Source organism: Porites lutea, chromosome 7 (assembly GCF_958299795.1).
Source record: "Porites lutea chromosome 7, jaPorLute2.1, whole genome shotgun sequence".
In the NCBI taxonomy this organism is placed as follows: Eukaryota; Metazoa; Cnidaria; class Anthozoa; order Scleractinia; family Poritidae; genus Porites; species Porites lutea.
In genome coordinates this window covers 23,644,606-23,716,694 of record NC_133207.1, presented here as the reverse complement: position 1 = coordinate 23,716,694, position 72,089 = coordinate 23,644,606, and the positions used below count along the sequence as shown (strand labels likewise).

At 39.4% G+C, this 72,089-nt stretch overlaps 3 protein-coding genes and 2 pseudogenes across 3 annotated transcripts; 3 read left to right on the top strand and 2 right to left on the bottom strand.

Annotated features, from left to right (window-relative positions):
- Positions 1-11,643: 11,643 nt before the first annotated feature.
- On the top strand, positions 11,644-13,139 carry LOC140943466 (uncharacterized). Its single transcript, XM_073392559.1, has one exon. It carries the CDS (start codon positions 12,016-12,018, stop codon positions 13,093-13,095), a length of 1,080 nt encoding a protein of 359 aa, XP_073248660.1. The 5' UTR covers positions 11,644-12,015; the 3' UTR covers positions 13,096-13,139.
- Positions 13,140-13,825: 686 nt separating this feature from the next.
- LOC140944188 (uncharacterized) lies at positions 13,826-16,775 on the bottom strand. The gene is made up of 2 exons (XM_073393319.1): positions 16,748-16,775; positions 13,826-16,171 (listed from the first exon to the last, which is right to left on the bottom strand). The coding sequence occupies exon 2, from the start codon at positions 16,122-16,124 to the stop codon at positions 14,778-14,780; it is 1,347 nt and encodes a 448-aa protein (XP_073249420.1). The 5' UTR covers positions 16,125-16,171; positions 16,748-16,775; the 3' UTR covers positions 13,826-14,777.
- Positions 16,776-45,529: 28,754 nt separating this feature from the next.
- Positions 45,530-46,504, top strand: LOC140944643 (QRFP-like peptide receptor). Its single transcript, XM_073393762.1, has one exon. The coding sequence runs from the start codon at positions 45,530-45,532 to the stop codon at positions 46,502-46,504; it is 975 nt and encodes a 324-aa protein (XP_073249863.1).
- Positions 46,505-55,028: 8,524 nt separating this feature from the next.
- Positions 55,029-58,939, bottom strand: LOC140944642 (uncharacterized; annotated as a pseudogene).
- A 5,414-nt stretch (positions 58,940-64,353) lies between these two features.
- Positions 64,354-65,274, top strand: LOC140944163 (uncharacterized; annotated as a pseudogene).
- The last annotated feature ends 6,815 nt before the right edge of the window (positions 65,275-72,089 follow it).

Sequence of the window (72,089 nt, the reverse complement as noted above, 5' to 3'; positions counted from 1 at the left end):
ATGGAACAATACGAATGAGTTAAACGAACTGAATGAACTGAATGAAAATGAGTGAGCGAAGCGAACGAATTTGAATGAAGTGAATGAAGTGAGATTAACGAATGAGTTTTGTGAAATGAGTGAACAAGAGAGCGATGTTGCGAGATGAGGTAGAAATAAAAGTGAGTGAGTGGGATGGCAACATTTACTAACTACTCATTGACCCTGAACTAGGATTCCGACATAGAAGTTGAGATTTGAAAGAGCGCAGATAAGGATCTCTAGACGGCTAGCTAGGCGGTAGAAGTTGATAGACAGAATATTGCGCTATTCATAAGCTCTCTTTACATTTTCGCCGAAAGTAATAAAAATACTGTCAAATACTGTCAAACAGCATATATATACTCAATATACATAGCAGTCATGAAAGTTTCTTGACTGCATATGAACAATTCCACAGTTACGTCGCAAAGCTAAGCATGAATTCAACGGTAAACGGGTCCATCGAGTCCTGCTTCGAGGCTCAGTTAAATTCCAATGCGTTAAAAATCGGAGGAACCGTTACCCTCTGTCTGATCTTTATCGTTTCACTGGCCGGAGATTCTCTCATTGTAATAATCGTTTATAAACGCCGAACTTAAGAAAACCGATAAATTATTTCTTCGCAAACATGGCGTCGTCTGATTTGTTATTTCCGATCTTCAGAGTACCTTGGCGCATGTTCTACTTGCACACCAAAGACTCGATCGTTTCTTGTCGGTGGTCAGCTTGGTCAGGCCTTGTGTAAGCTTCTCCCTTTCTTTGGAGAAGTTTCCTTTGTCGTTTCGATTCAGAATCTGATTCTGATCGCAGTGGATCGATTTGGAGCAGTGGTGTTTCCACTCCATTCACCACTCATCAGATCCAAGCTGTGTCCCTTTTTCATTCTCGCCACGTGGATAGCTGCCGTAGCTGTCAATTCGCCATACTTGTTCGCCAACGAGCTCGTTGAATCCCCAGAGCGAAACTGGTGTGTCACGAAATGGAAGAAAGTATTCGGAGATTCATCGTCCTATGCCAGTTTCCAACTAGCTTACTACATTCTGTTTATATACATCCCTGTCCTGTTGTTAGCCATTCTTTACTTCATCATCTTTATCAAGCTCAAGACACAGGTACACCCAGGTGAGCAGTCCGCGAACACTCAGCAACAGTGGAACAAAAGAAGCAGAAACGTGCTTCAAATGTCCATTGCTATCGTAACAGTGTTTGTGCTTTGCTGGTTACCTTTCACTACTAACATGTTAATCATAATAGTGTATATGGACAGTGTAACGTATTTCTCCTGTAGTTTCTGGATATATTTTCATGTAACCTACTTTACGGCTCACGCTTACTGTGCTATCAATCCGATTATCTGCTTTATTTTTAGTAGTAATTATCGACAAGGTGCTAAAAGACTCATAAAATGTTCTCTTGTACGGGGGTAAGTCGCAAAAATGTGCTTTTGATATGCATGTATATGTCAAGAGTTAGAGGTTCAAGGAACATTTGCCAATAAAAATTATCACGACTGTTAATGTACTTTGAAAGTAAAATGTGTTCCAGTTTATGCTCCCCTGCCTCGGTTCAGCCATGACTGCAAAGAGTGACAAGATACGCGTTGTATTGTAAGAGTTTTGGTGGTAAATAACAATGCCAGATCCAGACCTTGACATAAGGGGAGGGGGTTCAGGTCATCCAGACCCTTAGATGGGGGGGGGGGGGGGGGGGGCGGTCTCCAAAAACAATTTTTTCGGCCCTTCGGGTCTCGGTTTGGTTTAAAAATAATGGGAGGCCCGGGGCCCCTGGGACCCTCCCTTGGATCCGCCACTGAATAAAACTCAGGGATGGATCATGCACCCTCTCAGCAGCAGCCGAGCTGTTCATTCGCTCGCCGCTTGATCACTTGGCGTCACTCAACAAATTAGGAGATTCTGCTCGCAGGGTGAGATGGAAACGTTATGGGGGAGGGGGTGGGTGAACTACAAAATAAATATTCATGCAAGGGGGAAATAAACTGAAACATAAAAAAAATGTTAACGAAAACAGTTTAAAGTTTCCACTCATATATATCGTCTCCAAATGTCTTTTAACTGAGCGATTTCTAAATACAACCAAAATGGCTTTACAGTATGCATTAATCTTCTCAGCTTGAAAGCTGAGTTTTAATCTGCTTCAGCTTCATTAATCTGCTCAGATTCCTACTACTCACTTTTCGGTGGATAGCGCTATCCACCGGAAAAATATGTAGTATAGCAGGGGCGGCGGCTTCTTTTTCCTTTTTTCTGCCCCACCAACATTTCGCGTGCCTTTCCGCCTGACATTCTGAGAGCCTGGTACAGTTCAGTTTAAACAATGTAAAGAAGTAGGAATGGTCACGGATGGAAAAAAAAAACTTAGTGCCGCATATCAGGGACAGAACTGATGCAATTGCCGGTGTTGCATCGAGGACCCTGACACGCACGTGAACTAGGCTGCCCAAAAGACGCGTCATCTGTGGAACGGACCAACTGACGTCGCACTTGTAAGCCGCAAGTGGTGGTTGCATAGGAAGGACACATCGAGTCTGCTCATCCGTTGATTAGGATAGGGTACGAAAGTTCTGTAACAGAAATCGTTTGACCTTGATGTTAAATCGGCGGTATATGGGAACAAAGCGTCTATCAACGTTACATCACGCTTTTAGGACGGGCGCAGCTAGCGCGTCATGACGGCTATTGGTTGCATTGATATGAGTTACGCGGGTGGTTTTTCATGTCATTCTTAAGATAAAATGCCACAATTAACATTATCGAGAGACAAGAATTGTGGTCAACAAATACTGAGGCTGTAACATTAAAAGCAGTCAAAGACTGACGGAAGAAACACGTACGCCTGGTCTTTTTGTTTAAGGAACCTTATAACCTCCTATTTTAAGTTCGATCGAGAAGTAAATGTATAAAAACTGCATGTTTTATGCACATGTTATAACATGCATTTATAGTTTTGCCTCAAATTCCTGTTTAGCCTTGGCTTTTATGGCTTAAAGTAAGCTAGGCCCCTCAGTGCTTCATGTATGCTATCAAATAGTGTAGTTGATGATCGAATATGTGTATTTTCAAATTGGCACATCAACTAACAACACTTGCATTTGTTAATGGAAAAAATAATGGCTTTACAATAATTGACAAGAAAAACACATTTTAGTATATTTAATCGATTTTGTCTAGTTTATTCCAGGGGGAAAATTTTGTCGGCGGCGCTTTTGAAGATTGTCCCATCCCAGGTAAAATTTAAAAACTGCGGGACAAACCATCCGCATCATTTATTAGGCGTTGATGATGACAGGATTTTCCGCTATTCATAAGTTCTCTTTACATTTTCGCCGAAAGCATATTAGTTTTGAAAAGTAGGTTGTTACATAAATGACGATAAACTCAGTCCTTTCCTTTAAAATGACTCCCGTCATTAAACGCCCCTCTTGGAACTCTAAAAGTAGTAATCGCTATTATATATAGATGAAGTGTCACAACGTTATCGCAAAAAAAGAGCTGTAGCCAAAAAATACTGAAGTTTGTAACAACTAAAACTGAGCAGTCAAAGGAGTCTGAACAAGCCCTTGTCAGAAGAACCTGCTAGTTTCTCTTTGCCGACACCAGGCTTTTGGTTTTCCCATTTTTAGCTCGATCGAGAAGTAAATGTTAAAAAAACTTCATGTTTTATGAACAGTGATAATATGCACTTATTTTTCCCTCATATTCACCTGTTAAACTTGGGCTTAATGGCCTCTGCTTCCTGTGGTTAACTGTCAAACTTGTGTAGATGATGATGGTACTACCGGGCTAAAGATATCATTTTTTAATGTGTTAAAACACACTTGTTTAATCAACATGTAAATAGCAAAATAAGGTCTTCCGGTGCAAAGTGCTTTTGATCACATGTAAATTAAGCACTGTCGAAATAATATACAGTCGAACCTCTCCTTACGGACACCTCTATAATACGGACACCTCTCTATTACGGACAGTTCGTTTGGTCCCAGAAATGCTAAAAATCCTACATTCCCTACCTCTACAATACGGACACCTCTGCAAAGCGGACACTTGGTTCTGTCCCTTTGGTGTCCGTATTAAAGAGGTTTGAGTGCATTGTCATTACTGTTACAGCTGTATAGGAAAAGGAAGGCAGATAATTTGTCGGTAAACAGTTAAAAAGGTTTTGAACAGCCAGGGGCCAACAAAGAGCCATGCACCCGCAAAATACGTCCAATCTATTATAACATAGCAATATTTTCATTACTGCAAATAGTGTCGTTCATTAACAACCACACCGGGATATAACTGTGAAAATTAATGCATCTCATCTAGCTGGTTTACGGGTTGCGGATAGGATAATATTCCATTGAAAAGTCAAAAGTGTCAAATATTTTTAGGAAACAGGCGTTTCGGGTATATAACTCTTCATCAGTATCAAGAAAACCGTTATTATTACGCCTCCTGGCAATTGTCATAGACATAAAATGAGGCGCGTGCGCGTGTAAATAATAGCGAGCGCAGCTGAAATTGATATTTAGTCCTTTAGGTTTGAACGGATCCTACGTGATAACATGCATTTAACTTTTTGTCCGCGGCGCCTTCAAAGACTTCCCAGTCTCAGACAAAATTTGTAAAAAATCGCGACAAACCATCCGAATCATTTGTTTGGCGTTAATGATGACAGAAAATTTGTCTCAATTAATAAACAACTTTTTCGCTTATGAAAAAATTAGGCCCTATCTTTTTAATCGATTTGTTACTACTCTGGTTGGCTTAAAGTGAGTTGATAACTGACACCATTATACAAATTCACTTTTAGCAGCTGTGCCGAGGCTTCGCAGGGGACTTACAATTGCCAATAAAAGTTCTGAATCAAACAGGATACGCAATATAGAGAGCAGTAATTCAAAGTTGTTTGACTGCATACGTACAATTCCACGGATACGTCGCAAACCTAACCATGAACTTAACGGTGAACGGATCCAGCGGATCTTTGAGCTGCTGCATCCTTTGCCAGTTTCGTACTAGCTTCCTACAGTCCGTTTATATTCATACCTGTGTTGTTGCTAGTCATTCTTTACTCCATCATTGTTATCAAGCTCAAGACACAGGCGCACCCAGGTGAACAGTCCGCCAACAGTCAGCAACAGCGGAACAGAACAAACAGAAACGTGCTTCAAATGTCCATTGCTACCGTAACAGTGTTTGTGTGTTGCTGGTTACCTTACGGTATCAACATTTTAATCATACAGTATCAGGACACTTTCACGCATTTATCGTGTAGTTTCTGGAAATACTTTGAAGTCACCTTTTATATGACTACCGCGTACTGTGCTATCAACCCAGTTATCTGTTTCATGTTTAGCAGTAATTACCGAAAAGCTCTTAAAAGACTCATAAAATGTTCTTTTGCACAGGCGTAGGTCGCAAAAATGTGCTTTTGGCTGATTAGATGTTAAGAGGTTCGTGGAACACTCGCAAATAAATGTATCATGACTATCAATGTGTTTTTAATGGTAATTATCGAAAAGGTCTTAGAACACTCCTAAAATGTTTTCTTTTACAAGCGTAAGTCGCAAAAATGTGCTTCTGACTGAATCTGTTAAGATGTAGAGGTACGAGGAACACTCGCGAATAAAAAATCACCACGACTGCCGTCGGCGCACTTTTAAAAGTAAGGATTAATGATAAGATGAGTTTACCTTATTATAGGAAATTAACGCTCCATGAAATTAAGGTATTGGAAATTTACGCGACTTAAATTAACGCGAATTTAATGGAAAACGACTTTTCGACGAATAAAGAAAATTAACACGAAAGAGAAGGCAGAATTTCATAATAAAGGAAATTAACGCGACTAAGACACAGTTGGTCAAGGGAGAAGATACTGAAGATATTGACATCACCTCTGACAGTGACAACGATGAAGATGAACTCGAAATATTGGAAACCTTCGCCTTAGCTTTTGTGAAAGATGAAAAATAAAGGGTAAATAGAAAGAAAGAAAGCTTGTAGTTAATGTATTTTAGGTGTCAAGAATGTCTGAACAGGTTCCAAAATTGGGGTTAAAATACTGGAAATTAAGAGCGCGGAAATTAACGCTGCATTTAATTAACGTCGCGGAAATTAACGCTTAACAAAATGAACGCGACTTAAATTAACGCGAATTTTAACGATTCGCGTTAATTTCATGGAGCGTTAATTTCCTATAATAAGGTAGTTCAAGTCTCCCATGACTGCGAAATGTGACAGCATAGGCCACGTATTGTAAAAGGTTGGGTGGTAAATAAAACTCAGGAACGGACCATTAGAAACGTTATTGGGAGCGTAGGCGGCGATATACAACTGTACAACTAACAACTGTAAATTACTGCAGAACCGCTAAGTCAGTATAGAAGAGGTTCTGCCGTAAAAAGGAAACGAATAAAAGGGACAATTATAAATATTGGTTGAAATTTTAGCGCCACCCCAAGGTTTAACAGTATTTTTGCGTCGTCAAAAGAAGCAAAGAAAAAATGCATTTTCGTGTGACACGTACGCCCTTCAGCGTCCTCTGCAAAATACAATTCAAAAACTTAAACAGGAAGTTTAAGAGGCAAGGTGTTATCTTTCACACAAAATCAATTAAATGATAATGTCTCTTTGAAATGTTTTTTTCGCTTTATAAATTTTGATCACCTATGTTTAAGTACTTAACAGGCGTATTTCTACGTGCAAATAATATGTATCACACCAGAGTTTAAAATGTCCACTCATATTATTATTACTCATATTGGTTGACAAATATCTTTTTTATCGATTTCTAAATACAACCACCATGGCTTTAAACTGATAGCATTCTTTAGTCTGTTCAGTTTGAAAGGATGGCCATATCAGTCTTAATAACAATTCATGATTGTGCTCAGGCTTCGCAAGGGGACATAAAAATTTAAGTTTCAAACATTTGGAACTTAACTCAGAAACTCTCAGATCACCGCGATGCATATACCAGGGGCACCCAACGAGAATATAATTCAATACCACTTAAACATAGCATTGTTAAACGTATTTTAGTATTCAAACTGTACATATAGGCATATTTTTATTCCCTAAAAATTTTTTCATCTGTTCGGATTTCCTAGCTGAAAGTCTAGTGATCCGAAAATTATAGGGATCAAAACTTACCTTTTCGACTCCTGCTTTTCGAACATTTCAGCCAGAAAAAAGGCTTCCGAAAATTCTAGGCGACCTTTTTACGGTAAAAATCCGTTAAAATTGGGCAATTACACCATTTTTTAGATGTTCAAAAATCCTAGGAGAGGCAGGCAAGCAAGAAATTTTACAACAAATGTTCCGAAAATTCTAGATCTCAAATCATTTTCCGAAAATTGACGTTGGGTGCCCCTGATATACTGCGTTGTACAGAAGGCGCGCAGCAAACATAAACTCGACAATGAGGAATGGATCGATCCAGTCTTGGAACTGTTTCAAACTATTTACCAAGAAGAGACAAAACTACAATAGTGATAATTTTTTAGTGTTCGTAGATAAAAAAAATTTCCTGCGCCCTCGACCACAAGACTCCCCACTAATGAATATAACATTTCACACATCTGTTAAGTAAAATTTGCATTAAGCACGTATTTTTGACTACATTTTCAACAGTCTTGGTGCTGCTCCAAACAGTTTACAGAGAAAAGACACAACTACCGACTAGTGATAAATTGAGTATGTGATTTACGCTGCAACTTCAACGTCTAAAATAGTGATCAAAAGAAACCTTCCCTTGTCATGAATTTGTTGTAATGAAACATATATATCCTGTGTGAATAAATTACACTTTATAGGGAAAAATACCTATCGAAAATACGTTTGGTCCTTTGTAGTTAGTGTACTATTTTTTCCTTTTTCTCGATATCTCCTAGTTATTCTTAAATATATTTGTTAAGATTGATATCTACTGTTGTAACTTCTGCTGTTTAGCATGTATATTGCCCTTTTTAATTTCTCCTCCAGTCACATCCGTAGTTAATTGATGCAAAAGTCCAGCCAATTATTTTCGATTAACCTTCTGTAGATCGACTAACTGAAATGATTTTGAAACTGTAATTTTAGTACCTCTCTCCCGCCTTGTTATTGTTTAAATTTTGTGTAGCAGCCAATACTTTGTTCTCTCTCATTGCTCCCCCGCCCGTATTATTTCGACTGGACAACCCAAGCTTTTAAAAGGGCTTAAAAGAGAATTTAAGAAAGAATTTTTTTCAGACAAAATAAATAAGTCGAAGGTTCAATGCTAATGAGTATCTCCTAGCAAATTACAAAAGGCTTACTTAGGCATTGATGAGTTACCATAAATTGATCTAATGACCAATGACACTAATTGAAGCCCCCTTTCAAACAAACGCCTCTCGGCTCATTTAAAAATTGCGCCGCTCTATGATATTTTGTTTGCATTAGACGCCCTCGCTAATAAACACCCTTTGTCCATGAAAATTATTTCAAAAACTTACTAGAAATTAACAAAAAAGAGCAAAATCATTCAAATAGGCCACTTGCACGAAGAGGTCACGTGACCAATGCTTCCTTTAAACAATGAGTTGGAATCTTGCTGATGCCAAAAATTGACGGAGCACATAAAAATTATCTTACACCCGAAATTTGAGAGGAAAGGCATTTAAGGGAGATATTTTATGGTACTTTGATTTTTCAACAAAGTAGTGTGATGGTGTGATTTTCATTAGCCGCCATGTTGGAGGGCATACTCTTAATTGACTTCCCGAAACATGGCGGCCGAAACTACATTTTGCTTATATCTTGTTAAACGTTTGATAGTTACGCTCAGAGGTGCTGTAAACGTTACTACATCATCTTTTCAACATTTTCCTTGAAGTTTAAGTGCAAAATTTGTGTTCAGAAAGAGGTAATTCATAATTTTAAAAATCACATTTTGGTAACGTGACTAGCTACGAACTTACTCATTTTAAGAAAATGGTGCGGGTTTGAAAAACCAAATTAGTATTATTTTGTTTTAAGATATGACCCTCTAATCGTTTGTCGAAGGCAAACTCATATTAAATCAACCTCCTTATGTTTGAGGACCCAAAATTATTATAATGAACGGCAACAAAAACAACAACTTGGTGTGGCTCAAAAGGGGGAAGTGGGAGACAAAGTGCTACACTGAAACTTAAAAGGTCAGCCCCATGTACTCCTGGATTTTGTGAGCTAAAGGAAACCTTCCACCACGGTGGTACACACACTGGTATGGAGGAGGGAGTTGGGCCTCCTCCCAGGGCCGACTGTGACCGTTTCTGGGTAAATATGGAAGGTGCACAGACCGATATAGGGGAGGGAGTTGGGCCTCTCCTCAGGGTCGGCTGTGACCAATCGTGGGCCTCCCTAGGGCCCCCACTAAGCTATACGTACATTCCAGAAGGACAAAAAGTCGAGTCTATGGGGGCAAAAGTGTGACGAGGGGAGCACTTCATCCCCATTCCCAATGTTTTATTGAAAATACACTACTGACTTCAGAGAAGAAGTGAAGGAATTAACTAAATAGATGTCATATCATTGCCTCGAGTTGAAACTCTTAACTGAAAGGAACATTAATGTGTTGACGCAAAAATATGATTTTAGATAACTTGCTTACAATAATACAGCCTTTAACTAATTAATAAATTATATATATATAATGATTACCCCTTTTCCAATTTTTTTCCTGTTTTTTTTTTTTATATATATATATAATTAATCGAAAATACACTACGCTTCTCCCTTTCTTTGGTAACGTTTCCATTGAGGTTTCGATTCAGAATCTGATTCTGATAGCAATGGATCGCTTTGGAGCCGTGGTATTTCCACTCCGTTCACCACTCATCAGATCCAAACTGTGTCCCTTCTTCATTCTCACCACATGGATATTTGCCGTAGAGGTCAGTTCGCCATACTTGTTCAGTTACAAGCTCGTTCAATACCCAGAGGGAACCTGGTGTGTTCTGGAATGGAAGAAAGTATTCGGAGAGTCCTCATCCGTTGCCAGTTTCGTACTAGCTTACTACATTCCGTTTATATACATACCTGTGCTGTTGCTAGTCATTCTGTACTCCATCATTGTTACAAAGCTCAAGACACAGGTACACCCAGGTGAACAGTCCGCCAACACTCAGCAACAGCGGAACAGAAGAAACAAAAGCGTGCTTCAAATGTCCATTGCAGGGCGGATAAAGGTTGGGCGGTGAAACGAGCGCGTCCGAGCAAAAAGGTGTGATGCAGTGGACTGGGACTCTGCTTAGAAATGTCGCTTGTTTTCGACTTCAGCCGGGGCTTGTAATGTGGTTTGTCCAGTCACTGCCGCTGTCACTGAATTAGGGCACCTAGATTCGTTTTCTTGCACTTTTTCTTCGTTTCTTCGTGCTGGTACGCTGTCTCCGAGAGGCAAATGTTGCTATTTTTTTGCGGGAGGTTTAGTTGGAGTAGACAAACATCGCTTTCAAAGGGTTTCTCTTATTACTTCCATGACTGTACCACTGAATTATATTTTCGTTCTACTACTCGCCAATGTCGATGTTATTCCAAAAGAAAAACAACTAAGTACTGTCTAAAACACTAAGGAAAATCTCATCCATGTCATCCATGGAAAAAACTAAAAGACAGCAAATCGTGTTTCATAACTAGATGACGTGTATTTTATAAATGCGTGCAGCTCGTGCACGGTGAAATTATGCTAATTTCAATCACCATCATCCTTCTGTTTAACTTTGAGAAAAAAAACATCTCATACGTATTTCTGTTTCTTCGAAACCTCAAAGTTAGTTTCCTTCAGTTTTTACTGTTTACCTTGTTTTGTTTTAGAGAGAAAAACGGAGAAAAAACCTTACAACTAACCTTAATAAATTTTGTTTACATGCGTTTGCCGGACTTGCGACGCATTGCGCGAATCGCCATGGCTCGTTGCACCCGAGAAGCAAAGTGTGAAGCAGTACAACGCCACTATATCAAAATATATCAATCTAATTTTTTGTTATGTTGTATAAAATTTATCCCCCTTTAAAGGAACAGTATCCCGTTACTGCGCATGCACCAAACTTTGATTTTTGGACAGGATGTCCCGAAATCAAAAGATGCGAAGAGAGTAAGAGAACCTTGAAAAATCTGTTTGCATCGCGCTTGGCCGAGTTCAATACTACACTAAAACTTCTCAGGATTACAGATCAATGATATATTGTTCCGTATGGCAAGCCAAACATGACAAAAGTGGTATGAGTTTTAAATCATCTATCGAGTTTCAGTAATCTATGTATGAGGCTGGGAAATCACTATACGAGAATTAGAAATCATAATTCGAGAATGAAAAGGCACTATACGAGAATGAGAAATCACCATTTGAGAATGTAATCGATTTGTGAGATCTGGAAATTACTATACGAGAATGAGAAATCACCATTCGAAAAAGAGCGATGCAGCAACATAAAAGCCAAACATGACAAAAGTGGTATGAGTTCCAACCAACCTTTCGAGCTTCTGTAATCAATGTGTGAGAATTTTAATCACCGTTCGAGATTATCGATTAGGTTTTCTCGAGCCAGCGAGTAAGCACCGTTCAGCGGTTCACGTTCTGCGTTGGTCAAACAAAATGGCCGACAGGATGGCCAATCAGTTAAGCTTGGACGATGTAAGAGAGTTTCTGATTTCTCTAAGCAACACCATCGATAGAACTGTTACAGTTTATAATGCTTCTGACCTAGTAGGATTAGAAATCTGTGAAAGAAGGCTTGACGAACATACAAGGGTACTTGTCGCTATATCGCTGTCACAAAGTGTTGCAGGTGATTCATCATTGGGAGATTTGTTTGGAGTTTTGGTAGATTCCTTAGCTGTATTATTGAGACATCTCTCTAACATTCTGATTACGTCAAGCTCCCGTGAAAGAGAGGAGAGGTCTGTCACGTATTGCAGAAGTACAGGAGGAAGACCAGCCTATAACATTACGAAGGAGCTGATAGAGCAGCTTCGTGAGACTGGAATGAACTGGCGAAGCATAGCAACGTGTTTAGGAGTCTCTGAGCAAACACTTTACCGAAGAAGGGTACAATTCGGAATCGATAACAGTTTCACAGAAATCGCTGATGATGAATTAGACAGGCAAATACAACAAACCCTAAATTTAACACCATATAGTGGGGAATCCTATGTTAGAGGCAGTCTGAAAGGGAGGGGAATAAATGTTCAAAGGTCCAGAATAAGAGAAAGTTTGAAACGGATAGATGGTATTGGGAGAGCTGTGAGGAGAACGTACGCAATCTGTCGAAGGACCTACAACGTGTCTGGTCCAAATCATTTGTGGCACATTGACTCGAACCATAAACTTATTTCATGGAGATTTATTATCCATGGGTGCATTGATGGATACAGTAGAGCCATTGTTTATCTAAAGTGCTGCAGAAATAACAAAGCAAATACTGTTCTCCAATATTTTGAGCAGGGAGTACAAGCGTTTGGTCTCCCTTCCAGGGTTCGAGGTGATCAGGGGATGGAAAACGTTGATGTAGCAAGATACATGATTACCAACAGGGGGTCAGATAGAGGCAGTTTTATTGCTGGCCGCAGTGTGCATAACCAACGCATTGAGAGGTTGTGGGCAGAAGTTAACAGAGTTAGCTCCGCACTTTACAAGGATTTATTCCAGTTCCTTGAGAACACTGGTACCTTGGATTCACTTGATGAACTGCACTTGTTGGCTTTGCAATATGTATACTTACCAAGGATCAATGCATCTCTAGAAGAATTCACAAGGCAATGGAATCATCATGGGATCAGGACAGCAGGTCATCAATCACCTTTGGCACTGTGGTACAGTGCAATGCTTACTGCTCCAGATGAATCCAGCATCATAAATTGGCAGACATATGGTATTGACAATGATGGCCCTATCTCTGACATTGAAACCAACAATAATGTCGTTGTGCCAGAATCACACCTCCAGCTTTCTGAACAGCAACTTCAGGAATTAGAGCGCAATGTGGATCCCATTTCTGATGATGGAAACAATGGCATTGATCATTTTGTTAATACTGTGAGGATTATCGAAAGCTTCACTTCTTGAAACTCCCCCCCCCCCCCCCCCCACCTTCCCAAGGAGATGTCATCCCAATTTCTTGCCCTGTGGCCTTTGAAGCAGCACATATTAATTGGAGAAAGAAACAGACTTACAATTTAAATTAATTCACCAGTACAAGTTCTCAGTTCACATTTTGTTATTTTGTTGTATGATCAAGGGTGCAGGTGGAAGGGGTGCGTGGACTAAGGTCCTCAGTTACTTGATGCAATGCCAAATTCTCGCTGTGTTTCAGCAGAATATAAGGCAATTTGGAAGGAGAATCTAGCAATTTATCAGAAGTCACTTGGGGCTTTTTTCCAGGCAACCCTTTTTGAACTATCCCCTTCTCTGCTTGTTGGTGACATGGTCAATATTGGTTTAATAGAGGGTGATAGGTATGCAGCCCAAAATGTATTTCTCATGTTTTTGTTGGTGTTATTTTTTTCAATACACCATGCACAAACCACAATAGATTTTAAGATGTGTTTTGAAACTATCAATAGAAACGTTTCTGCCATAGCATGTGATGGTAAAACAAATAAAGATTGTGCACGGTTGTGGTAATATCATAATAAATTGCAGCACCTTTCTAGCTTTTAAGTTTACACGGTTTTATAACCAGTCCCTCAAGAAATGAAAAAGCCAAAGGAAATAATTTCAAGGGAATTCATACATGTGCATTATGGTAGTCACCATGCTACTGACAAAGGCCTTATAAAACAAACTACAATCAATACATGGCAATAATATAAAATTTTTATTGCAACATAATTATTGTTATGCAGTTCTTACAAAATCTGTAGTTACAAACAATTCTTTGTGATTCATTATAAATTAATCACTTTACAATCATATAGGAAGTTGCAATATCATCCATATGAACACAGTCATATAACTTAGTGCTTCCAAGACTAGAAATAGAACAACAACAAATGAATGTCCAACCAACCAACCTATGCCACTGATATTATTATAAAGGAAATAAAGGGAGATGTAGAGAATAAACCATAAGAGGACACAGAAAAAATCTGAGCCCCAGGTGGGATTCGAACCCACTACCCTCCGTGTTCTAGATCAGATGCTCTAACCTCTGAGCACAGCGTGACTGCGTGATGCGGTTCACAAGTCCAACCCACAAAAATGACCCTTGCGCGCCAACGAGTCCTCAGTAGCTCAGAGGTTAGAGCAGCCGACCTACAACACAGAGGGTCGTGGGTTCCAATCTTTACATCTCCCTTTATTTCCTTTATAATAATCATAAATGAATGGCAGTAAAAAAACAGGAACACTAAGGTAGTTTTTCATAACCTGTACAACATGAGTATTAACAGATCATAAATATTTTAACATCAAGGGAGTCCTTAATCTCATCTGGTTAACAGCTCACATTTTTCTTGATAGATCATCAGGACGTTACTTAATTAATCATGCATGTGAACATGTAACTTAGTGTTTCACAGACTAGAATAGGAACGACAAGTGAATAGAAAACTGGAACACTAAAGTGGTTTTCCATAACCTTAAAACAGAAGTTACTTAATGTGATTATTAATTAATCACAAAATTTTTCACATAAAGGAGTCCTTATTAATCTCATCTGATGAACAGTTCACAGTCATAAACAATCACAACTACTCATGGTCATAACTTTAAACAGTAAGACTTGAAGGGTTATTTTCAGCTAACCTTTAGCGCATGGCAAATGTTTGGCCTTTACAGAAAGCTAATAGGAAGATTTCTTTAAATTTGTCGAAACCTGCCATGTGGCAAACAGGAAAAGTGATTGTTTGTCCACAGGCCCCCACATAAGGGAAGCACAGCCTGTGATCTGGGTTGCGAATCAAACATTCATGGTCAAACTTGACAGTGATTGCACGGTCTGTTTTCCCAATGTCCCTATGTTTCTGTCCCGTCAGCCAACCAAGTACTCCTGCTGGTGTCAGGTCTGGGATGCTAAAGGTTTCAATCTCCTGATCATTATTGGTGCATTGGTCTGCATCATCATCTGTATTACAGGCTATAGCTTCTGTATAGCCTGTTATAACCTCGTCCTCAAGGCTGATTAGGAAGTCTTGAAAATTGTCCATAATTTCCTCTTCTTTCAGTCGTCGCGAGGACCCTTCTGGAGAGAATTCAGGTGCCATCAAGGAGACGAGGTAGTTAGCATCCACTTTCTGCTGCTGTCCCATAACAAATAGACCTCGAGTAACTTGTGAATATCTGGAAATAAGACCTGACAACCCATAAAGTTGCAACCCCTTTTTGAACTCCTTGAGGCAAAGGGTCCTCCTGCTCAGCATACTGACAACAATTGAGGCAGTTATGGAGTGCAAGTGTTCTTTATCGATCACCCCTGTGTACCCATGTTCAATAATGGTATCTTGATGATCCATGACATTGCTTTGTATGTGGTGCAGTAGTTCTTGTTCAGTTGAAGTCAGGTGTTGTTCAGGACTGACACTTGTGAAGTCAATGTCACTTTCCAGAACCAAAGTATTATAGACACATTCTGCTAAAAAGCATGGTGGTGGCCCGCCTTGGGCTAAGCTTGTTGCTGCTATTTCTCCACATGCTTTAAAATTTCCATTTTGGACGTCATTTGTGGAGTGTACTGGGCTGCCATTGGGAAAGAACTTTTTTCCAATATCTGCAATTGTCAAGGTGAGGAATTCCTTAGTCAATGCACCGGAATCAATTCCTTGCTCTCCAAGGAACTTGATTCTAAGTTCATGTTCCGGAGAAATTTTGCGGGATTCTCTACGCCAGAGGTTAAGAACTCTCTCTAATGGTGCGCCTCTTCTTACTACAAGGAACAAGGACTCTTTTTCCCTTATCACCTTCTCTTCTAGCACTTTAAGTACGCCAGCCTCATCATCTATAGTTGAACAATCAACAGATCCGAGCAAATGGCTGGTTTCCCTGTCAAAGTCTCTGTTGAATGCTTCCTGTAATGACCTTGCAACTTGTTCGTCATTCTTTATTTGAGTGTCTTCAGCATCATTGGTGGCAAGGTCGACGACAGATGGCCCAGGCATTTGATCAGATGAGGAAAACACTGGTTTTTCTAACAGTGCATCTGCATCTGAGAACATACACAAACAAATATTAGAATCACATTTCAGTAAATAAGCATTTGATGGAGTTCAAGAATATTTGCAGGTAAATAGCTACAGATAGGTGGACTGTTGGGTTGACCAGTGGATATGGGTTCAAATCTCGTGTATCGCCTATATTTTTAAGGTTTCTTTACATTTGGTTATAACATGACTACCAGAATCAAAAATTTCTCTGCAAGTGCATCTCTTTCTTAAATGCAATAAATGACGATAATAATAAATATTAATATATAACATATTTTATTGTTATAATAAGAAATAATAAGAATCATCCATGAATGATAGTAAATGATAGTAAATATAATTTCCACAGACAGATGCTTTGAAGAAAGATTAACAAATTCTAATTTTTCTTATTGCAAACAAGATGCAATTTAAATAGGCCTATTTCAATGTACATGTATTAAAATTCTCACTTGACTATGAGGCTTGTGGAAATACATGATATTCATTTCCTTTTGAATTTTTCCACTTTACTGAGTCTTGGAGACAAGTCAGAATTTTAAGGTATTGAAATTGGGCTATTTTATGGAAAGAGTTACCTTGATCATTATTTGGCTGCAAAAGATGGCTTTCAGTTGGTTGGGATTGCTGCAGCTGGGTGGGGCACGACTGACTTGGCCGATGTTGTGCTGATTGATTTCCTATCATAAAATAAGTACCAGTAAATGACTTAAAAGTATGCTAGACAATGATCAATAGCTGTGGTCACACCACACACTTTCACCCTTTTGCCCAGGGCAACCAGCCTCAAAATCTGCTCACCAAACCTACAGTAAAATAAGTCAATCTATTTTTACATGTACCTGATTGTTCTTGCTCTTTCTCTTCATCTTCTACCTCTTCATCTTCCTAAACAAAGTGAAAGAGTAATTTTAATAATAAGGCAAACTCATTTTTCACATCTGAATGTGGGAGAGGGGAATGGAGGCGGGGTATGTGGGGGGTGGGGGGAAGAGGGTGCTGTTTATATCCATACAACATTTATTGAGGAATTTTGAGTTCTCACCTGCGTGAAACTGGGCAATAATTGCTGGCTCGGTCTGACGTAAATCGGCTTGGTCTTGAAAAGTCGATGAAGAATTACTCCGTTGATGCCTTCCTGTCCGGGAGCCAGAGTTGGCTTTACAAGTTTACTGTGGACAGACGTCAAGATCTCCACATCCACAAGACGGGGGATTTTATCTCCAAAGGCCTCAATGATTGTAAGTTCCACATCTATCTCGGTCATTGCCTTGGTAAACCGACAGGCAGAGAGCACGTGGCCATGCTCCATAAGGGTAACTCTGGCCCCCTGCCTGGGAACCACGTTTGTTGTTGGACCGTTCAGCAAAACCAGGTCACATAGAAACGGGCTGCTGTCTGGCAGTCTAGCCTTCTTTGTTCTTTTATTTACATTGCTGCCAATTCGTCTCTGGTTTGACAACCTTCTGAAGTGCGACAAACCACCTGCTTGCGAGGCGCACGAGGAATTCCCGCCAACGCCAATCCCACTGGAAGTTGATATAGTTGAGCTTGGCACAGCATTTGTTGCCCTGGACCTACCAAAAACCTGTGATATTTCGTTATCAACAGATCGTGGCTGACTTCCGGATGCCATTTGATCGGACAGCTGTTTTACGCTGGTGATAAGCTGGCGAACAATGTCAGTCGTTTGTCTCGAATCCTCCTCGGCCATTTTGTTTGACCAATGCATGGTAGGTACTTCATTTATGACTGCTGTAGTGTATCGGGATATAGATTCTTATAGTGTACCGATATGAAGTACCTACCCAACGCAGAACGTGAACCGCTGAACGGTGCTTACTCGCTGGCTCGAGAAAACCTAATCGATAATCTCGAACGGTGATTAAAATTCTCACACATTGATTACAGAAGCTCGAAAGGTTGGTTGGAACTCATACCACTTTTGTCATGTTTGGCTTTTATGTTGCTGCATCGCTCTTTTTCGAATGGTGATTTCTCATTCTCGTATAGTAATTTCCAGATCTCACAAATCGATTACATTCTCGAATGGTGATTTCTCATTCTCGTATAGTGCCTTTTCATTCTCGAATTATGATTTCTAATTCTCGTATAGTGATTTCCCAACCTCATACATAGATTACTGAAACTCGATAGATGATTTAAAACTCATACCACTTTTGTCATGTTTGGCTTGCCATAGTTCCTGTTAAGTTTTGATTTGGGCCAAATCTGGAGTTTTTGGCGTTACTTTTATTGCCGTTGGCCGGAGGACCAAAAGATGGGAAGCGCTTTGATGCCGAGTGAAGGCTTATTTCTTCTGCTAGCCTCCATACAAGCTCAGATAATTGTGAAAGGAATACGCAGAAATGAAACAGCAACAATAAAGACTGTAAGAAAGAAACCATTGAGACATTGATGTGACTGAGGAGATCTTGTGGAGGGGAGCTTCGTGAAGCAGAATGTTTTGCAACGACGCGTTAGTAAACTTTGAAATGAATCTCCCTACGGCCGACAAAATCAAACAAACAGGCGCTACATGTTTAGAAAAAATAGTTCCATGAAATCATAATATTATTTTTTTTACTAACCTTTGCGATGATTCATAGCGTTGAGATTGCATTTTTATTTGTGTCTTTCCAACGTTTGAGGCTAGAACGCGAGCAAATCAGGCAGATATTACTGGACTTGGAACAATTGACCTCTGACACGAGTTTCACATTAGGAAATCTGTTTTTAAAGCGAGCGGAAAGAGATTTTCGGGTCGCGAGGCGGCCCTGCTAGCGATAAAATCGCGATGAATCTTCCTGCCGCGATCCAAATTTTAAATAAGACGAAAGATTTCTTCGAAAGTCTAAAATATTGCCTGAGAATATAAACAACAACTCTCCGTCGGCGGTGCGGTCCGGAAGGAAATCTTGTCGAGTCAATTTGACAGTTCTATTGTCTTTTGAACAAAAAACAGATGACGCTCGCGCGTGCGCATAATCGGGACACTGTCCCTTTAACATATGTAAAAATTGAAGTTAAGAAGTGTTAAGCTTTTGCAAACGAAACGGCGAAAGACGATTAGGTGATATTTAGTGGAAGGAGGAGGTATTCAACACTTTCAAATTAAACTCAAATTTTGGCATTATACGACCAACAAGTTTGACTTATAGACATACAGACACAAACATATGAAACTGTTTATTGATATTGTTATGAAACGAATTTATCTATTTTATATTGTAGCCTGAAATTACAGAAAGAAAATAGGATTTCCGGTTTGCAAAAAGGGAAATTTCGCCGGCCTTAAAGCGCACCGGAAGCGCGGAAAGAGCGCTCGTGCCAGTCCTACTCCGCATCACACATTAAATGAAGAGCGGAGCGCCCGTTTCACCGCCCAACATTTATCCGCCCTGGTCCATTGCTATCGTAACAGTGTTTGTGCTTTGCTGGTTACCGAACGTTACCAACCATTTAATCATACGGTATCAGGACACTTTAACGCATTTATCGTGTAGTTTCCGGATATACTATGAAGTCACTATTTATATGGCTAACGCGTACTGTGCTCTCAACCAGTTATCTGTTTCATGTTTAGCAGTAATTACCGAAAAGCTCTAAAAAGACTCATAAAATGTTCTTTTGTACAGGCGTAGGTCGCAAAAATGTGCTTTTTGTTGATGATGTTAAGAGTTAGAGGTTCGTGTAACATGCGCGTGAATATCAGTGTATTTTTAGTATTAATTATCGAAAAAATCTTAGAAGACTCATAAAATGTTCTTTTGTACAGGCATAGGTCGCAAAAGTCTACTTTTTGTTGATGATGCTGAGAGTTAGAGGTTCGTAGAACACGCGCGTGAATAAATGAATCATGACTGTCGGTGTATTTTTAGTAAGTAATTATCGAAAAAACCTTAGAAGGCTCATGAAATGTTCTTTTGGACACGGTAAGTCGCAAAAACGTGCTTTTGATTGAATATGTTAAGGACGAACACCCGTGAATAAAAAATCACCACGACTGCCGTCGGCGCACTTAACTGAGGATTTTAAATAAGATGTGTTCAGTTTAAATCTCCCATGACGGCGAAAAGTGACAGCATAGGCCATGTATTGTAAAAGGTTGGGTGGTAATTTCTGTCAAACTCAGAAAACCGTGAACACCTAAAAAGTTTCAGGAGTGTTGATTGTGTAGTGGCCAATCACAATAAAGTTGAGGACACTAGCAAACCTCAAAACTACAAACTAATTACCCTTGCTGTTTGCGGTTTAGTTTTTTTTTTGTTGTTTTGTTTTTTTTTGTTTTGTTTTGTTTTTTTACTTACGTTACAGCTTTACTACTTACTTGTTTGCTACTTACTCACATTAAAATACCTAAAACTAGTTTACAACAAACAAAAGGACTACTAAAGACAATAAATAAATGAAAAGAAAGAAAGAAAAAAGGCGACTCCTCTGCCTAATAACGGTTTTTAGCAATAACTACTTGAGATAACATTGACAACAATTGCTAATATTAATAATAAATCATAAATATGTATAATTAGATGATTAATAAGATGATTAATAAACAGTGCGGAAAGATATGTGAAATAGATACTTTAATTAAGAAATATTGGCGGTATGTCTAGCTCTCAATTGCACTTTGGCCTTGGTTCATTTACAGAAAATGGATAAATAAGAAAGCTTTTATTTTACCAAAAGCTATGTAATGTTGAGAAGTGGACGTTTGCGGTTTAGTTATCTCGCGCCTTATTGGTTTATTTCTCGCAACACAATAACATTCCATAAATATTTCTGGTGTTCACGGTTGTGTGAGTTTCACAGTAAAACTCAGGGACGCGTCAATAGAAACGTTATTGGGGGTGTAGGCAGGCGAAGTACAACTGTACAACTAACAACTGTTAATTACTGCAGAACCGCTAAGTTAAGGGAAGAGGTTCTGCCGAAATAAAAGAAACGAATAAAAGGGACAATTATAAACATCTGTTGAATTTTGAGCGACACCCCGGCTATCGTGTGACAGTATTTTTGCGTCGTCAAATTGAAAGAAGCAAAGAAAAAAGCTGCACGTTTTTGTGGCACGTACACCGTTCGCCCACTGCAAATAATACAATCCAAAAAGTTAAACAGGAAAGTTAAGCGGCAGGGTGTTGACTTTTACACAAAATCAATTAAATGATAATGCCCCTTTGAAATGTTTTTATAGACATTTTGTCGCTTTATAAATTTTGATCACCTGACCTATGTTTAAATACATAATGGGTATATTTCTACATGCAAATAATATGTACCACACCAGTTTAAAATGTCCGCTCTTATTGGTTTCCAAATATCTTTTCAATCGATTTCTAAAGACAACCACCATGGCTTTAAATTAGTCTGCTCAGCAAAAAGGACGGCCATATCGGTCTTGTGATATAGAGTTCCCGTTTTTATACAGTCTTTCCATATCGGTCGTCATATCGGTCTTTCAATAATTGTTATTAAAATAACATAACAAAAATATTATATATTAAAATAACAATTCAGGCTTCGCAAGGGGACATGAGAATTAAAAATTAAAAATTTTGAATTTTAACTGATCGCCGCGATGAATACTGCGTTGTACAGAAGGCGCGCAGCAAACATAAACTCGAGAATAGGGAATGGATCGACCCAGCCTTGGAGCTACTTCAAACAGTTTAAAGAGAAACTACAGAACTACAATGGTGAAATTGTTAAACTGTTCGAAGATGGAAAAATTTCTTGCGCTCTTGATCACAAGACTCCCTGATCACTCTTTCTCAGCCGCAAAGTTACACTTCCTTTTGGGGCTAAGAGCCACACTAAAAATGTTCTTGGCCTGGCGTTGTATTTTTACTATCTATTTGACACAAATTCAACATACGTTTTCAAATGGGCGTTTTGAACATATTAGAACTAGGAATACGTGAATCGCAGGACCTCGCAAAGGACTTCGGGAGAACGGCAAGAAGTTGAAAAGGAAGCAAAGCAATAAGGAAGAAAATTTATAAATTTAAAAAAACTTAAGCAATATAAAGAAATAAAACAAAACTACTATAACTAAAAAGAAGATTAAACGTAAAGAAAAAGAAAAAAAAAAGAACAGAAGAGAAAAAAAAAACAGTTTCTACGGGGAATCGATGGAATAGATGGGCGATGCGAGTTTGCAGCTCACTATGATCCACGCGCGGTCCACGCTTCGCGCGCGACGATATTTTAAACTCACTTCGCTCGGCGCTTTGCCTCGCTTCACGAAGAATAAGCTAACAGGTCTTGTTACTGTATGATATTGTTTACATTTTGTTTAGGAACCAATTCTTTGTTCTCTCTCTTCGCTCTCCTAGGTTTCATATTGACTGGACAACCCAAGCTTGAAAGTCAAATTTAAGACAGAAAAAAATCGATTTGACAAAGTAAATAACTCAAAGGTTTAATGCTAATGAGTTTCTCCCAGCCAATAATTTCAAGACTTACTCAAGCATTGATATGAGTTGAGCGTTTGGGTCACTTTGGTCATTATAAAAATGATTGCCAGTTATCGAGCGATAGAATTGTAACCAACAAGTATTGAAATTCGTAACAATTAAAACAAGCCTCGACTTTTTGTTGAGAAAGAACATGCTAGTTTCCCTTTGCCGACAGCAGACTCCTTCTTTTTAGTTCGATCGAGAAGTAAGAGATATACAAAAAAAACTCCCTGTTTTGTGCACACATGATAACAGGCATTTATTTTTGCCTCATATTTTGCTTAATGGCAGGCAGCTTCGCCCCTGCCTCTTGTGTTTACCTGCTAAGGATAACATTTCACACACCTGTTTGAAATCGGCATTAAGCACGTATTGTCGATTACCTTTTAAATCGTTTTCTCACCGTAGCTACCATGACAGCTTCACGCATTTCTCGTGCAGTTTTTGGCTATACTTTGATGTCACCTTGTATATGTCTAACGCGTCCTATGCTATCAACCCGATTTTGTATTTCATTTTTAGCAGTAACTGATTACCAAAAAGCTCTTAAAAGACTCAAAAAATGTTCTTTTGTACAAGCGTAGGTCGTAAAAATGTGCTTTTGGCTGGCGAATATATGTATATTTCATGACTATCAGTCTACTCCAGCACTTTAAGAAGGTTTTAATGAGCGCGAGAAATTAATGATAGCATAGGCGACGTATTGTAAGAGTTTGGGATAAAACTCGGCCGCGGACCGTTAGAAACGTTATAGGGGCGTGGGTAGGAGAAGTACAAATGTATTCGTTCATGCAAGGGGAAAATTAATTAACTGAAAATTTAAGCTAAATGTTTACGATAAAAATTCGAATAATGATAATGGTATGAAATATCTAGTAACTCTCAAATGTCTGTCATTGTTGTGACTTCTGCTGTTCAGCATGTATAGAGCGTTTTCACATGACGTCACGGCGGCCATATTGGTGTTCCAAAACAATGAAACGGCGGCCATGTTGGTGCACCAAGAAAATCCTAGGGGAGTTGAACTCTTTTCCCATGTATATGCTTTCTTTTCTTCCAATAAATTAGAATAGATGCTGGCCAAGTGAGTGAAAACGCTCTATTGCATTTTTAATTGGTCCTCACACATTCATAAATAATATAATTTATGGGAATAGATTAGCCGATAATTTTCGATAAAAAAAAGCTCAACAACTCAGTTCCGTGGCTCGACTTATTGTTCTGACATGATTTTTAAACTGTTATTTTAGTACCTTCCTCACTTTTATTGTTTAAATTCTGTTTAGAAGCCAATACTTTGTTCTCTCTGTTTGCTCTCCTTATTTTATACTGACTGGACAACCCAACCTTAACCCCCTTTAAGGTGAAATTTAATACAGGAAATCGTTTTCACCACGTAAATGACTCGAAGGTTCCGTATAATGCTACAATAAGCCTCTCCTATAGCCAATCATTGACAAAAGACGTCTTAGGCATTGATATAAGATAAGCGGGGAGTGGGGTTTCTTGAGAAAGGCCATATACTCCAGCCAATCTAGGCATTTTCGAGGATCAACATCAAACTAATTGCAACAGAATTGTTTTCAACGCCATTTAAGTAAGGGTGGCTTTTCTAGGAACATACTAAAAATCCGCCAAAATCCGTTCGGTGGAACATGTCAAAATCAAGGGTTAACCATTTTGAACTTTTAACACAGGGCACCCACGTTATTTGAAACTATGCATTCAAACAAAAAATGCAAAAGATGTGTTTGTTACTTTTCCGGAAAGATGAAAGAAGAAAGAACAACTGCTACCGATAGTTTTCGGTGATAAAAACGAAGTGTTTCTTTTTTCCAAAAAGGATAAATATTAAACACGGTTGGCTTTTACACAGGAAGCGCATGCTCCACTCAAGGAACCCCAAAATAACAGGAGGCTTTCAGAGTAATAGAGTGAATTGTTGGCTGTAAAACTACGACAGATGTAGTCGTAAGGCTTTAAATCTGAAAAATTAAAGCCGTTACTTAATCATTAGCTTTTAAAATATATCCTTTTTTATCAGATTTCTGTAGCCGGAAGGGTAAGAATCATATATATCAAAGCTGGATTTTTGAATGACGTTAGAGCCAAAATAGAGCTCTCTCCTAAACTTTTTTTTTTCTTTTAAAAATCTCCAAAGAAGTCAACATAAATTAAAAACTAAGAGTGCAGCCATTGCTTTTTGTTTTTTCTTTTTCTTTCTTTCTCCTCCCTCTTCCTATTTTCCCTTTCCTTCTTCTTTTCTAGGAGGATTTTCGCACTCATTTTGCATTAGGCTTTTGGTCTTTTTCTCAGTCAAAAGACTGCAATTTTCGTTCTGTACGTTTTCAAAAATCCAGCAAGATAGTGCTTTGGCTTTTACGGTTACCTATACATTAATCTTCGTTAATGTACCACCATCCTCAAATATACAAATTTCAATTTTTTGAAGCTTTTCATCTTCTTCTTGTTAAAGTGAATTGGAGAGGAGGGGAGGATAGATTTACTAATTCTTTACGATACACAACAACCGGCCAGAAAAGCAGGAGTAACACAAGAAGGCAGCGACTCAGTCACTTCATCTAGGAAAGAACCATTCCAGGGCTGGGCTTTGAAGACGCAAACGAAAGGCCAACGAACAACCCAGAATGTAAAGAACTTCCTCCTTGAAAAGTTCAATAGGGGAGTAGAAACAGCTAACTCGAGTTAAACGTTTTTCCGTTTTACCCTTGTGGTTTGGTTTCTATTTCAAGTACTGTTGCTGTTGAGCATAAGGTAAATCTAGTGTATGGAGAGCAAGTTGAACGAAAACCAATTCCTCGCGTATTTCTGCCCGATAAAGTACTTGTAGTGTTGCTAAACAGGGAGAATTACAGGCAAAGTTTAAGGTCGATCAGCTAAAAGAGATCTGTGACACGTCTGGGCTAGCTATCGAAGGGCCTATTGGTCGCAAGAAATCAAATATTACTCCCATTGAGGCTCTTGTTAAAACGTGCAGCTGCTCTAAATAGGTTTTTTTTTTACCCATCCAAATTCCCATATTGAGAACCCTTTTCTTAAAAGTATAACTCGCTCTAGTTTGCGTCTGTAATAGTGATTACTCCTTTTGACTCAAGACTAGAGACTGTAACTTGGAGCCGTTTTCAAAACAAATTAAACCGATCCATGGCGTTTCGAGATCTTTTCTCATGTTACCTAATCAGTACACTATAGAAGAACGTCCTTTATATATTGGATAATGCCTTACGGTCTTCGCCTGCGTCGCAGACGTAATTTACTTCGGTATAACGTCTGTGAAACAGCGCTGATATTCTTGTTCTGGGCCCTTCTAGGAACTACAACACAAAACTCGAAGAAATTTATTAAAGTGAGTTACGTAATTCAGTCACGCACAGGTTGCAATATGTTACATATATTTGTATAGACAGTTGGGTACAGACTGCAATGGTTTCACCTTTCAGAGCAGAAGGTAAAGGATCACCAGCAACCACAGGCATTATTTATTGGTTCAGTGCATGAAAATAACGGTTTAAGACGCGGTCTGTGAGGGGAGAACGAAACAAAAAGATGATAGAATAAAACATTATTTCTCATCTTAAATGAAATTAAAGAAGCTAATTCTGGTTGTATTTGCACAAAATAAATGCTCCTTCTCTTAGCAAAAAAAGTAGATGCAACAAAAAATAGCTAGCATGAGTAACTGACTGAAGCACGTGGCTAATAAGCTTTTTTGTTGATTTGTTTTTTAACCGTCCCTAGTTATCGAAATTTCAATAATTTCACCGTTTGTAGAAATAAGGTTTCGTCCCCGAAATCAGATGATTGAGATCAAAATCTAAAGAAAAAAAAGCGCGGTTTCCAGCTAAGACCACTATATTTTGTTTTGTTTACTGAAAGCCTTTATTAATCGTTAACTTAAAAAAAAAACCTCGATCTTTAATGTAAACGACAACCGTTTTTCGGGCCCTTTAAATATCAGGACTTTCGAGACAAGGGCTCCTAACCAACCCCCTGCAACCCCTGCTCCCTTCCAGGCCAAACCGGCAACTACGTAAGTCACAGTCCCTCCTGCGTGCTGAACTATCAAGATGGCGCCGCTTTGTTATTCTTATTTTGTATTATGCTGTGGTTTAACTCTTTTTGCCGTTTTAACATGTAACAGTGCAGGTATTTCGAGCTGTGAAACATTTTCTCTACCTTGTGATTATACTTTAAAGCGAAATAGGGAAGCAAATATATGGAAAAGGCTTAAAACGAATACGAAGCAATCGAGCTGCTTTGCAAGAGAGAAGAAGAAGTTTAGCAACTTGACTACAAATGTGAGTATTCTATAGTTTCTTCCTGTTCCAATGAGCCAAAATGATTATTACTGTTTTGGTTACATGGATGATAGTAGACTGCAATTTAGCTGTCAGACTTCCATCAGCCTTTTAGTTGTGCGCTCTAGCTCAATTTGAAAACGACCGATTTTTGGTTCTCGTACAGACACTGAATTTAGGTCAAAGCTTCGCAAATGGGACATAAAAATTTAAGTTTCAAAAATTTGGATCTCTTCAGTAATTACAGACCTATTTCAGTTCTACCTTGCTTTTCAAAGTTTTTGGAGCGAATAATTTACAACCGTATCATAAATTATCTCAATGACTTCAATGTATTCTGTGATAATCAATATGGCTTTAGGAAAAATCGTTCCCAGTAGCCTCGCGCTTATCGATTTGTGTGATAAAATTTCTTCTGCTTTTGATAGAAGAGAACATGCTATTGGAGTATTTTTAGATCTTTCGAAAGCATTTGACACGGTAAATCATGTCATCCTTTTTGACAAACTGGAACATTATGGGATCCGTGGTCTGGCACTAGAATGGGTAAAAAGTTATTTCTCTGAGAGGAAACAATTTGTCGAATTTAACAATGTTAGGTCTTCCCCACAGGGAATTTACTGTGGGGTGCCTAAGGTTTCTATTCTTGGTCCATTATTTTTTATCCCGTACGTTAATGATTTGAACAACGCTTCCATACTTGATGCAATTTTGTTTGCTGATGATACGAACCTATTTATCTCTCACAATTATCCTGTTTACCTAATTAATATATTAAGTAGAGAATTAAACAAATTGTCACCTGGTTTGCCGCAAACCGGCTTTCCTTGAATTTATCCAAGACTAATTTTATGGTATTTAAGCCTTGGCAAAAAAGGCAATCGTTTGAATTTCAAGTTTCTATAAACGAGCAGCCTATCCTTCGTATTTCTGAAACCATGTTCTTGGGTGTCTTTTTAGATGATAATCTGACCTGGAAACCTCACATATCTCTATTAGCCAGTAAATTATCAAAATTCATAGCAATCATTCATAAATCTAGGTTTTTTCTCTCAACTCAATCTCTCCGTACCTTGTACAATTCAATGATACTTCCATACTTATACTATTGCAATCTAGCTTGGGGTGGCACCTATAAAGCGAACCTTCAAAGAATTGTAATCTTACGGAAACGTGCGCTAAAAATAGTGAACAACTCTACCTACTATGCTAACACTAGTCCCATCTTTAAGGAGCTTAACTTTTAAAATTTCATGATATCCATTGGTTTCAATTAGGTTTTTTTTATGTTTTCACGCAAGAACTCTACACTCCCTTCCAAATTCAATAACCTCTTTCTAATAAACAGTCAAATCCATAACTATAGTACTAGGAATGCTCACTTATTTCGCTTGCCACTATGCAGAACTAACACCAGACAGTTCTCAATTTACTTCCCAGGTCCAAAGTTTTATAATTCGCTAAATTCTACTATAACTGGTTCGTCCTCCTCTGCTTCTTTTAAAAGAAAGCTTAAAGAATTCCTTCTCAGTACGTATTAGCTTCAGTATGGCACTAAGTAGATTATTAGATTAATTAATTTAACATGTGTGTGTGTGTATGTGTGTGTGTGAGTTCGCGGTCAAAGTTAGCCATCATAAGCCCATATTGTAATTCTATTATCAAGTCTAGTTTATCCTAAGTTGAGGAGACCTGACTCATTATAAGCCTCGTGGTTTCTTTCAGGTCTCCTCGCCATTTACTTTTTCTTTAATCTCATTATTCCAACCTTAAATTGTAAAATTTTGTGTATATGGCAAATAAAGAATGAATGAATCTTAAATGATCACCGCGATGCATAATACTACGTTGTACAGAAGGCGCGCAGCAAACATAAACTCGACAACGGCGAATGGATTAGCCTGCGTAGCAAGCGTTTCCGTTCGGTTTCGGAGCAAAAAGAGACCGTGGAAGGGAATTTTCGGTTTTGATCGCGCAAGAAATTAAAAGAGAACCAAAAAATGAAAGGGGGGAGGGGGAGGGGGAGGGGAGGGTTTCATTCCTTTCTTCCCCACCCCCCGCCCCGCTCTTTTACTTGCGGATCCTTGCGCCATTTTTCGCGCGGTCTTTGACTCTTGTTCCTCGTTCTTTGCTCCTAAACCGCACAGAAACGCTTGCTACGCAGGCTACGAATGGATCGATCCAGTCTTGCAACTGCTTTAAACAGTTAACCAAAAAGAGATAAAACTACAATGGTGATAAATTTTTAGTGTTCGTAGATGAAAAAATTTCGTGCACCCTTGACCACAAGACTCCCCGCTAATGAATATAACATTTCACACACCTGTTAAGTAAAATTTGCATTAAGCACGTATTTTCAACTACATTTTCAACAGTCTTGGTGCTGCTCCAAACAGTTTACAGAGAAAAGACAGAACTACCGACTAGTGATAAATTGAGTATGTGATTTACGCTGCAACTTCAACGTCTAAAATAGTGATCAAAAGAAACCTTCTCTTGTCATGAATTTGTTGTAATGAAACATAATTATATATCCTGTGTGAATAAATTACACTTTCTAGGGAAAAATACTTATTGAAAATACCTTTGGTCGTGACCTGAATTAAAGGATATTAATTATCTATCCTCCTTATTTATGGTGTTTGTAGCTAGTGTACTATTTTTCCTTTTTATCGATCGAATTTAAGCAGTTGATGATTTTAAACTGAATGCACAAACCGATAACCACTTTACGGCGACTGCTTACTAATGTCAAGGACAAAGACAAACCGGAGGACAGACAGGGAGCAGTATAAAAGATCAAATGCTGTGACTGCCAGGCTTCTTACATTGGTGAAACCGGCAGAAACCTAAGCACGCGACTGACCGCACACAAACGCGCGACGAGGAATGGTGACGTCAACAATCACATTGCTGAGCACCGTTTAATGACGAAACATCAAATTGACTGGGACTCTGCGACCTGTATCACGTATTCTACAGACTACTATCAACGTCTTACTTTAGAAAGCTGGTTTACTAACTTAGAACAAACGCCACTGAATCGTAGCCAACAGTTACCAGCGCCGTACAAACGACTTATTGACGAGATCAAGCAAAACTAACTACGAGAGAACAACTGGAGAACTGACAATTTGACCAACAATAGACGACTGTTTAACTGTGACAATAGACAGATCGAAACGCACCAATCACTGATTACGAGTCTTCATAGCCAATAACATCACGGCTTAACTGACAGACGACCAATAACATCGCGACATAATTGACCAATCAGATCAATAACCAGAGTATAATGCCATCAACTGACGTGATGCAACTCACTTTGACTCTGAAGATGACTACCGCACAGGTTGTCGAAACGTCAGTCACTGTCAACAACAATTGTCCTATTCAGGACTACGTTCACCCGGACGATCAAACTCAACCTTTTTAAAAATTTAAGGGAATGCTAAAGATAAAAATTCGAAAAATGATAATGGTATGAAATATCTCCTAGTAATTCTTAACTGTCTGTCTATTGTTGTAACTTCTTCTGTTCAGCACGTATTGCATTTTTAATTTGTAACTAGACATTCATAAATAATTTATTGCAAAGTCTAGCCAATAAAAAAAGCTCAACATCTCGGTTCGGTGGATCGACTAATTGATCTGACATGATTTTGAAACTGTTATTTTAGTACCTTCCTCACTCTCATTGTTTAAATTCTGTTTAGAAGCCAATACTTTGTTCTCTCTCTTTGCTCTCCTTATTTTATACTGACTGGACAACCCAACCTTAACCCCCTTTAAGGTGATATTTAAAACAGGAAATCGTTGTCACCAAGTAAATGACTCGAAGGTTCCATATATGCTAATAAGCCGCTCCTATAACCAATCACGAAGACTTCTTACGCATTTATATGAGTTAAGCGGGGGAGTGGGGTTTCTTGTAAAGTGCCACTGACATATAATTGTAGTACCGGCAGAAGTTCGTAAAAATCAAAGGGAGTAAAAGAAGTAACAATCCTTGTATTTTTGTTGAAGAAGAACCTATTAATTCTTAGTTAGACTGGACAACCCAACCTTAACCCCCTCTAAGGTGATATTTAAAACAGGAAATCGTTTTCACCCAGTAAATGATTCGAAGGTTCCATATATGCTAATAAGCCTCTCCTATAGCCAATCACCAAGACTTCTTAGGCATTGATATGAATTCAGCGGGGGAGTGGGGTTTCTTGTGAAGTGCCACAACGTTATCGAGCAATATTATTGGAGCCAACAAGTACAGAAGTTCGTAAAAAAATCAAAGGCGGTAAAAGGAGTAACAAGTCTTGTGTTTTTGTTGAAGAAGAACCCATTATAGTTTAGTCTAGACTCTTGGTTTCATAACTGATTTCCCATTTTTTGCTCGATCGAAAAGCAAATGTTTTAAAAACTGCATGTTTTATGCACACTTGATGAATATGCACTTTTTTTACCTCATATTTATCTGCTAAGCCTGGGCTTAATTGCTTGAAGGCAGCTGCGCTCGAGTTTGTCTGTCAAATTGTGCACTTTATGATCGTATTGCCAAAGAAAACAATTCACACACCTGTTTAGTGTAATTAGCATCAAGCACGTATTTTCAAATATATTTTCAACAGTTTTAGAGCTGCTTCAAACAGTTTACAGAGAAAAGTCAGAACTACAAGTGGTGACAAATCATAGTGTTCATAGAATGAAAAACTTTCCCGCGCTCTGGATCGCAAGAGCGTAATCACTGTTCCTCGGCGGCACAAAATTTCCTCGTGGCCGGGGCTAAAAAAGCTAAGAGCCACATTAAGGGATGCTTAGTTACTCTACTCCTTGGCGTTGTAGTTTTAGTATTTATTTTACACAAATTCCCTGAACATACGTTTTGAAACGGGCGTTTTGAACACATTAAAATACACTAACAGCTCTTCGTTACGCTTCCTCGATAATCGATCTTAAAATACCTATTGTCGTGCTCTGAATTTTAAGGAAATTACTTGTCTATCCTAGCTAGTGCATGTGTTAGTTTTTCCTTGTCGTCGATCGGATTTAAGCAGTTGAATGTTGATGATTTATAAATGAAACAAAGATAAAAAAAAATAATAATAAGAGGGTCTGAATGGGACAGGTGGGGGGTCCACTTGTAGCTTCTTGTCGGTTGTCGGTTAAAATTCACTTACTTTGTCGGTAGTCGGTTAAAATTTTCGATCTTTGTCGGTAGTCGGTTAAACTTTTTGATTTTTGTCGGTTGTCGGAAAATCTCAGTTAATAAGTAAAAACGCTTGTTAATTATTAATATGTTTATGTATTTCACCCAGTTTCAAGACTTTGATCCCTAAGAAAAGAGTAAAACTTGTAAGAATGCATCATTTGACTGAACTTCTTGTTTGTTTATGCAACATGATCGTTTATTTCACCATTGTTTGCCAAATGAATATCATGATACTGATAAAATCACCAAAACGTTCATTGTAAATGCGACCTTAGTTTCCCTTTGGATTACAGTGGGCACAGTAAAAAGTAATTAATTCATTAAAGGACTCCAGCCTTTTGGATACTTGCTTAAATTATTCTTAGTGAAAAACTGCAAGAGGTGACAGGCTGCACATCTATACCTTTAATGTTTTGGTTCTAACAAGCATGTCCTTTGCCATAATTTTCCCTTCTTCTATGAAATAACACTTTAACCTTCGGACGTACAAGGGGTGGGGGGTGGATAACACCCCCCCCCCCCCCTTCAGGCTTTTCTGGGATTTTTTCAAGAGCATATAACATCAGCACCTGACGTTTTCAGTAGATGTTCGTTTGTCCCTCGCACGCATTTTGAGACAAGTTCAGTGATGATCAGTTTCTATGGTTACGAGGTATGCCGTAATAAGTAGCCGGTGGTCAAGCCATTTTGAGTGAAAATGTATGTTTCTTTTTCAACTTTTTTCAACAATAAAAGAAAAATCTTGCTGCTAAAATTATGCAAAGTGCTTATTTATGTGTTATTATTCATGTCAAGCAATTACCATTTCTTGCTGTTTTAACCTAATTTCTAATTCTTCGTAAAATCCAAGATAGCGCCAAAGATGGCGACCATTGTTGGTGACGTAACAGGCCTCCAGCAGCGCCACCATTCATAAAATATACCTCATCTTGTTAAGAAGATCAAAGGCTTTTTTGTGAAGGCAAAATCAAAAACTCTGGGGAGGGGTTCCATCTACCCTCCTCTTGTACCATGGTGGGCGGTATGATTTTGCGTGTACGTCCAAGGGTTAAGTTGGCAAGGTAGTGGATGGTTTTGTATGAGATTACACTTTTCCATTAAAGCTTCTTTTATAACAGACACTGAAGGGCTTGTATTGTGTCACGAAAGACAGTATTTTTTTCTTCCCTGTTGTTTTGTTTCAGGAGCGCTGCTTTCCTTCTGTGAGTTTTACTTCTAATAGCAATTTTTCTTTCAAAATTGTGTGGCCAGCCTCTGTCCATCAACCGCTTTTTGAAATCTGAAATACTTCCTCAGAGGAGTTTGTTCGCAGGATTCTCAAGGCTTTTTGTTTGTCAAATCCATTTTAACAATTGGTGGGTGGTGAGAGGTGAAAATGTATATACTGGAAGGTTTCCGTTTAAAATGCGTCTTTACGTCAATGATAGCTTTTTCTCATCTTTCGTTGAATGTTGTGCCTTGGTATACAACCGGGTCTAAAAAGATTGTCTCCGTGTCAGATATTTCGGCCGTAAATTTCATAGCCAGTAAAGCGGTAGGGTGAAGTAAGTTTACTTGATCCGTGAATTTGAACAAATCTACCATGTCTGGTTTACTTATGTCCGATAGGGAAAAAGTATCATCTATGTAGCTTTTTCAAACAGTTGGTTTAAAGACGGTTTTGCTTAACTTTGTGTTTCAATGTATGCGGCCATGAAAATGTTGGAAAGGAAACTGCTGTATGTGCTCATCGCGGTACCGTGGTTTTTTACTATATAGTGCTTTTCATTAAACTGGAAAGAATTTTCTTTGAGGATTATTCTAAGCATTTCTCGGACCGAAACAAGAAACGTTCACTTTTTTCACCTTTCTCTTTTCAATAAAATTTATAACGTCAGTAGCATCTTTAAGGTGTGGCTTCTGTGATTATGATATTAGTTGTAGTAATGTACCCGTATCAACAAAAGAGGAAGTTCTTTCTGTTAGACCATCTAATGAGTCATAAATTTAAATCACAATTTATTGAACATACGAAATAAATTTCAGTTAATCAACAACTCTTGTTTCAATTTTGAGCTATGAGCTTTGCTAAATTGTCCAACCTTTATCCTCGAATGATCTCACGTGAGAATCCCAAAACCATCCAATCAGAGCGAACTTTGCCATCTTGATACGTGCCTGCTAACTCGATCGCTGTCTTTGTTCTCACATGAGATAAGCAACAGTGTTCACTTTTCCACAAAGATTTTCCGTTCCCTCCCTCCCACCCAAAAGCTCTTGCTCACTTATACGCAATAATAATAGTTACAGTTTGCCAAAGGGCTTTTCCAAACATCTCGAATTTAGTTTAAAATCGTAGGGCAACTCAGTGTTGCACCTAGATTGTTATGTACACTAATGGAACTCAAAGAATAAGTACCTCTTTTGAGGTTTCTTTATGTACACTTGAATTTAAATTTCCTTAATGGACATTTTTAAATTTTAGAGCAACTACCTACCACACTTGAGGTGTTCAAGATATGTCAATTATTGAAGGAACATTACTTATTTCAGAGACACTCATACTTCACTTGGGTCTGTTTGCGTACAATTTAATTATACTTAATAATGCTTTAATGAACAATGTAGATTCCGAAAGACTTGGATATTACTTGTCCGAACAAACTATAGAAATCTTAGAGAAGCTAAGCTATCACTTAGGTTTGTTTATGTGTGTTAACTATTCACATGAACATTCAATGGCAGATCACTTTGCCAGTCATGTAATAGATATTTTGGATCATAGTTACCCAGTTATCCTTTTGAGTTATATTGTTACCTTTCTTAGCAAGTTCTTTTTAGGTTGTTCAAATAAACACTCTTGCCCCCATAGACTCGATTTTCGGAGGCCAACTCCCTCCAATTATACACCCTGGAGCTAGGTTAGTGGAGGCCCACTCCCTCCAGTCACAGAGGAGGCCCAACTCCCTCCTCTCTACCCAGGAATGTTCCGAGTGGCCCTTAGAGAAGGCCAACTCCCTTCTCTTCATCCACTGTGTACATCCCCTTGGGCTGTAGGTTTTGTTTTCTTGACACTCCAGGGGTCCATGGGGCTAAAATATTAACTGAGCACTTTGTCACTCACTTCCCCATTTTCAGCCACACAAAGTTGTTGTTGTCCTTATTCCAAAGGAAAAACAAGGGAAGGTTGATTAAAGAGGTTACTTCCTAACGGCTAGAAAAAAATGCAAAATGCCCTTTTTTCTGAAAACAAATATTGATAATGTCAGCCTATGTCGGTAGTCGGTTAATATTTTTCCTGTCGGTAGTCGGTAATTTATTACTCGTTTTGTCGGTAGTCAGTAATATTTTTCGCCCTTTGTCGCTAGTCGGTTAACCCCATTCACACCCTCTAATAATGATGGTATGGAATATCTCCTAGTTATTCTTAAGAGTATATATTAAGATTAAGTTAAACATCTACTGTTGTAACCTCTATTGTCTGGCACGTATTGCCTTCTGTGGAAAGATCTATCCTTCCTGAATTTGCCGCTTACCAAATAATCACTTAATTAAAATATGGAAGCTCAAAGGGTTCTGGAGTAAATAGTCTGCACCGTTCCATATGAAAGGAAATTGACCCGATCTGTCCGATAGTTAATCTATGCAAAAGTCTAGCCAATTATTTTCGATTAACGCCTTCTGTAGATCGACTAACTGACATGATTTTAGTACCTTTCTCCCTGTTATTGTTTAAATTTTGTTCAAACAAACGCCTCTTGGCTCATTTAGTAAGCGCCGCTCTATGATATTATGTTTGCATTAGACGCCCTCGCTAATAAAAATCCTTTATCTTGTAGACGCCCCCATAAAAAGTATTTCAAAAATTATTAGAAATTAGCAAAAAAGAGAAAAATCATTCAAATTATTCAGTTGCCTGTTTGATTAACAAGACTTTGAGCATTGCATCTTGTTCAGTGTTTTAAAGTTCCATTTAAAAGTTCGAATTGATTAGAGATGACATTACATTGACCCTGAACTAGGATTCTGACATAGACGTTGAGATTTCAACCAGCGCGGATAAGGATCTCTAGACGGCCTAGCTAGGCGGTAGCAATTGATAGACAGGATATTCCGCTATTCATAAGCTCTCTTGACATTTTCGCCGAAAGCATATTAGTTTTGAAAATTAGGTTGTTACATAAATGACAGTGACTGCCATCTTTTAAACGACTCTGATGATGGTATTACCAAAGATATCATTTTTTGTTGTTTAATTATATGCTCAATCGATTTCTTAATACAACCAACTGACCTAAATGAGGTGTTCTGGTTGGTTTATAACATACTAATACAATACCTCAGTGTTCTGTCAAAAAGTCTGTTGGCAGATAATGCCGGAAGATTACAAGTAATACAAAGACAATTTTTGAAGGCCTCAGGGCCTCTTCATATGAGCCCGGTTGACCGGGCTGACCCGGTTTCCGAGATCTCGCCTCACCTCTAAATACTTTGTAAAATTTTCGATATGTTCATAGGAGAGGGCGGGCTGGCTCGGTTTTTCCAACCGAGATCTCGGTAAGCGGGCTGGAAATTTTGCCATATGAACGCTTCATCCTGGTTACCGGGATGAACGGCGGGATGAATTCTGGCGGTCCGGATGGCATCGTCTTGCATTGCCTGCAGTATTTTACACATCATAAGCATCCCATTTAACTGCAGTGATACAGCTGTAAGAGTTACCGATGCTAAGATAGGCCCAAAAGTTAAAATTTTTGTGTTTCGCTATGTTTGCTTTGTTTCCTAAATTTGGCGCCAGAACTCGTACCCAGGATCTTTGACCTTTTCTCATCTCGGAAACCGGGCTGAAATTTCTCATATGAACCCAAGGCAAAATTCATCCAGGTAACCGAGCCAGCCCCGTCAACCAGACTCATATGAAGAGGCCCTCAGAGGACCGTTGTGCTGTGACTTCGCAGGGGGCTTACAATTGTCAATAAAAGTTCTCACTCAAACAGCATACCCAATATCCAGATTAGTAATTCAAAGTTTCTTGACTGTATATGTACAATTCCGTAGATACGTCGCTGAGCTAGGCATGAATTCAACGGCGAACGGATCAAGCGGATCTTGGAGCTGCTTTACTCAGTTAAATTCCACCGCGTTGAAAATCGGAGGAACCGTTACCTACTGACTGATCATCATCGTTTCACTGGTCGCAAATTCTCTCGTTGTTATCATCGTTTGTAAAACGCCGAACTTAAGAAAACCGATAAATTATTTTATCGCAAACATGGCCTCATCTGATTTGTTGTTTCCAGTATTCTCGATACCCTTTAAATTGTCACTCTTGCACGTCAACTCATTTCTTATCGGTGGTCAGCTTGGTCAGGCCTGTGTAAGCTTCTCCCTTTCTTTGGTAGCGTTTCTTTTGTCGTTTCGATTCAGAATCTGATTCTGATAGCAGCGGATCCATTTGGAACCGTGGTGTTTCCACTCCGTTTCCCACTCATCAAATCCAAGCTGTGTCCCTTCTTCATTCTTGCCACGTGGATGTTGACATAGTTTTTATTTCGCCAGACTTGTTGGCCTTCGAACTGGTTGAATACCCGGAGGGAGCCAGTAGTGTACGGAGATGGAAGAAAGTATTCGGAGAATCCTTGTCCTTTGCCAGTGTCGTACTGGCTCACAACATTGTGTTTACATACATCCCTGTGCTGCTGTTAGTCATTCTTTACTCCATCATCTTTATCAAGCTCAAGACACAGGTACACCCAGTTGAACAGTCGACCAACAATCAGCAACAGCGGAAAAGAAGAAACAGAAACGTTCTTCAAATGTCCATTGCAATCGTAACAGTGGGAACCTGGTGTGTTATTGAATGGAAGAAAGCATTCGGAGAGTCCTCATCCTTTGCCAGTTTCGTACTAGCTTACTACATTCTGTTTATATACATCCCTGTGCCGTTGCTAGTCATTCTTTACTCCATCATTGTTATCAAGCTCAAGACACAGGCACACCCAGGTGAACAGTCCGCGAACACTCAGCAACAGCGGAACAGAAGAAACAGAAACGTGCTTCAAATGTCCATTGCTATCGTAACAGTGTTTGTGTTTTGCTGGTTACCTTACTCTTCAACTTTTTAATCCTATCGTATCCGGACACTTTCACGCATTTATCGTGTAGTTTGAGGATATACTTTAGGGTCGCCTTTTATATGGGTAACGCGTACTGTGCTGTCAACCCGATTATCTGTTTCATGTTTAGCAGTAATTACCGAAAAGCTCTTAAAAGACTCGTAAAATGTTCTTTTGTACGGGCGTAGGTCGTAAAAATGTGGTTTTAGTTGAAGAGTTAAGCCTGCGAGGTTCGTGGAACACTCGCGAATAAATGTATCATGACTATATCAATGTATTTTTAGTAGTAATTATCGAAAAGGTCTTAGAAGACTCATGAAATGTTCTCTTGTACAGGCGTAAGTCGCAAAAATGTGCTTTTGACTGAATATGTTAAGATTTAGAGGTACGTGGAACACTCGAGCTCGTGAATAAAAAAATCACCACGACTGCCGTTGGCGTACTTAACTGAATGAGGATTAAGTTTGGCATGACTGCGAAATATGACAGCATAGGCCACGTATTATTAAAGGTTGGGCGGTAAATAAAACTCAGGGACGGATATTGGGGCCGTTTTGGCAGGTTATGTACAACTGTACAACTAACAACTCTTAATTACTGCAGAACCGCTAAGTTATAGAAGAGGTTCTGACGAAAAAAAGGAAGGAATAAAACGGACAATTATAAACATCTGTTGAAATTTTAGCGCCACCCCAAAGTTTGACAGTAATGTTTACGTCGTCAAAAGAACTTGACCAAAGAAAACACCGGATGTTTTTGTGGCCCGTACGCTGTTCGCCCATTGCAAAAAAATAAATATATGAACCAAAAAGTTAAACAGGAAGTTTAAGCCATACAGGAAGTTTACGCCATGTCGGTCGTAATAACAATTATTGTGCTAAGGCCTCGCAAGAGGACAAAATTAAAGTTTATAACGTTTCAAACTTAACTGATGGCCGCGATGCATATACTGCGTTGTCTACGTTGTACAGAAGGCGACAGACAATGGCGGGCGATCCAGTCTGGGAACTGTTTCAAACGATTAAACTGTTATCGTTCGTAGATGAGAAAATTTCCTGCGCTCTCGACCACAAGAGCCTGATCACTCTTTTCCCTTCCACGTGGGGCCAAGAGCCACATTAAAAATGTTCTTGGCCTGGCGTTGTCAAGTTTTGCTATCTTGACGCAAAACTCAACATACGTTTTCAAATAAGCGTTTTGAACACATTAGAATGAACTAACAGCTCTATACTAATGATAATACATATACCTGAGGTGAACAAAGTTCTTAAGGAATGCTGCAAGCAAAAGAACTGGGGTTTTGTTGACCACTCTAACATTTCAATAACTAGCCACTTAAATCGAAGTGGTCTTCATTTAAACAAGAAAGGCACCACGCGCCTAGCTCAAAATTTCATTAACCATTTCCGTGTAGACTAGGATATTGCCGTCTGGGAATCCGACTCGGCTGATGTCCATAAGGGTACCGACCGCGGTAAGTCCATCTGTCCCACAATCTTTGGTCGAGGTTTAGCCATAGCGTCCCTTAACATTAATAGTCTGTTGTCTCATATTGACGAACTTAGAGTTTTTATGTCCTCTTCAAAAGTTGATATTTTATATATCAACGAGTCAAAATTAGACTCTGCAGTACGTGACGACGAAGTTTACATACCTGGCTTTGAAATAGTCAGAAAAGATCGTAAAATTAACGGAAGGAATGGAGGTGGAGTATGTACATACGTACGCACTAATCTGAACTATCGAATACGCAGTGATTTAAATAATGATCTTTTAGAGTGTCTTTTCGTTGAAATCAGTAAGCCACGAAGTACACCATTTCTGGTCGGTACTTCGTATCGACCCCCAAGTTCTCCACCCAATGTATTTAACGAATTTAAGAATGTTATTGCTAAAACTGACGCGGAAAATAAGGAATTATATTTACTCGGTGATATCAACTGCAATTTGTTGCCTGAAGCAATTACAGTTAATTCTTCTCATCTGATAAACATTTTCGATATATATGGTCTTAGTCAGTTAATCACTGAACCAACACGTGTCACCCCGGACTCAAAAACATTAATTGATTTATGCATAAAGAGCTCCCCAGAGAAGGTTCCAAATTCCGGTGTCATTCACCTTGACATAAGTGATCATTCTCTTGTTTTTTTGTCACGTAAGACTCAATACTGCCGCACTGGCCCTCGCGTGATTGAAACACGGCAATTTAAACACTTTAACAGAGGAAAATTCTTAAGTGACCTCAATCAACTACCTTGGGCCAATGTTGATTTGTATTCTGATCCCAATGAAATGTGGCGTGTATGGAAAGAAATGTTTCTTGGCTGCGTCGATAAACACGCACCACTTAAATCCAAAAGAATTCGAAAAAAACGATCTCCATGGATTACTAGAGAGTTACTGAGCAAAATCCGAAAACGAGATTTCCTTAAAAAGAAGGCAATCTCCTCCAATAACCCGGCTATATGGGATCAATTTAGGTGTGCAAGAAACCAGGCAAATAACGCAATTAAACTCACAAAAAAACTCTATGTTTCTGCAGACAACTTGGAAGCCAACAAAGGTAATTTGCGCAAAACATGGAATGTTATCAACGAGCTAACTTCACGTAACAGTGGTAAGTCAACGAATATTTTGGAGATCAAGGTAGATAATAAAATAGCAAGTAACCCTATGGACATTGCGGAAACTATTAATGATCACTTTACAAACGTTGCGCAAGTATTAGCACAAGATATTCCTGCTGTCGATGCTAATCCTGAGTCTTATTTAGAGCCCACTGACCATTCGTTTTCTCTGCAAATTCCGAGTGTTGATATTGTTTCTAACGTTTTGTCGAAAATTGATGAAAAGAAAGCCACCGGTCTTGATATGATTCCAAGTAAATTGTTGAAAATGGTTGCTAATATCGTCGCACCCTCTCTTACCTCAATATTCTCAAAGTCTATTCTCACTGGGATATATCCAAACGATTGGAAAATGGCCAAAGTGACTCCACTTTTTAAAAAGGGCATTAAATCGGACCCTAACAATTACAGGCCAATATCTGTAATCCCTATAATTTCGAAAGTTTTTGAAAGAATTGTTTATAATCAACTTTTAGATGATAGATGATAATAAATTGCTACTAGGTTGCCAATCAGGGTTCCGTTCTCTACATAGTACGCTCACGGCTTTGCTTGAGGCAACAAATGCTTGGTCAGTAAACATCGACAATGGCCTTCTAAATGGCGTTGTCTTTATTGACCTTCCTAAGGCATTCGATACCATTGATCATGAGATCATCTTGCGTAAGATGTCATACTTGGGTGTCGATCAGGCAGCCATTAAAAGGTTCTCGTCGTACTTAAGTGGCCGAACCCAAAGATGTAATGTCAGTGGCAAACTATCATCTGCTCGTACCCTCAGTTGCGGCGTGCCGCAGGGTAGCATATTGGGTCCTTTACTATTTTTAATTTACATTAATGATCTTCCCAACTCCCTTCGGGGCGCCTTACCAAGAATGTTTGCCGATGACACCAACCTTACGTTATCTGCTTAGACGTTAACAGAGCTTAAGCTAGCTCTAACCCCTGAATTAAATAACCTTAGCTGTTGGCTGAAAGCTAACAAGCTCAGTCTAAATGTTGCTAAAACAGAGCTAATGATTATTGGATCAAGACAAAGACTATCTGCCCAATGTGACGATGTAGAAATCAGAATTGATGACCAAATTATCAAGAGAGTCGATCATACCAAATCCTTGGGTCTTACCATAGATGCTCAACTCTCTTGGGGTAAACACGTTGAAGAGATTTGCAAGAAAGTCTCTTCAGCTATAGGCGCCCTAAAACGTGTGCGGCCGTTTATATCCAAAGAAACTGAAATTCAAATTTATAACGCCTTAATTATGCCTCATTTTGATTACTGCAGCCCCGACTGGGACTGTTTGAGTGGTTACTTGAGTGATAAGCTCCAAAAATTACAGAATCGTGCAGCCAGAGTTATTACTAAATCACCCTTTGATGCGAGCTCAAACCACCTTCTCTCCACCCTCAGCTGGGAGAGGCTATCTCTTCGACAAAAGAAACAAAAAGCCTTAATGATGTATAAAACCATGGTTGACCTTGCTCCGGAATATCTACAAAGTCTTTTCTCTCAGCGTCACTCTGCTTACAACTTAAGAAACTCTGAGGGAAGGCTGACCCTGTCCAAACCAAGCACCAATCATTCAAACGAAGCTTCTCTTACAGCGGGGCCATGTTATGGAATAACTTGCCCAAAAACTTAAAAAAATGCTGCATCCGTTGAGCATTTTAAGCGAAATATCAAGAAGGTAGCTGATATATTGGATTCCCACACGGCAATCATGTAAAGTGGTTGTAATTAGTTTTAGTTTTTAACTTAAGCTTAACTGATGATTTCCCGTGTTTAAATAAAGATTTACATACATACATACATACATAAATATACTGTTAAGCGATGAAAATGTAAGCAACAGAGTTATAGACTTCCAAAAAAGTCCTTCGTCCGATTTCATTTGCGCGGGCTATAGAAAAGGGGATACTATTCAGTGTTTTCTGTATGATATTGTTTAAATTTTGTTTAGAAACCAATTCTTTGTTCTCTCTCTTTGCTTTCCTTGGTTTTATATTGACTGGACAACCCAAGCTTGGAAGTGAAATTTAAGGCCGAAAATCGATTTGACAAAGTAAATAACTCGAAGGTGCAATGTTAATGAGTTTCTCCTAGCCAATTACAAGACTTACTCAAGCATAATGATATGAGTTTTAAGGCGTTTGAGTCACTCTGGTCATTATAAAAATTATTGCCACAGCGTTATCGAGCAATAAAACTGTAACCAACAATTCGTGACAATTAAAAGCAGTCAACGAAGTAACAAGCCTCGTCGACTATTTCTCTTGAGTAAGAACCTGCTAGTTTCCCTTTGCCGACAGCAGACTCCTGCTTTTAGAATTTCCCGTTTTAAGTTCGATCGAGAAGTAAATGATATAAACACTGGCTGCTTCATGCACACATGATAGCAGGCATTTATTTTTGCTTCATATTTTCCTGTTAAGCCTGTTAATTGCTCAACGGCAGGCAGCTTCTACCCTGTTTCCTGTGTCTACCTGCCAAATTGTGTACTTTATGATCTTATTGCTAACGATAACATTTGACACACCCGTTTAAAAATGGTGTTAAGCACGTAGGTTAACTTTTCCGAGAATCGTTTCAGTCTCACCGTAGCTACATGACAGGTCTATGCATTTCTCGTGCAGTTTTTGACTGATGTCACCATGTATATGTCTAACGCGTACTGTGCTATCAACCCGATTTTCTTTTTCATTTTTAGCAGGAATGGATTACCAAAAAAAGCTCTTAAAAGACTCATAAAATGTTCTTTTGTACGGGCGTAGATCGCAAAAATATGCTCAGTTTAGTAGGCGAATATGTCATATATCATGACTATCAGTGTACTCCAGCACTCTGAGGTTTTAATATATGATTGCGAGAAATGACAGCATAGGCGACGTATTGTAAGAGTTTGCCTGGGATAAAACTCGGCTGCGGATCGTTAGAAACGTTATAGGGGCGTGGGCAGGAGAAGTACAAAAGTATTCGTTCATGCAAGGGGAAAATTTATTAACTGAAAATTTAAGCGAAATGTTAACGATAAAAATTCGAATAATGATAATGGTATGAAATATCTCCTAGTAACTCTTAACTGTCTCTCTATTGTTGTAACTTCTGCTGTTCAGCACGTATGGCATTTTTAATTTGTAACTAGACATTCATAAATAATTTATTGCAAAGTTTAGCCAATAGAAAAAGCTCAACACCTCGGTTCGGTGGATCGACTAATTGATCTGACATGATTTTCAATGTTTAAATTCTGTTTAGAAGCCAATACTTTGTTCTCTCTGTTTGCTCTCCTTATTTTATACTGACAGGACAACCCAACCTTAACCCCCTTTAAGGTGATACTTAAAACAGGAAATCGTTTTCACCAAGTAAATGATTCGAAAGTTCCATATATGCTTATAAGCCTCTCCTATAGCCAATCGCGAAAGACTTCTCAGGTATTGATATGAGTTAAGCGGGGGAGTGGGGTTTTTTGTAAAGTGCCACATATAATTGTAGTACTGGCAGAAGGTTCGTAAATATCAAAGGGAGTAAAAGAAGTAACAAGCCTTCTATTTTTGTTGAAGAAGAACCTATTAATTCTTAGTTAGACTGGAAAACCCAAACCTAACCTCCTTGAAGGTGATATTTAAAATAGGAAATCGTTTTCACCAAGTAAATGATGCGAAGGTTCCATATATGCTAATAAACCGCTCCTTTATCCAATCGCAAAAGACTTCTCAGGTATTGATATGAGTTAAGCGGGGGAGTGGGGTTTCTTGTGAAGTGCCCAACGTTATCGAGCAATATTATTAGAGCCAGCAAGTACAGAAGTTCGTAAAAAAATCAAAGGCGGTAAAAGAAGTAACAAGTCTTGTGTTTTTGTTGAAGAAGAACCCATTATAGTTTAGTCTAGACTCTTGGTTTCATAATTTCCCATTTTTTGTTCGATCGAAAAGCAAATGTTATAAAAACTGCATGTTTTATGCACACTTGATGAATATGCACTTCTTTTTACCTAATATTTATCTGCTTAGCCCGGGCTTAGCAGCTTGAAGGCAGCTGCGCTCTACTTTAACTGCCAAATTGTGCACTTTATGATCGTATTGCCAAAGAAAAACATCAGTAAAATTAGCATTAAGCACGCTTTTTCAACTATATTTTCAACAGTTTTAGAGCTGCTTCAAACAGTTTACAGAGAAAAGACAGAACTACAAGTGGTGACAAATCATAGTGTTCATCACAGATGAAAAACTTTCCTGCCCTCTGGATCGCAAGAGCGTGATCACTGTTCCTCAGCAGCACAAAAACTTCCTCGTGGCCGGGGCTAAAAAAGCTAAGAGCCACATTAATGGATGCTTAGTTACTCTACTCCTTGACCTTGTATTTTCAGTATTTATTTTACACAAATTCCCTGAACATACGTTTTGAAACGGGCGTTTTGAACACATTAAAACACACTAACAGCTCTTCGTTACGCTTCCTCGATAATCGATCTTAAAATAATATTAAAGGCTTCAGAGGACAGCTGTACTGAAGCTTCGCAGGGGGCTTACGATTGTCAATAAAAGTTCTGACTCAAACAGCATACGCAATATACAGAGCAGTAATTCAAAGTTACTTGACTGCATGTGTACAATTCCCCAGATACGTCTCAAAACTCAGCATGAACTCAATGGCCAACGGATCCAGCGGGTCTTGGAGCTGCTTTACTCAGTTAAATTCCACCGCGTGGAAAATCGGAGGAACCGTTACCTACTGTCTGTTCCTTATCGTTTCACTGGCCGCAAATTCTCTCATTGTTATGATCGTTTATAAAACGCCAAACTTAAGAAAACCGATAAACTTTTTCATCGCAAACATGGCCTCATCTGATTTGCTGTACCCAATATTCTGGATACCTTTGTACCTGTCACACTTGCACACCAATTCGTTTCCTATTGGTGGAAAGGTTGGTCAGGCCTTGTGTAAGCTTGTCCCTTTCTTTAGTAACGTCTCCTTTGTCGTTTCGATTCAGAATCTGATTCTGATAGCAGTGGATCGCTTTGGAGCCGTGGTGTTCCCACTCCGTTCCCCACTCATCGGATCCAAGCTGTGTCCCTTCTTCATTCTCGCTACATGGATAGTTGCTGTAGCGGTCAATTCGCCATACTTTTTCACCCACGAGCTCGTTGAATACCCAGAGGGAACCCGGTGTGTTATTGAATGGGAGAAAGCATTCGGAGAGTCATCGTCCTTTGAAAGTTTCTTACTAACTTACATCAGTCTATTTGTATACATCCCTGTGCTGTTGCTAGTCATTCTTTACTCCATCATTGTTATCAAGCTCAAGACACAGGTACACCCAGGTGAACAGTCCGCCAACAGTCAGCAACAGCGAGACAGAAGAAACAGAAACGTGCTTCAAATGTCCATTGCTATCGTAACAGTGTTTGCGTTTTGCTGGTTACCTTACTCTTTGAACTATTTAATCAAACAGTATCGGGACACTTTCACGCATTTATCGTGTAGTTTCTGGATATACTATAAAGTCACGTTTTATACGGCTAGCGCTTACTCCGCTATCAACCCAGTTATCTGTTTCATGTTTAGCAGTAATTACCGGAAAGCTCTTAAAAGACTCATAAAATGTTCTTTTGTACAGGCGTAGGTTGCAAAAAATGTGGTTTTGGTTGAAGAGTTTTAACGAGGTTCGTGGAACACTCGCGAATAAATGTATCATGATTATCAATCTATTTTTAGTAGTAATTATCGAAAAGTTCTTAGAAGACTCATGAAATGTTCTCTTGTACAGGTGTAAGTCGTAAAAATGTGCTTTTGACTGAATATGTTAAGATTTAGAGGTACGTGGAACACTCGTGAATAAAAAATGACCACGATTGCTGTTGGTGTACTTAACTGAGGATTAAGTCTGCCATGACTGCGAAATGTGACAGCATAGGCCACGTATTGTTAAAGGTTGGGCGGTAAATAAAACTCAGGGACGGACCATTAAGAAACGTTATCGGGGGCGTAGGCAGGTGATGTACAACTGTACAACTAACAACTCTTAATTACTGCAGAACCGCTAAGTTATAGAAGAGGTTCTACCGAAAAAAAGGAAGGAATAAAACGGACAATTATAAACATCTGTTGAAATTTTAGCGCCACCCCAAGCTTTGACAGTAATGTTTACGTCGTCAAAAGAACTTGAGCAAAGAAAAAAACCGCATGTTTTTGTGGCACGTACGCCGTTCGCCCATTGCAAAAAAAAAATACACGAACCAAAAAGTTAAACAGAAAATTTAAGACAAACAGGAAGTTTAAGCCATGTCGGTCTTAATAACAATTATTGTGCTAAGGCCTCGCAAGGGGACAAAAATTAAAGTTTAAAACGTTTGAAACTTAACTGATGGCCGCGATGCATATACTGCGTTGTCTGCGTTGTACAGAAGGCGGCAGACAATGGCGGGCGATCCAGTCTTGGAACTGTTTCAAACGATTTAGCAAGAGGAGACAAAACTACAATAGTGATAAAATGTTATCGTTCGTAGATGAGAAAATTTCCTGCGCTCTTGACCACAAGACTCCCTGATGACTCTTTTACACTTCCACATGGGGCTAAGAGCCACATTAAAAATGTTCTTGGCCTGGCATTGTATTTTTGCTATCTATTTGACGCAAATTCAACATACGTTTTCAAATGGGCGTTTTGAACACATTAGAATAAACTAACAGTGGTTACTGTATGATATTGTTTAAATTTTGTTTAGAAACCAATTCTTTGTTCTCTCTCTTTGCTTTCCTTGGTTTTATATTGACTGGACAACCCAAGCTTGAAAGTGAAATTTAAGACAGAAAATCGATTTGACAAAGTAAATAACTCGAAGGTTCAATGTTAATGAATTTCTCCTAACCAATTACAAGACTTACTCAAGCATTGATATGAGTTTTAAAGCGTTTTTGTCACTCTGGTCTGAATCTATGATAACTACAGCGTTATCGAGCGATAAAATTGTGACCAACAATTCGTAACAATTAAAAGCAGTCAAACAAGGAACAAGCCTCGTCTATTTATTGAGTAAGAACCTGCTAGTTTCCCTTTGCCCGACAGCAGACTCCTGCTTTTCGAATTTCCCGTTTTTAGTTCGATCGAGAAGTAAATGATATAAACACTGGCTGCTTCTGCACACATGATAGCAGGCATTTATAATTGCCTCATATTTTCCTGTTAAGCCTGTTAATTGCTTAACGGCAAGCAGCTTCTACCTTGCTTCCTGTGTTTACCTGCCAAATTGTGTACTTTATGATCGTATTGCTAACGATAACATTTCACACACCTGTTTAAAAATGGTGTAGCTACATGACAGGTCTATGCATTTCTCGTGCAGGTTTTGGCTTTTTGTTGATATCCCGGGTCCCGGGGTTCATATCTACCAGCAACTGATTACCAAAAAGCTCTTAAAAGACTCATAAAATGTTCTTTTGTACGGGCGTAGATCGCAAAAATGTGCTTTTGGCTCGCGAATATATATATATATATATATATCAAATATCATGACTATCAGCGTACTCCAGCACTCTGAGAAGGTTTTAATATATGAGTGCGAGAAATGACAGCATAGGCGACGTATTGTAAGAGTTTGGGATAAAACTCGGCCGCGGACCGTTAGAAACGTTATAGGGGCGTGGGCTGGAGAAGTACAAAAGTTTCGTTCATGCAAGGGAAAATTTATTAACTGAAAATTTAAGGGAAATGTTAACGATAAAAATTCGAATAATACTCACAGTAATGGTATGAAATATCTCCTAGTAACTCTTAACTGTCTGTCTATTGCTGTAACTTCTGCTGTTAAGCGCGTATTGTATTTTTAATTTGTAATCACACATTCATAAATAATTTATTGCAAAGTTTAGCCAATAAAAAAAGCTCAACACCTCAGTTCGGTGGATCGACTAATTGATCTGACATGATTTCAAACTGTTATTTTAGTACCTGGCTTCCTCACGCTCATTGTTTAAATTCTGTTTAGAAGTCAACACTGTTCTCTCTCTTTGCTCTCCTTATTTTATACTGACAGGACAACCCAACCTTAACCCTCTTTAAGGTGATATTTAAAACAGGAAATCGTTGTGACCAAGTAAATGATTCGAAGTTGCCATGTATAATGCTAATAAGCCTCTCCTATAGCCAATCACAAAGACTTCTCAGGCATTGATATGAGTTACGCGGGGGAGTGGGGTTTCCTGTCAAGTGCCACATGTAATTGCAGTACCGGCAGAAGTTCGTAAAATCAAAGGGAGTAAAAGAAGTAACAAGCCTTCTATTTTTGTTGAAGAAGAACCTATTAATTCTTAGTTAGACTGGACAACCCAACCTTAACCCCCTTTAAGGTGATATTTAAAATAGGAAATCGTTTTCACCGAGTAAATGATTTGCAGGTTCCATATATGCTAATAAGCTGCTCCTATAGCCAATCGCAAAAGACTTCTCAGGTATTGATATGAGTTTAGCGGGGGAGTAGGGTTTCTTGTTAAGTGCCACAACGTTATCGAGCAATATTATTGGAGCCAACAAGTACAGAAGTTCGTAAAAAAATCCAAGGTGGTAAAAGAAGTTACCATTCTTGAGTTTTTGTTGAAGAAGAACCCATTATAGTTTAGTCTAGACTCGTGGTTTCATAACTGATTTCCCATTTTTTGCTCGATCGAAAAGTAAATGTTATAAAAACTGCATGTTTTATGCACACTTGATGAATATGCATTTTTTTACCTCATATTTATCTGCTAAGCCTGGGCTTAATTGCGTGAACTGAAGGTAGCTGCGCTCGAGTTTAACTGCCAAATTGTGCACTTTATGATCGTATTGCCAAAAAAACATTAGTAAAATTAGCATTAAGCACGTATTTTCAACTATATTTTCAACACTTTTAGAGCTGCTTCAAACAGTTTGCAGAGAAAAGACAGAACTACAAGTGGTGACAAATCATATTGTTCATAGATGAAAAACTTTCCCCCGCTCTGGATCGCAAGAGCGTGATCACTGTTCCTCAGCAGCACAAAAACTTCCTCGTGGCCGGGGCTAAAAAAGCTAAGAGCCACATTAATGGATGCTTAGTTACTCTACTCCTTGACGTTGTATTTTTAGTATTTATTTTACACAAATTCCCTGGACATACGTTTTGAAACGGGCGTTTTGAACGCATTAAAATACACTAACTCTTCGGTACGCTTCCTCGATAATCGATCTAAAAACACTTTTCGTCGTGATCTGAATTTTAAGGAAATTGAAAACTGGCCCGCCCAGTACCTAACGCATGCGCACAGCCGTATCATCAAGGTCGTGGCAGCCATAAAAAGCTGTTCACCCTTATTAGGGCTCACGTGTTCAAAGGCCCTTTCCTGCCAAGGGAAGTAAAAAGCACTACTTTAAGCGCCAGCTCAACACAACACGCATGGGAGCTGTTGGCTGGAAACTGTACGGCAACTCTCCCACGGCATGCGCTGGGAAGGCGGATCAGCATTTTTGCCGATCTGTGCGCCAGTAAATCCAGAAAGACAAACTGGCCAGGAGGTGGGTTGGTGTGCGTGTGTCACCTGCTTTTAAGTTTGTCTTGTCTATCACTGACTATGTGCAAGAAGACCTGCTTCATAAAACAGCTCCTTCTTAGGCGCCTTAAAGTCTAGGTGTGGGGCACTGGTACATAGCACTCAAGCCTTTCGATAGGCCGTCGTTGGTTCTATGAGGTGGGGCCTACTGTGTTGCAGCTCATAAGGATATAGCCTCTCGCTCGGACGTTTTATAGGGCTTCGTCACGCGTGGCGAAGCCATAACTGCCTCTGCGAAGGAAGCAGCAAAAGAATACTAAGCGGACATATGATAAATACTCCACGATTCTTGAGACTGCAAGTATCGTAGAAATCAACTCCCACCCGTTATTGGCCTATTAGCATTAGCTTCTGGGAATGTTTCAGCCTGTGAGTGGCCTGCAATACAATGTATTTAAAGACCACTAGACGGCCACAGCATTTTTCTCGAAATTGGTCTTATACTTACCCATCGTTTAAACTTTTTTCGCACATCACTAAGGTTGCTGTTTTTATAGCAAAACTGTTTCGAACTTTAATTTCACATTATTAAACCCTTGGCGACGGACCTGGTGGATCTGGTCAATCGTTTTCTATCTGGAACGATGCAAACTGTTTATTTCTGAACTATTTATTAAGCTCCATATTTTAAGTGATTACTTGATAAGCGGCGAATTCAGGAAGGATAGATCTTTTTCACAGATACGTTATCTTGGAAATTCTGGTCAATCCTGCCAATTTTACACACATAACCTAGAAACATTTTTTGAGGAAAATCCACAACCAATTTATCAACTACTCGTTTACCGGACAAAACTTTATACTTTCCTGGAAAGTAATATTAATTAATAAGATGAGAGTGTCTCTAACCTCCCAGGTTCACGTTGCTCGCCCCCACTTAAAAAAAAATAACCTGAAATTCTTGTCTAGAACAGTCTGATGTCCAATTTACGTAATTATGTAGAAGCTAAAGTTATACTAATTTATTATCTTTAGGATTTAGAATATTGATTTTCTATTATATCAAGTGCGTTCTATGTTCCAGTGTAAACTTCTTTCTAGCCAATTATTATCCTTATATTCAAAACATGTAAATAGCAAAATTAGGTCTTCCACTGCAAAGTGCTTTTGATCACATGTCAATTAAGCACTGTTGAAATAATATACAGTCGAACCTCTCCTTACGGACACCTCTATAATACCAACACCTCTCTGTTACGGACAGTTGGTTTGGTCCCAGAAATGCCAAAAATCCTACATTCCCTACCTCTATAATACGGACACCTCTGTAAAGCGGACACTTGGTTCTGTCCCTTTGGTGTCCGTATTAAAGAGATTTGACTGTATTGTTATTACTGTTACTCGTGTATAGGAAAAGGAAGGCAGATAATTTCTCAGTAAACAGTTAAAAAGGTTTTGAACAGCCAGGGGCCAACAAAGAGCCATGCCCCTGCAAACTACGTCCAATCTAAGTCTTAATTTATGACATAGCAATATTTTCATTACTGCAAATAGTGTCGGCCATCAACAACCACACCGGGATATAACTGTGAGAACTAATACATCTCATCTAGCTGGTTTACGGTTTTTAGGATAATATGATCCATTGAAAAGTCAAAAGGTGTCAAATGTTTTTAGGAAACAGGTGTTTCGGGTATATAACTCAGTCTTCTTCAGTATCAAGAAAACCGTTATTAGTAGGGCTACCGGCAATTGTCATAGACATAAAAATGAGGCTCGAGCGCGTGTAAATAATAGCGAGCGCAGCTGAAATTGATATTTAGTCCTTTAGCTTTGAACGGTTCCTAGCTGCAAGAAAACCCTCATTTCACGCTGCTTCGGTTGGATGTCGGTTCCACTGCATAGAGCCATCCCCACATTACACACCTGGAATTAGGAAATACTGTGGCACGTGGAGTTGAAATGTTGCGCCACAGGAAGCTCAAGAGTGTTGTTGCGCATGCGTATACTTCGCAAACGTTCGCTAAAACGACTCCTGAGGTTTCGTTCAGTTTCACCAATGTAAAGAACTGGGCATCGGCGGCAGGATATGCTGTAAACAAGATTTCCCGATTGGTTAGAGTGTGAAAAAAATGCACTTTATTTGAGTGTCAATGTATTTAGTACTAAAGTACTAATTGGGGACACTATTTTTTACTTCTCTTAGTGGAGACGGGACCGCCATTTTACGTGGTCATCCGAGCCAAGCGAAGGTCTAGCCGCTTGCAGTACAAAGGTAGTACCTTCTTTTCTCAGTTATGTTAAGACCCTGAGTATTGGTCCAGCCCCGGGAATCGAACCCGCGACCTCCCGCTCTGCAGTCACTTGCTTTACCGACTGAGCGAACACTGCCGCGGTTGAAAGTTCTGTAGTAGAAATCCTTTGACGTCGGTGCTAAACGGGTGGCATGCGAGATCAAGACGCACCCTATCAACGGTTGCGAAACTCTGTTCGGATGGGTGCAGCACGCCATGACGGTTAATAGTTGCATTGTTGATATGAGTTAGGCCGGTGGGTTTTCTGGTCATTGTTAACAAAAAAAATGCCCCAACATTATCGAGAGAAAGAATTGTAGCCAACAAATACCGAAGGTTGTAACAATTAAAAGCGCCAGTCAAAGAGTTCGATCGAGAAGTAAATGATATAAAACCGCACATTTTATTCATACGTAAAAACATGCATTTATAGTTTTGCCTTCAATTCCTGTTTATCAGCCACCCTTCAGGACCGTCCGCGCGCGGATCGCTGTAGCGTTAGTTGTTTTTATAAAAAACCCTATAAACCATATTTTTTCTAAAAGCTTAATAATTACAGATTATGGATTTGAATTAACAAAAACGATTTACTCAAATGTGTTTCGAAATTGGAACGCTTTGTGTAAAAGTACACGTCTCTATAAATCATGTTCCATTCCCGCCGGAAATAAACGGAAGCCGAAAACAATTAGGAGAGTGTCTCTATAAGAGCGGTCCGGTCGATTTTGCTTGAGGCACAGATTTAGCTCATTTCTTGTGTGTTGTAAGACACTCATGTACCTATACTAAACCACAATCCGTTTGATCGGATCTCTTCATTTTTCAGTGTTTTACGGAAATTAAATTTCACTCGAGCGAAGGCCTGCCGTGACACTTTTCAAGACATTAATTTGAGGCAACTTTGGCGGACAATTTACAACAAACTACTGGACTCAGCAAAAACAAATACCACAGCCATGTATATTAACTCTATCTTATCCATCGAGGCGACTTTCGTGAACATCACGTTTCAATCAAGCAAACAGGAAGACTTGAACGACACCTTATCGGTTCACTTGAGTCACACACGAGAAAACCGATCAAATTCAAGGTACATATTTGAAAAAGTGAGGCGTTCTTAACTGATCCAACTAATATAGCTAGGAAGTAGGTGCCATAGAAAAGGTAACTACAGAAAAAAACTTTGCGGCCCGACCTTTACTAAAACTTTATGACTCCGTGAACTTACCTAGTTTTCGGCAATCTCCAAGTTTTGCCGCCATTTTGAGGGACTTGTCAACATGAAGCGTAGCAGATATAAATCGAGCAGGTAGATCTAAAACCGTCAGAATACATACGAAAGCATTCAAATGAACTTCACTTTCAATTCAAGGGGCAAAATTTGAAACTGTTCGTTAAACCTACCATTCTTACATCTCCATGCGTCCATTTCTTTCAACAATTCAAACACTACAACTAGTGTTCGAATTTCCCTCGTCGATTCCACCGTAAGAAATAACCTGTGACACCCAAGCTTCGATTCGAATGTGAAGTATGAATCAAACAACATAACTGCTTCATCTTCGAGGCCATATCACGCTGGTATTTTGATTTTCTGATCGACGAACGGTGATCAGGAAGTGATCGCCATGTTTACCTCATAAACGTGACCGCTGATCACCCGCTGAGTGAAAACAGTACGGCGCAGGGTTGTGTGGGTGGCGGACTTATCGTCATAAGATATTCGAATACACGCTAAAAAAAGCTTTAGGACTCTCAGTCTAAACAGTGAAGGCATGCTTCGTAGTACAGACAACTTTTATTTTATTCTCATAATTTTTTCCTTTAAATTAGAAGTGGTATTAATTAATAGAGTTATTTAAATATTTTTAACCGAGGTACCCATATGACCTTTTTGCTTGTCATCAGTGGTATAAAACAAGGTATCTTTTCTTCCAGAACCTTTTATTTATGCGTTATTGCACGGAATGAACACTATACTTAGAAGGTTTGATCTAAGTCGGTTTTGCTGTTCCCAAGAATGTATGCAAAATCATTGCTTTATACAAAGCTGACTCTAAAATATGATTTTCCGCAACAGTAACCAATGTAATTTACGTAAGGTGTTAATAAAACTAGCAATGTACAATGTTTAGCGTTTTCCACTTATAAGCCTCAGCTCATTCCTCGATTCGATGTGACCTTTTATCACTAAACCCCATTCTTTTGATTTGCAATTTTCCTGTACTTTTTTTTCATGCGACAACGACAAAGAGTTTTATGAGTAAACCGATTTTTTGGTTTACCACGCTTATCACATTGTATATACAAATACATGCAAAAGGTCGGCTAAATAAGCTCCTCCTCCTGCTCCTAATTTTTTGGTTGCCTTCGCCCCATGCCTCTGCACGACTCCCATTTAAATGGGAGCTCGAAGAAAGTACAGATTTCCTTAAGCATGGAAACAGTAAAATAGTTCAATTTTTCCTCCTTGACGTAGTCACACAAGTCATAAATGTCATGACAATTGGATGCGTGAAGCCAATTTCTGTTACAACTGATTCGACGGTGGTGATGTGATTCACTTCTTCCTCGTCAATTAATTCCTCGTCAGATTTATCGTCAACTGCGGTGCTCGGAGACGAACCTGCCCGTCTCCATCTCGAGAAGGACAAACGGAAGAAAAATCCTTGTATTTGGGCTTTGGTTAGCCACTCTTCCCGAGAAAACAGGCGCTCCCAGTTTTTTCCCTTCGCTTTCCTCATATCTTGCGAGACTTGTCGCAGATCCTCTTTCCTTCCAGATTGTTCACCAATTTCAAACTTGGAGGTGAGATACTGCCTTACTTTCTCTTAGAAGCGAACAGCACCACCTTTTGGCTTATGAAGTGCCCATCCTTCACTTAAATTCGACTGGAAAGGTTCGCTACCCTGTCTCTCGATAACATTGGTACCGTCGTCTTCTGAAAGGGTAAGGGATGAGAATTTTTTAACCCAGCTTAAATCTAGAGATTTCAAAGCTGTTCTAATGTCAAAAATAAAGGAAATGACCGACGAATGCCAGTGCTCAGTGGAAGGATAATTACACCATCAAGCAGTGACCCAATAGCCCTTGTAGATATCTATAATGGAGAGATTGTAAGTTGGTTATGGAAATTACACTTTTTTCTCTTTTGCTTGGACTTTGTGACGTGGTTTTGTCACAATTTGAACAGACGCGCGTCACTCTTACGTAATGATTTAACGGGAAACCAAACAGCATCATTTTATTTCGAAGGAGGTATTTATTCAGTCGTTCTTAGCCACCATTTTGCCAGAACAAAGTATTTGTATATATTAAGAGTGGTACAAAAAAAAACAGTCTACTTGTAAAAACCTTTGTGTTTTTTTTTTATCTTTACAAACTTGTAAAAAATTGTAGAAGGTAAATAAAAGTGAAAAAGAAGATGTGTCCTGCAAAGCAGTATTTCAAATTTCCTTTTAGCCGACAGGGAGTCGTGCAGAGGCATGGGGCGAAGGCAACCCAAAAAATTAGGAGCAGGAGGAGGAGCTTATTTAGCCGACCTTTTGCATGTATTTGTATATACAATGTAACAAGCGTGGTAAACCAAAAAATCGGTTTACTTATAAAACTCTTTGTCGTTGTCGTATGAAAAAAAAGTACAGGAAAATTGCAAATCAAAAGAATGGGGTTTAGTGATAAAAGGTCACATCGAATCGAGGAATGAGCTGAAACTAACATAGTTCACTTGACAATTGTATGTCAGGCTTATAAGTGGAAAACGCTAATAATTGTACATTGCTAGTTTTATTAACACCTTACGTAAATGACATTGGTTACTCTTACGAAAAATCTTAGTTTAGAGTCAGCTTTGTATAAAGCAATGATTTTGCATACATTCTTGGGAACAGCAAAACTGACTTAGAACAAACCTTCTATGTATAGTGTTCATTCCGTGCAATAATGCATAAATAAAAGGTTCTGGAAGAAAAGACACCTTATTTTATACCACTGATGACAAGCAAAAAGGTCATATGGGTACCTCGGTTAAAAATATTTAAATAACTCTATTAATACCACTTCTAATTTAAAGGAAAAAGTTATGAGAATAAAATAAAAGTTGTCTGTACCACGAAGCATGCCTTCACTGTTTAGACTGAGAGTCCTAAAGCTTTTTTAGCGTGTATTCGAATATCTTATGACGATAAGTCCGCCACCCACACAACCCTGCGCCGTACTGTTTTCTCTCAGCGGCTGGTCAGCGGTCACGTTTATGAGGTAAACATGGCGATCACTTCCTGATCACCGTTCGTCGATCAGAAAATCAAAATACCAGCGTGATATGGCCTCGAAGATGAAGCAGTTATGTTGTTTGATTCGTACTTCACGTTCGAATCGAAGCTTGGGTGTCACAGGTTATTTCTTACGGTGGAATCAACGAGGGAAATTCGAACACTAGTTGTAGTGTTTGAATTGTTGGAAGAAATGGACGCATTTCAAATTTTGCCCCTAGAATTGAAAGTGAAGTTCATTTGAATGCTTTCGTATGTATTCTGACGGTTTTAGATCTACCTGCTCGATTTATATCTGCTACGCTTCATGTTGACAAGTCCCTCAAAATGGCGGCAAAACTTGGAGATTGCGAAAATTAGGTAAGTTCACGGAGTTATAAAGTTTTAGTAAAGGTCGGGCCGCAAAGTTTTTTTCTGTAGTTACCTTTTCCATGGCACCTACTTCCTAGCTATATTAGTTGGATCAGTTAAAAACGCCTCACTTTTTCAAAAATGTACCTTGAATTTGATCGTTTTTCTCGTGTATGACTTAAGCGAACCGATAAGGTGTCGTTCAAGTCTTCCTGATTGCTTGATTGAAACGTGATGTTCACGAAAGTCGCCTCGATGGATAAGATAGAGTTATACATGTCTGTGGTATTTGATTTTTGCTGAATCCCGTACTTTTTTGTAAATTGTCCTCCAAATTGTCTCAAATTAAAGTCTTGAAAAGTGTCACGACAGGTCTTCGCTCAAGTGAAATTTAATTTCCGTAAAACTCTGAAAAATAAAGAGATCCGATCAAACGGATTGTGGTTTTAGTATAGGTACATGAATGTCTTACAACACACAAGAAATGAGCTAAATCTGTGCCTCAAGCAAAATCGACCAGACCGCTTTTACAGAGACACTCTCTTAACACCGCATTCGCTTCTCAACACGTTCCACTAAAAAACTGTGTCTCAGATTTTTGACAACTGCGTTTGTTTTTCTTTTATTAGCAAATGAAGTTGGGGAAGGCAATTAGTCAACACTCCCGGTGGAAAAAAAGCTCTAGCTTTAAAATGAAAAGGAGTATTAAAATTCGCAGACACAGTTTTGTAGAAGAGATATATGGCATTACTCTGGCCAAATTTTAGCCAAATTGATTAACAGGCTGCCGACTTGGAGTTCAAAACGTACGAGTCGATCTTCAAAATTTGCGTTCGGAGATAAAATAGAAAATACATTTTTGGCGCCATCCTACCTGGAATGAGATTATAACACCTAAATGTTTATTCTGATTGATATCGGAGAGGGATCAATTTTCTCTAACAATAGGACTTTGACAGGTAACATGTAACAGGAACAAACTAATTTTATCATTTCAAGATCTGTTTGCAGGTAGTATTGCCCATGTTCTAATTAATATGCTTTTGTTTTTCATGAAAAAAAATTATAAAAAATGATCTGCTTACATGTTTTTACACAACTTAGGGAACTACTGAAATTCCGTTTTTGTCAGTATCTACATAGAAATTTAGTTTCAAAAATGTGGATTTACAACTTACTGCAGCACTACCCTCCTAGTCTGCTACACAGCCGTTATTAGTGTGGTCACGCAACGCTCCTCCCCAGGAGCGTTGCGTGACGACACTAATAACGGCTGTGTAGCAGACTACTACCCTCGTGGTTTACATAGCAATTTGGCTCGTGACTAATGAACCCAGCGGTTATGTTCTCTTCTTTCCTCGTCTTCTCCATCTTTTTACACTCAGTGCAAGAAGAACATAGGTGAACCACGTTCACAACTTTTCCTGTGTCAACAGAAGTTGCGGCTTCCACAGTAACAGAAGCTGAGCATCCTCGCGCACCCCACAAGGCATCGATCGTTACCCCAATGTCCACAACACTTTCTTCAACATCTTCAAGTGAACAGTTTAATTCTCCGTTGGAAAACTTCCACTCTTTTACACCACGAGAAGCACGGTTTAATTCTTTCTCGAGTAAACGCTTAGCCTCTCCTTCGATCATTTTTGAATGATCCGCCCAGGCGTTTTCGTTGATCGGCGCCAGGCCAAGGAAACTTAAAAAACGGGTTATTCTATTTTGCGAAACGAAACGAAATATACGGGAGAGGGAGAAAAAATGTTTATTAACCTAAACTCAGCTTAAGACAACATTGACAATGTGTTTGGAAGTAATAGTTAACGAAAAATGACGGATTTTTACCTTTTTCGCAAAGTAGTAATTTCAATACAATTACTGTTTTGCGAAATGGCGTTTTTTTCACCTATATTTAGCAAATATGTTCTTTTCATCTGAAACAAATTGTGTCCACCAATAAAATGATTTATATTTCGAAGAGTCTGGTGACTTCTCATTTTATTAGCCGTACTAGTACTCATTTCGCAAAGTAGTAATTTTGCCAGATTTACTATCTTGCGAAATGGCGTTTTTTAACCTTTTTTTTCCCCTATATTTAGCAAATATGTCCTTCTCGTCCGAAAAAAATTGTATCCACCAATAAATTGATTAATATTTTAAAGAGTCTGGGCACCTCTCATTTTATTGGCCGTAGTAGAACTCCTTTCGCAAAGTAGTAATTTTGCCACAATTACTATTTTGCGAAATGGCGTTTTTTCACCTTTATTCAGCAAATATATCCTTTTCGTCTGAAACAAATTGTGTCCACCAATAAAATGATTAATATTTCGCAGGGTCTGAGTCTTATATATGGAACAGTCAACCGCGAACTCAAATTCCTTCAAAATCGCTCAAAAAAACCGCTTTTGAAGTAGAAGGACGACTATATACCACAGGTAAGGTAATTCAAGGTTTATTTATCATTGATTTATATACATAGTTAGCGATATTTTGCTATAGGTGAAGCAAACGGTAAATCCAGTATATCTACTATAAAATAACAATCGGCTACACAAACAGATTGTGTGGGTGCCCTGTGGTGCATCCAGCAAAGTAAACCTGGATAACAGTTGTCTGATGGACTTGAATGATTACTTCGCTAGGCTCTGCTCAGATGATATGTACATAGAACCAACTCCCTGCCTCGTACCCAGACGTCTCTCTTTAAACGTGCGCGCAAAGGAAGGCGGGAAGGAGATAACGGGCGAGACGTCTGGCAGATCTTGTTTTCAAGATGGCGGGAAGAGTAATGGCGGACAAACATGCAATTTTTAAAATAAGTTCACCCCTGTGCATTTTGCGAATTTTGAGCGAATCATTGCCTATACACGTCGTGTTTATGAAGAGGAAGCTGTTTTCACCCCACACATTGGACATTGGATTTGACATAATGTTTACTACCGAACTTTAAATCGAAAAACTACTAGCCGCGGACGGGACAGTACTGCCTTTAATTTTCATGAAATTCCGCACGCCAAGGTAACAGCCGGTCAGGAAATTTAGTAAGTTAGTAATCGTTTCTGTTAAGGTCCCTAGTGATGAAACGATCTCTTTAGTCGAAGTGAAAACATGATGGCGAGCTGAGAATTGTGAGAATTGTTGCAACAGCCAAATGAAGCCAAATATTTTGTAAAGCTTTAATACTATTTGCTGCACGCTGCATCTTGAGTACTCGAAAAGGGAACAAACCAGTCTGACTAGTCTCAAGACGTCTAAGTTATGTTATTAAATAGATAATAAATCTGCTAAATTTTTGTCTCAGGATTTCGCATTGTGTATCATTTGCACAACAATGTAAGCTTATGTACTTACAGGAAAAACAGCCACAAAACTAGCTCTAGGCTTTTTTTAACTTGCATTTTTTTATTGTTCGATCACCACTGGGTACTAGACTTGTCGCTGAATGCACAGCCTGGTGTAAATAAATCCTACTTACTTTTTATTTATATGCCTGGTCTCTATTGTTTTCTATTTGTTTTTGTGATATTGCACAGTAGACCAATTTAGTTTTGCCATGCTCTTTTATAGCACATCACGTGTGTCTTAAATTATTGGTAACTTTGATTTTAAGATGATAGACAATTTTGTTACCCTGATGGAAGAGGGCGATGTGGTTGATGAGATACCACCGTAACTACCATTTAGCCAGACAGGAGACATAGCCCTAGACACTTTTTAAAAAAATAATTATGTTTGAATATTTCAAATTTCATAGCAAACAAGATGCTGTGAATGCCATTTTAGAGAATAATGATTGCATTGTCCTAATGCCAACTGGTGGTAGGAAAGACTGAGTATTATGAAGTTCTTGGGATCATTCTACCCAGATTCAACATTGTTGTTCCTGTGATTGCTTATACATGGTTCCTTTCTTGGCAAACCTGTGGTAGCATAAAATTCCCCTCACAAGTCTTCTGAAGGGGTAGTTTTTGACCTGCTTTGGAGTTGTAGAGGAATACAAGATCATATCATAATTATCAATGGACCCAGAATTGCCAAATGCAAAAAACATTAACATAAGTATAGATGGTTTTGCAGAACTACTAACCCCCAACCCCCTTCCTAGAAATTTTAACTACAAAATTATAATCAAGATACAAGCATCGAATGGAAAGAACAGGAAAAACAGGCCCCTGGACAAACTGGAAGAATATGCAGTAAAAAACACTACTTCACTATTAGTAGGCTGATGTCAGGTCCATTAACAGTGTCAAGTGCTGAAAAATGCCAGCTGTTTTAAGTATGGACCAGAAGCTCAGCCATGCAAAACCCTCACCCCTTTCCATTGCTTCCACCTCACCCAGAGAAATAGAAAATATTGCTCCTATTCCTTAAATTAGTGTCACTGGACATTGAAATGATGTATGCTTTATGAACTTCTGCCAAGATTATTGAACTGAGATGTGCTCAGGTAATTGAACTATGGTCAGCAAAAGAGAAAAGCTGCACCCCTAATCAAACTTAAACTCGATCTAGCTGTCTTACCCAAAGTAATAAAATACTTTGCTCCGGCTATAATTCCTTCGTTTTGGACAATGGAAATTGGGTTGATGTGTGTTTTTTGAACTAATGCTGTGACAAAAGCATGTGTACAGTTGTCCCTTCCTCTGTACATGGGTTACTGAGATTATTGAATGGGCATGTTGTCATTGAACTGAATTCTGTTAAAAAAGGGTTAAGCCCATTCCCCTTCTTTTACATTTGTGTGTCCCAATAACTACACATTGAGACTATAGACCTGGAGTTTGAGTGAGATGTAGTAGTGTGGTCATTGAATCATTGTGTTTTAACTGAACAAAATACTTTATTCAACCTTTATTCAAGTCTTGCAATAGGGGTGCCATCATGCCAGACATCTAGCTAAATAAAATTAGTAGTGTAACAATTAATCAAATTCTCGATTAATTGTGATTATGACCGTTCAGTTCAATTCAGGATTGTTTGCTTCCATGTTGCGAGTTTGGTTCGACTTTTGCACACCTTTTCCAGGGTGCCCTAAGTGAGTTATTATATTCTAAAATAAGAATCCAGAACTCTTTAATGTGCGTTTTTGATTGATGAGCAAAGACAATAGTAGTTTGTGCGCCATTTTGCGTTGCCTGGTAAAAATGTTGTATTTGGAAATTCTCAAGGGAAGGTTGAAGGAAGGCAATTAACCATGTGCGACACACTCTTTGTCAGGTTCTGAAACATGGCGACGAACAAAGCAACTGTGATTCCTACTGTCCCTGTTACTATTCTTATATTGAGGGTTTAGGGTTGCATGCTGTTTACATTATGCGTTATGTATAAGAATTAAGAAACATTTACATAATCGAATCGAAATCATAGAAAGGCAATAATCGAAATCGAATCGCAAGGAATATGAATCGTTACACCCGTAAATAAAATGAAATAAAGTTAAAACTAATGATAGCAATAACAAAATCTCCTACAAAAGATAAAATCGATAAAAATATTATAGCATTATTTATTGTACAATATAACAAAATACTAAAAAAATTAAGCTAGAAAAGACTGCCTTTACAGCTGGAGATTTTCGTCTCCCTCATCAAGATTGACAGAGGTAGTCCAGAATGATGGATTGATCAATGCTGGCACCTTCCTTCTCTTCAACACCTTCCCTGATCCGAAAATAAAGTTCATTACTAATCTCTCGAGAATCTAGGGATCTTATACCGAGAGTCAGGTAATTGTAAGCTTCAACAAGTTAAGCATTTTTATTTATTTTGTCAAAAGCATCAACTTAAATGTATCCATCTGTCGGTGGTTTCATAGTTAGTAACGTCGCAGACTTAAATCTTGGTGTAAGGACATAATGTGGTCTTGATAATCAACTCCTGACCTTGCACAATCTAGCTAGGCCTTGCAGTTCTTTCAAAGGTTACTTGCTCGTTGTTCGGTGGATTTGACCTAAAAGAGCGAAAAATAGAAACATGGTCGCCTACGCTGTACTTTACTAATCCGGATTCTGCAATAAACGACAAGTTAAATACTAAAATATAAGGCTTACCCGATACCGTCAAGTCATCAAATATTTTGTTAGAGGTCTTCGATTCGTAAGAATCCGACTCCTTTGCAGCCTATCGATTATTTCTACCTCAGGTTTTGGAAATTTTGAGACATTTACCTGTCTACTCAAAGTTTACAATGTTTACAACAATATGCTACTAAAATTGATCGCTTCCAAGACTTAAAAAGACCAAAAATTGGGCCGTGCCAAGAAAACGACTTTTTTGCCAAGAAAACGACACAAGATCTGGCAGGCGCTTCGCCTGCCGTCTGTACCCTTCCCATGGTCCCCTGCGGTTCATCACCAGTCACTCGTTTCGCGCTCGCCTCTGCCATGCGAAAAACGAAGCGCCTGAGGAGGAGGCTGACCAACTCCTGTCACAATCAGCAGCGAGGTGGAGATCCCGGTAATCTCCGAACGGCAGGTCTGGAATTTACTTAGCGCTCTCAAAAGAACTGTGACTGGACCCGACCAGATTTCTTACTGGGTTTGGAAAGAGCATGCAGAGTTTTTCACGCCTCTTATCACCGAAATCTGGAATCTCTCAATCTCTACTCAGTGTTTGCCATCATCGTGGAAGCGTGCGATCATCACCCCTCCTCCCCAAAGTGGGTGTTCCTAAAGCACTCGGTGATTATCGCGGCATTAATATAACTCCTGTTATAGCGAGGGCTTTTGAGAAAATTGTGTACCACTGCTATGCCCGCGAGACAATTGAAAGCCACCTCAGCACCTCACAGTTCGCCTACAGAAAAGGTGGAAACTGTACCGATGCTCTCTTGTCAATTCAACATAGGACAAACAGCTACTTGGATAACCCGGATTGTAAAGCAGTTCGCCTTTTTGCTATGGAATTCAGCAAAGCTTTTGACTCTGTGAAACATGAACTTCTTGCTAATAAATTAAAAAAGCTCCCACTGAATCTATATATTACCAATTGGTACTTGAACTTTTTAAAGGATAGAAAACAAAGGATATGTTGAGTGTGACTGGAAACTGGTACAAACCGGTTAACCAAGGGACAACTCAAGGTAGCGTTAGCGGTCCTTACCTTTTTAACATCTTCCTCAATGATCTTAACATCACTTTAGGTAATCATGACGCGCTATTTAAGTACGCTGATGATACGACAATTATTGCTCCTGTATGGAAGGAGGTAGACTACTCCAATCAGTTAGTGTCACAGTTTTTAGATTGGACGAATACAAATGGAATGTCTTGCAACCCAAGCAAATGTAAAGAGCTGACGATCAAAGAGAGAGGCAACCACGATCTCTATTCACCTATTGGGATGATACCAAGCTGTAAAGAAGTTGAGATTTTGGGCGTCACCTTCCAATGTGACAGCAAATTTTCAGTGCACGTGAAGAACAAACTTATTAAAGCTAACAAATCCTTACATATCCTTAGAACGCTGCGCAAAGAAGGGTACAATCAGTCAGAAATAGACCTTCTCTTTAATACTATAGTTCTACCTAAAATTAATTACGCATTATCTGTCTACGCCGCGCCCGAGTCCGATATCTTACACCCGTACAATGTTTCTTAGACCGCTGTTTTAAAAGGAAATATACGTCTAGGCCTGCAAGTGTTTATGATTTCTTAGAGAGGGAAGACCGTAAAATTTTCAGAAAAGTTTCCAATGCCAAAGGACATCCACTTTTATCTATTATGCCTCGGGTTAAACCCTCCAGCTACAATCTTAGGAAAGAAACTTGTTTTAAACCTAAGATTAACACTATGCGCTTTAAAAACTCTTTTATTAATCGTTTAGTTTTTAAATGTGAATTAGCTATGTAATATACTAGATATATATACCGATATATATTTTTTAATTCTTACTTTTTAACTTTTTAAAATTTCTTACACTTACTTGTAACAAAAGATATGTATTTTTATCTCTTGATGAATAAATACTTTATTATTATTATTATTATTAACAATAATAACGATTTATTATTTGTAAGGCGCAAAATAGCATTTAAATATGATCTAATGTGCTCATTGCGTAAACATCAATTCCTGAAAAGTTCTGAACTCAAGACTCAATGAACCATAGAAAAACGTTTATAAAAGTTCGCAAGACATCTTGTTTTGCCATTGTTCGGAATTACTTACTGCTCTCAAAAAAGATGTTACCAATATCAGGTCAATCAGGAGCTCGGTGGTGGGAAATTGCCACCTTCTCCATGCCCAGAGTTTAAAAAGAGACCTCCAGAAGAGAAAAAAAAAACAATTGTAATTGCCCAGGGGGAGGGGGGGGGGGGGGGTATGGTAATAGCTCAAATTTAACCATGCGTAAGACTAAATCTAACTTCCATTCCACTACTCTCCACGCCTTGCAGGCAACACATCGTTTTCAAAAGAGGTGTAGAGTCAAATTAATAGATTCCAACCAACGTGTGAATGAAGGCCATGCCGAGGCTACGGTAATGGCATAATCCCTTTCCTGTCACTTTTATTAGAATACCTGCCCGGTAGGAGGTACTCGACAAAGTTTTATACGTTGAGACTCCGCCTCGAGTTCCGACCCCTTAACCTTTACTGTACCCTTTTTGGAAGGTAAAGGTACCCCTTTCACATATCTAGGCTATTAGTGGGAGTACCCTCCCTGGATACCTGCCAAGACCACGCCTCTAGGACGACTCTAGTACTCATGTCTGGCTTCCAGTTACTCACGCTTAAAAAGCTTGTTTTTGTTATACTTTCGAAAAATGTACAAGCAACAAAAGCTCGAACCATGCAACGTGAAAAGGAATAATCCATTTGAATAAATTAAATTTTCCAGAAAACTCCGATACACCTTGACATTCGTGTGATATAACTGGAATTCGTGACTTTTGTAGTTTCAATTTAGTTTAACAGCATGACAAGTGCTAGTCAGTCATAATTCACGTGACGTGTCAATTCCGGAAATTGAGTAACTTGCATTTGCGTAAGTTTTCTTGGTGTACACGTGTGGAGAAAAGTTTCTCTGTGCTCGAGGTTTTTAAAATCTGTCGGGACTATGGCATTTTTAAAAATTCCAGTTATCAAGCAAACGACCCTAGACTGCTCGGGTCTGCCGCTGTCTGACTCCAGGTGTTTTACCAACAAGGAGATAATTGGTAATGGGGCGTACGGTGCGGTTTTTACTGCTGACGTCCCATTCGCGAGTAAGAATGGAGAAGCAAATGCAACTGTCGAAAAGGTAGTCGTGACGAAAATGCTAAGCGATGACGTTTTGGACAAGAAGACCTTTATAAAGGAGGCAAGGATACTACAAAGGCTAAAGCACCCAAACATCGTAGACTTCAAGGGTATCTGCAATAATCCATTTGCCCTTGTGCTAGAGTACGTCTACTTTGATTTTAAACCATTTGGTGTGGAGCAGAAAGTGAGCTCCCTTGCTCAATTTCTTGGTGTTCTTGAAGGTTTCGCTGAGTGCTGCTGTTTTTATAGTCCTATGTTATCTCAACTATTTGCAAGGACATGGCAGCAGGTCTACAATACGTACACGAAAATGGTGTCGCTCACCGAGATTTTTAGCCGGCAAATATCCTGATCGGCAATCAACATTATTGTGATTTGGCAATCGATGATATAGAGGAAGCCTAGGAACGCCTCCCTTTAGTTTGTAAAGTCGCTGATTTTGGCGAGAGCCGCTGTAGTGAAATACAGACCAATTCTATCCTACAGTCCAAAACGAATCGGGTAAACCGAGGCACACCCGTGTATATGGCCCCCGAGATGCTAGTCGAAGAGATGCGATTGCCTGCTGCGTCAGCGGAAGACCTTAAGAGGGCTGATATTTGGTCTTTTGGCATGACCCTCTTTGTCCTTCTTAATCGTAGCATCAGGTACCCATACTACGGGGAAATTCAAGAAGCCCTAAAGGGGGGGAAAGCGCCTATTCGGACGCTTGAGAATCTCTTTAAGAACAGGAAAGTTCCCATAGAGGCTTCCAAACATCAGTACAAACATGCTACCGACTGGTTTTTCGTCCATAAAATTTGGGCAAAGTGCATTCAATTTGATCCTACTGCAAGACCGACAATTGAAGACGTGGTTAAAATGATCAACCAGGACTCTGCTGCTGACTCTGCTGCATCTGCTCTTAATATTCCCCTAAAGGTAAGTCAGTGAAATTTGGAACTATAGTGATGTTGATATCGTTTTTTTATGTAAAGGAAGGAACTGGTTAGAGCTATCCACCTTCTTAAATTTGCCTTATTCTCAATTTGAGGGGCTGTGTCACGACTGTCTAGTTTTTTGGTTTAATATTGATGTTAGCGAGAAATATACTTGAAAATTATCATACCTCTTGAAAAGTATGATAATATAAATCGTTACAAAAAACAAAAATGCACTTTGAAAAAAGTGTCAGGCTGTTCCCTACACCTTCTCCCTAGATCCGCCCCTGCTTTTAATGTTTTTAGCGGTTATTTTTATGTTTCATGTAAAGTCGCGAATCGAGCTCAAATAAACGGTTACATTTTACGCCCTTAGTTCCGTTAATAGTCCTCCTACTAGTCCGTTCTACACTGTTCTATATGCAAATCAAGTCCCTTTTTGCTTCGAATGTTAACTCTCATTCCTAATCTAATTACATTAAGTCCCTTGAGACCCGACACTACATCTCCCTCCCTTTTTCTAGTGTGGCTCAAAGTCCCTGTAAAAAGTGTTCCACGTAGACGTTCTTGCACGCGCTGATCTTCTTGGCCCGCTTACTGCAGTATCGTCAGGCTGCTGTTAATGTCCCTCCGTTTCCGTCCCTCCTAGGGATGTCGGTGGACCATCTGGCTCGTTACCTGGACCGCCAGTTGTCATCTCACTGGATGCGCCGATGCTGTTGGGTTGCAAATCTTCCCTGGCTCCTATTTTAGTTTCTTCCGCAATGGATGTATGCAGACCTTCTTGGTTCAAATCCACAGCTATACGTACTCATTCTCCCTCGTGTGCTTCAGCAACTTACAATGGGATGAATTCCGAGATTTAATCTCCCTACCCCTTTTCACGGTGACCATACTTCCTTTCACGCCTATTACTGAGAATGGTCGGGGGTCAAATGCTGGGGTGAGAACATCTGCTTTGTTCTGCTTCAAAAGAACTTGGTCTCCAACCACTATAAGGCTTTCCCTGGCGTTCCGCCTCTTGTCCGCATACTCTTTCATCTGCTTCTTTTTAGCCGCGTCTCTTTGTCTGATTGGGTCGTATGGAATTTCTCCTGCGGGTACGATCCTTTCCGGTAGCTTCCTCCGTAGCTCTCTGCCGAACATGAGCATGTCAGGGCTTTCCTTTGTCGCTGGGTGGGGTGTGGCGCGATAGCTGCCAACCGTTCTTTGCACTCCCTCCCGAATAGCTTTCCCTTCAAGTTTAGAAATTCTCGCACTCTTCTTAAGGGTTTGCATGAAACGCTCCACGTCACCATTAGCTTCAGCCCACCCAGGGGTGACCTTTCGGTGTCTGAACCCTTGTTCCTGAGCAAAGTTCGCAAACTTTGATCCATTAAACGGAGGCCCATTATCCGATTTGATCTCTTCAGGGGATTCCGTACGTGTTGAACACGCGCGTAAATAGGGGAATGACGTAATCAGCAGAAGTACTTGATGTAAACTCAACGACTGGATACCTTGCATACTGGTCCCTAAAGACCAAAGCCATGTCTTTGTTTCGTAACGGCCCCGCGAAATCTACACTGACCTTTTTCCACGGATCCCTTGGCAAATCGGTCATCTGTAGAGGCTCTCTGGTGTGACAGGGCGTGGTAGATTAGCAAGCGAGGCATTTCCCTACATGCTTTTCGACCATTGTGTCCATACCAGGAAACCACACATGGGCACGGAGTAACTGCTTTGTACGAACAATTCCTTGGTGGCCTTCGTGAGCAATCTTAACCATGGCTTCCCTGAGTGTCTGAGACACTACAATGCGTTCGCCGCGAAGAACGAGCCCATCAACTACTGCCAGTTCGTTGAAAACGTTAGAGTACTTCTTCAAGTCTACGTCTTTATGGTCTATACTCTTCTCTTCGACACACTTAATCAATTTCTGTAATTCTCTGTCATTTCCCGTTGACACGATTATTTCTTCCTTGCTTATCGCCTTTGGAATATCATATTCAATTACGAAATTCACGTAATGCCTGATATCTTTAGTCGTGCCCAGTTCCCTTTTGCTGCTCTGCTCGAGAGGAAGGGGGTGCCTTGATGTGTAGTCTGAGATGTTGGTCTTCCCTGGCCTGTATTCTACCTTAAACTCATAATCCAGCATTCGCACAGTCATTCTCTGCAACCGTATAGACGTTGCATGCCTCGGGTTATTAAAAATGACCTCCAAGGGCTTGTGACCAGTGACAACTATGAATGGCTTGCCATACAGGAAGACGTGACACTTTCTACACGCGAAATCAGCGGCTAATGTCTCCAGCTCGATCTGGGAATACCTCCGCTCGGGGTCTGACAGCGCCCTGCTCGCATACTGTACCACTCTCCAATGGTCTTCATTCGGACTGCGCTGGACTAACGTCGCCGAGATCCTCAGGGGACAGCCATCAACATGTACTTCATGATCAGCGGCAGGATCAAAATACGCTAAAACTGTATCAGCGCTTAGAGCATTCTTCAAAGCTTCGAATGCTTCCTGGTGTTTCTCTTCCCACTTAAAAACGTCGGCTTTAACCAGTGCCCTCAGAACATCGGTTTGTGGGGCGTAACTCTCCATGAACCTTGCATTGTACTGGACGGTGCACAGAAACGAATTCAGTTTTTTAGCGTTGCGTGGGGGCTCAGCCTGTTTAATGGCTTCTACCTTCATGGGATCAGGGGAGGCCCCTTCTTTCGAGAACACCATTCCATAATACAGCACTTATCCTTATTGAATTCGCATTTATCTTTGTTGAAGGTGATTTCTTTCTCTCTAGCTCTCTTAAACAACTTCTCTAAATTCTGATCATGTTCCTTTTGGTTCCTGCCGAATACAAGGATATCGTCACTGATGTTGATGCATCCTACTATGTCTCGAGTGATTTCTTTGCTGACGGTTTCCTGGAATATCTCCCCAGCGGATCTCGTGCCAAAGTTGAGTCTCTTGTACCTGTAGAGACCTGCATGTGTTGCAAAAGTGGTGATGTCGCGGCTATTATCCTTCAGTTCCAGTTGGTGATACCCATGGTTCATATCAAGATGAGAAAATACTGTGGCCCCGTTGAGCTCATTTATGATATCATCAAGTGTAGGCATGACAGTGGGGGTTCGTGGAATGGCTTTATTTGCTTCCCTCATATCTACATTCAACCGTATTTCATTGCCGGACCGCTTCGGTGTTATAACTACAGGGGACACCCAACTGGTTGGCTTCTCTACCCTCTCAATTATGTCGTCAGCCTCGAGTTTCTCCAATTCTGCCTCCAGCCTGGGTCTTTCACTGAACGGTATTCTCCTGTGGGCCTGTGCAACCGGCGTTATTGCGGGGTCAACGTGCAAATCTACCTTCACTCCTTTGATCTTTTCGATACCGCGGAACAGATCAGCGTACTCTTTTAACAGATTGCTTGTGATCGTTTCCTCACTTTGGACCGTGTTTGCCACCTTAACAAGACCAAGATCCTCCGCGGTCTGGAAACCTATCAAGGGCTCATATTCGTATTGTCCCTTTATAACATGAAACGTGGCAGGGACGATTCTAGTGTTCGACTCAACAATGGCCTCAAATTTTCCCATGACCTTCAGTGGCGCCGACGGGTTTTCGTTCGATTGGTATGCACGCAAAACACTCGATGACCTTCTTAATGTTACTTTATCGGCCAGTAACCTCTTGAAGGTTATCTCGTCCATGACATTTACCGTGGCCCCTGTATCCACCAGCACTTGAAATTCACGATTCTCCACTGTCACACTGCTCACTGGCCTGCGGCCCTGATTGCGTTTGACGGCCCCAACTTTCTCAATACCGCAAAGGGATTCCGCATCGCTACTATCCGAGTCCCTTTCAACTGCCTTCAGCACACCCTTGTCTTCTTTTCCTTTCATCCTACAACATTCAACATTTGGCGAAATGATTCATTTTGTTGCACGTCAAGCATTTCTTCCCCCGGGCTGGACATTTCATCCTTCCTCCAGCGTGCGGAAAAGTTCCACCACAAGAAAAACACACCTTTCCAGCAGTTTTGCTTTGTGCCTGTTGTCCGAGCGTATATAACTTCTCCTCTGGATTGGTGTCAGTTCCATGGCTTTGTCGGTCTATTTCAATTATTTCCGCTTGCTTATCCGACATTTCCTGGGCTCTTGCGAAATCCAGGGCTTCCGTTAGGGTATGAGGTTTGCTAAGCAACCGTCGTCTGACCCGCCTCGATTTTCCTTTCTCTATTAACTGCAGCTGAATTTCAACATCACGCCAATCCGTCGGAAAATCGCATGGACCCGCTGCTAGTTTCAGGCGAGTAGCGAAGTCATCGTATGACTCCTCTTTCTCTTGAGTTAGCTGCCGAAACTGGTATATGTTAAATAGGTGATGTTTTCTGGGTTCAAAATATTCCATGAGTTTCTCGGCGGCGGTTTCGAAATCCTCACCGGTTTCTTCTAGGGTATCAAAAATATTTTGTACTTTTTGTCCTGGACAATGTAAAAATAAAGCTCTTTTCCTTGCTTTATCCTTTTATTCTTAAACTATTACGTCATGGTGTATTTGTCCCTTTGTTCTGTAGAAAGGCCAGCAATCTCCGAAACCTCAGTTCTCTAAGATTTACGGTGGTCGGCGGCCTGAAAA

Coding starts and splice junctions, on each gene's coding strand:
- LOC140943466 (XM_073392559.1), top strand. CDS start 12,016: ATGAACTGGCGAAGCATAGCAACGTGTTTAGGAGTCTCTGAGCAAACA.
- LOC140944188 (XM_073393319.1), bottom strand. CDS start 16,124: ATGCCTGGGCCATCTGTCGTCGACCTTGCCACCAATGATGCTGAAGAC.
- LOC140944643 (XM_073393762.1), top strand. CDS start 45,530: ATGGCCAACGGATCCAGCGGGTCTTGGAGCTGCTTTACTCAGTTAAAT.